The 72,089-nt window shown below is 45.9% G+C and overlaps 1 long non-coding RNA gene across 1 annotated transcript; it reads left to right on the top strand.

Annotated features, from left to right (window-relative positions):
- Window positions 1-58,208: 58,208 nt before the first annotated feature.
- On the top strand, window positions 58,209-71,354 carry LOC123099648 (uncharacterized). The gene is made up of 16 exons (XR_006448204.1): window positions 58,209-58,702; window positions 59,661-59,839; window positions 60,641-60,767; window positions 61,318-61,508; window positions 62,259-62,449; window positions 63,322-63,552; window positions 64,499-64,613; window positions 64,717-64,796; window positions 65,605-65,702; window positions 66,665-66,735; window positions 67,125-67,229; window positions 67,588-67,710; window positions 67,817-67,898; window positions 68,675-68,770; window positions 70,272-70,475; window positions 70,996-71,354. It is a non-coding gene; the product is annotated as an uncharacterized lncRNA (long non-coding RNA).
- The last annotated feature ends 735 nt before the right edge of the window (window positions 71,355-72,089 follow it).

The raw sequence follows: 72,089 nt of genomic DNA, 5'->3' as shown, positions 1-72,089 counted from the left end.
AGGGGAGGACCCTTGTACCGGACTACGCCTCCGATGCCATCCAGGGTCAAGCCCCTGGCAAAATCGTAAGTATCCGGATACCCGAATAACTTATGGCGCTCCTCTATTATACGGTACCTTCTGATGCCGAATTCAATCATGCAGTCTGCCAAAGGCTCAGCTTGGCGATTCATCGAGCGGCTCCCTGGATTCGTCGGATGTGAATAGCGCTTCACTTCCGACGGCCTCCTCCCCGCTCCCTACGGATGACACCAAGGTGGAGTCCCAAAAGGGGCTAAACCAGGAGGAGGTGGTCCTGGAGGCGCCGCAAGACGACCTCCCAGATTCCAGGCCCAAAGGGGGTAAAGCCCCAAAGGTGTCTAAGTCCGGCCCTGGCCCGGACACTGCTCCGGAACCTTCAACAGTTCCAGAGACCGGTAGGCGGCGCCTTCGCAAGAAAGGCATGCCTACGACGCCGGCGGCCTCCATCCAACCGGAGACGCCGAACAATTTGCTGGAGGTGCTTAACGGCGCCTCCATCGACGAGGAACACTGCACTGTTATGAGTGCGGTGATTCAGAAGGTCCAGTCCGCCAAGAGCGGGCTGACAGAAGCCTGTACGAGCCTGTTAACAGGCTTTGAGGTATTTATTCAAAACATATAAAAATGTTACCGCATAGACAGTAGCCCCTGATGCTCAGTTTGATGTTCGGAAAGAAAAGCTGAGATGAGGATCTAAAAAGATATACGCAGGAGTCTAACATACATATGTCAATATGCGAATGCAGGCTGCGCTGCTAACCTCTGCCACACTCACTGCGTAGGTCGACGTATTGAAGCAGAACCTCGAGTGGTCCGAGAACGAGCTCGGCCGTGCCAAGAGGCAGCTCGAGGACAAGGAGGGTAAGTAATACCGTATGTAAATGTATATAAAAATACCTGGTTGCAAATAATGACAGGACCAACGTGAATTTTGCAGGGGCCACGACCGAGGTGGCGACCCTGAAGGAAGCGGTGTCCAAGGCCGAAAACAGTGCGGCCTTGGAGCGCACTGAGCGAGAGAAGCAGGAGGCGCGGGTGGCGGAGGTGCGGCAAGAGCTCCAGGCTCCCGTGGAGAAACACGAGAGTTTGGAGCGTGACTCGAAGACTCGAGAGTCCGAGCTCGCCTTGGCTCTTGAGAGTGCCAAAACCGCTAATGCCGAAGCCTAGAAGGCCCTCCAGGAGATCGAGGCGATAAAGAAGATAGCGGCAGGTAAGGCATTCTTTATGCAAAGCAAGAATATAAAAGTAAATTATCTATTACTTACCCGAATCCGGAGCTCTCCAGGAGCGTTCGCCGATCTGCCCCGTAGTGTGTCTGATGCTGCCGCGTTCTACCGAGCCGAGGAGGGGAGCTCGATGGAAAAGGTGTTCTGGTCTCAATATGCTGAGGCCGGACATCCGGTGCCCCTGAGCGACCAGCTGAAGCAGCTGGTCGAGCTCCACAAGGTGGCCGAACAGGCCATGAAGGGCCTCATAGTTTGGCTGTGGCCTAGAGAAGCCATGCCTGGGAGCTAGTTCGGTCTGGTGCAGCGGCTGGTGGACGCCTGTCCATGGATTGAAGTCATCAAGCGCTCCATCTGTATTGAAGGTGCCCGTCGGGCCCTTGCCCGTGCTAAAGTGCACTGGGGCAGGATGGACGCCGAGAAGCTTGTGACGGACGCACCACCGCCGGGCAAGGAGTATCGCAAGCCCGAGATGTATTATGAGGGCGTCCTGAAGGGTGCCCGCCTTATAGCGGGTGAATGCTCCAAAGATGTAATTTTTGAGTAGACTCGCATCTGTTATCCTGTACGCTGAAAACTTTGTTCATATGTGCTAAGCAACGCTTGTTAATTTAAAAATTACCTTCTGTGCGGCCGTTTATCAAATCTGAGAGATGCAAGTCGTCGGCTTCTACCCCCATGCCACGAGTGCTGGGGTGTTCGGGATAAACCTGAGCGCTCTTGTTCCCATTCTTGGGTCCATCTAGGGAGGCGCTCAGCACAACGAACAAGGCCATCGGACTTATAATGCTTTATCACTCTCACTTAGCCATAGAATTCTATAATTTTAAATTTCGGCGAAGCCCCTAGTATTCGGAAGACCGAGTTCAGGGCGCTATCCACGCCTAGGACAGATAAATCCGGCTCCTCGCTCTAAGCGGCGTAAGTCTTTAGGGACTCGAAAAACCTCGCGAACAGCGACCGGTCTCTCGCACTATCATGACGGTCAGTTTTAGCTTTCTCTACTGAGGTGTTAACCCAGCTCAACTGGGGCACAATCGCAGTAGTTCTCCCAGCGCTACCTTAGCCAACATTGCGGAACGTAAGGTACCAAAACATGGGAACCGGGCAAACCCAACTATTGACCCAAGACATGATTCGGAGCCGATGCATATAGTGCTATAAGTTCAGGGTGCCGCACTCATGAGAGTGTTCGGTCTTCTCACACCGTGTTATGGGGTGCTTAAGCCCCTGGTGTATTGGCCGTACCAAAGTGTACGGTTGCATAATGTCATGACTGAACATATTTGTGTAAAAATAGATGAATACAATAATAGATAAGAGCTATGTATTGTTTATTAAAAGGGGCTGCTATGAAAGCAGAACGATACAAATAATGCGATAAGCAAGAGATGGGATTATTTGACATGTCCCCCTCCAAGGGCAAGCTGCGAGACTTTAAGTAAAACATGTATTTAGCTCGTTATAGAGACCACCTGGACATTTGACATGGCTTGTTCTCTCCCTGGCTGTTGCATCGTGTGTTCAGCGAGTGTATTGCCGGACAGGCCTTCCGGATAGTTTGGTCCTGAAAGTATATATAAAAAAGGAAACGGCAGAATAGGGAGCCCCTAGTGCGGTTGAGCCGCATTCTGGGCGTGCCGTGGTTGTGCCCCTCCCCTTATGCCCATGGTATTTCCAAAGCATAATTATGTACGTGTGGTACCGCTATCGCCATCTGGCGAGGGCTGGGGTTGGGGCCGCACTGCTATGCTTGCTCGGGACGTGCTAGCCGGCTTTGTTGTAGGTTACTTCTGGCGCACTTGACGTTGTCTGAACGTTTAACACCTGGATTGGAGAATTGCCTTGAGAGGCTACTTTGTACTTCCGCCGCCAGGGCCGCCGTGTGCTCCTCCGTTCGGAGAGAGCGTTCGGTGTTTCCATTTACCATAATGACTCCGCGAGGGCCTGGCATCTTGAGCTTGAGATATGCGTAGTGCGGCACCGCATTGAATTTTGCGAATGCGGTTCGTCCGAGTAGGGCGTGATAGCCACTGCGGAATGGGACTATGTCGAAGATTAACTCTTCGCTTCGGAAATTATCCGGGGATCCGAAGACCACTTCGAGTGTAACCGAGCCTGTACAGCTGGGTTCTACATCTGGTATGATGCCTTTAAAGGTTGTCTTTGTGGGTTTAATCCTTGAGGGATCTATACCCATTTTTCGCACTGTATCCTGATAAAGCAGGTTCAGGCTGCTGCCGCCATCCATGAGGACTCTAGTGAGGTGAAATCCGTCAATGATTGGGTCTAGGACCAATGCGGCGAATCCGCCGTGAAGGATACTAGTGGGGTGGTCCCTTCGGTCAAAAGTGATCGGGCAGGAGGACCATGGGTTGAACTTTGGGGCGACTGGCTCCAACGCATAGACGTCCTTGAGAGCACGCTTCCGCTCCCTTTTGGGGATATGGGTTGCGTATATCATGTTCACCGTCCGCACTTGCGGGGGGAAGCCCTTCTGTCCTCTATTGTTCGGCGGCCGGGGCTCCTCCTCGTCACCGCTATGCAGCCCCTTGTCTCTGGTTTCGACACTTAACTTGCCTGCCTGCTTGAACACCCAACAATCCCTATTGGTGTGGTTGGCTGGTTGTTCGGGGGTGCCATGTATCTGGCACGAGCGATCGAGTATCCGGTCTAAACTGGATGGGCCTGGAGGGTTTCTTTTGAATGGCTTCTTCCGCTAACCGGGTTTAGAGCCTCTGAATCCGGCATTAACTGTCGTATCCTCAGTATTGTCGTCGTTAATGCGGCGCTTGTGCTTGTTGCGACGTGACCTGCCATTGTTGTCCTTGGTATCCGAATTGCCAGGGCTCTTGGTTATGTTATTGCTACGAGCTAGCCAGCTGTCTTCTCCCGCGCAAAAACGGGTCATGAGTGTCGTGAGCGCTGCCATAGATTTCAACTTTTCCTGTCCTAGGTGCTGGGCAAGCCATTCGTCTCGGATGTTGTGCCTAAAGGCTGCAAGGGCCTCGGCGTCTGGACAGTCGAGTATTTGATTTTTCTTGGTTAGGAACCGTGTCGAGAATTGTCTGGCCGATTCCTCTGGCTGCTGGATTATGTGGCTTAGGTCATCGGCGTCTGGTGGTCGCACATAAGTGCCCTGGAAGTTGTCAAGGAATGCGGATTCCAGGTCCTCCCAGCAACTAATTGACTCTGCTGGCAGGCTGTTAAGCCAATGCCGAGCTGGTCCTTTAAGCTTGAGCGGGAGGTATTTGATGGCGTGTAGATCATCACCACGGGCCATGTGGATATGAAGGAGATAATCCTTGATCCATACCGCAGGATCTGTTGTGCCATCGTATGATTCGATGTTTACGGGTTTAAAACCCTCGGGGATTTGATGATCCATTACTTCGTCTGTGAAGCATAGTGGGTGTGCGGCGCCCCTGTACTGGGCTATATCGCGACGTAGCTCGAATGAGCTTTGTCTGTTGTGTTCGGCCTGGCCGTATTTATCATATCCGGCGTGACGGTTATCGTCACGTGATGTGGGGCGCCCACGCGATCCGTGATCGATCTTGTTTGCCTTGCCTTATCCTCCAATATGTCTCCAGGTCTGTGGCATTTCCCCGTGCTCTAGTATATTTGGAGCGGCGTCGGGGTGCGGCTTGAGTTGAGGGCCGAAAGGCCTCTCTGTCGCGGCCACGGGGTGGCCGATCGGGTGCATCGTACGCTGGTGATGTAGGTTTAGTTGCTTCCTCCTCTAGTTGGGGTAGCAGCCTGTGCTTTGGGTAGCTCTTGGAGGGGCGTTCGAGTTTATACTCTTCGGCCGCCAGGACTTCAGTCCATCTGTCGGCTAGCAATTCTTGGTCAGCTCTAAGCTGCTGCTGTTTTTTCTTGAGGCTGCTAGCCGTGGCCATAAGCCTGCGTTTGAAACGCTCTTGTTCAACGGGATCCTCTGGCATGATGAATTCGTCATCCTCGAGGCTTGCCTTGTCTTTGGAGGGAGCCATATAATTGTCGTCCTCGACCTCCCTGTCTGCCGCTCTCTCATGAGGGATGGCTCCTCCGTCCTCCTGCGCTGAATCCTGCTAGAGGGGGTTGTCTTCGGCACTGTCCGGGGTGTTGTTGTCTCCAGTGCCGGACTCGCCGTTTTTGCTTTGGCGGGATTTAGAGCGGCGCCGCTGACGTTGGCGCTTGGTTTGCTTCTTGGAGGGGTCATCCTCCATTTTTTCATCGCCATCCCCTGCTTTGGGGGTGCCCGCCATGTATATGTCATATGACGAGGTGGCTTTCCAGTGTCCTATAGGTGCTGGTTCTTGGTTGTCTCCTTCATCGGCGTCCATACCGTCGATGTCTTCGGAGTCGAAGTCGAGCATGTCGGTTAGATCGTCGATAGTGGCTACAAAGTGGGTGGTGGGTGGGTTTCGAATTTCTTCGTCGTCCGCATCCCAACCATGCTGACCATAGTCCGGCCAGGGCTCTCCTGACAAAGAGAGAGACTTTAGTGAATTCAGGATATCGCCAAAGGGCGAGTGTTGAAAGACGTCCGCAGCTGTGAACTCCATGATCGGAGCCCAATCGGGTTCGATCGGAAGGGGTGCGGAAGATTCGGAGTCCGGAACGGAGTCCGGCACCTTGGAGTCACAGGACTCGCAAACGACTAGGCTGGTATTCGGCTCTACCGCCGTAGAGATTGCGGCTCCTGGGGCGGCGTCCAACCGTCCGTCCCCGACTGGCTCAGTCGTCTCCGAGCTAATGGTCGGAGGGGACACCTGAGCGGCGCTCTGGGCGCTGTCCGACGGCAGAGCTAGATCATGCCCATCGTGACAGTGCGGCACGCTCGGCCGTGGCTCGAATCCGTCGAAGATCAAGTCCCGCGAATGTCGGCCGTGTAGTTTAAGCTTCCAAACCTGACCTGATGGCCAGGGGCATAGCTTTCAATCTGCTCCAAATGGCCAAGTGAATTGGCCCGCAGTGCGAAGCCGCCGAATATGAAGATCTGTCCGGGGAGAAAAGTCTCACCCTGGACCGCGTCGTGGTTGATGATCGAAGGAGCCATCGGGCCTAAAGGTGACGACACAGAGCAACTCTCAATGAAAGCACCAATGTCGGTGTCAAAACCGGCGGATCTCGGGTAGGGGGTCCCGAACTGTGCGTCTAGGCGGATGGTAACAGGAGACAAGGGACACGATGTTTTTACCCAGGTTCGGGCCCTCTCGATGGAGGTAAAACCCTACTCCTGCTTGATTAATATTGATGATATGGGTAGTACAAGACTTGATCTACGACGAGATCAGAGAGGCTAAACCCTAGAAGGTAGCCTATGGTATGATTGTTGTTCGTCCTACAGACTAAAACTCTCCGGTTTATATAGACACCGGAGAGGGCTAGGGTTACATAGAGTCGGTTACAATGGGAGGAGATCTTCATATCATATCGCCAACCTTGCCTTCCACGCCAAGGAATGTCCTATCCGGACACGGGACGAAGTCTTCAATCTTGTATCTTCATAGTTCGGGAGTCCGGCCAAAGGTCATAGTCCGGCCATCCGGACACCCCCTAATCCAGGACTCCCTCAACTACTATGTGGGTGTAAAAGAATAGGTGAGGTCATAATCAATGTAAAGTTGAATTCAAATATTTGAATAAGAGATCCTGATGTATGAAACTCATGCATGCATGAATATAATGGAGATCTGCGCGGTGTGGTTTGGAAACGAGCATGTTGTAATGTATACACATTGAACAAGGTCAGATTGATTTGAATTTGAGATACCGATGGCAGACATCATTTGCCCACGTCACATCCGTGCATGGACACACTATTCTAATTGGAGATGATGGGCTGCTTTCGCATCACATATCTATATCTATACCCCTATATATTATATTATATTATATATATATTTATATTGTGCGTAGGGTAACTTTAACTTAAAAAGATGGTCGTTGGATGAGGCAAATCCGATGGTCCAAAGATGGCAAATTTGAGCACTATTGGTCGTTGGATATCATCTAGATTACGCCAGATTTTGCCACATGTATAATCTAGAAGACTCCATGGTTGAACTTAAGCATAATGCACAAACATCAAAACACAAGCACTTCTTATTTGTTCTAGAATCTTCCGTATCAGAATTGCCCAAATGTTTTTCTACATGATTTGCCATTATTTGTTTTTTACTTTATGTCTTACAACGCACAATTCCATGAATCTTAAAATAGATTAGCTTTCTTATAAAAACTAGATGATTTTGAATGAAATGAACTATAAGAATTAAACGAACATCTACATCATGCATATATGACTCAAAGCTTGCATGCTATAATGTGGTATTTATTCATAATTTGGTTGCCAAATCTCATGCGTGCAATGCACGTGTACCTTACTCTAGTCTAAATGGTGTTTGTGTGTGTGTTGTGCGTGTTGAGGTGCAAATTGTCTTTTTTTGGGTACACGTTAAGCTTGTTCTTCCAAAATTTCAAGCCGCGCCTTGTTATGCCAAAAATTGAAGCTAGCGTGTCTGTCCATCGTGCTGCGAAACTCCCGCCTCTTCAACCCGCGCCTCGTTAGCCCGAAATATTTAAGATATATCTTTGTCTCGTTGTGCTCCGACAAATCCCTCCATCTCAACCCGCGCCTTGCTATTCCTAAATTACAACACGCGCGAAAACTCCGACCTCTTGTGAAATCCTGACACGCAAAATGCCCGAGGTACCCCTGAACCGAAAGAAATGCCTCAAATCGGTGGGGGGTACTTTTGTAACTTACCCCACATTTCAGACAACCGCGTCTCTAAGCCATGGTTCCCCACTACCATCCCATCCGCCCACCCATTCGTACACCGAGGCCGCGAAAACCCGCGACGAAACCCCACACCCTGCTCCATCCGCCACCCACCGGAGCCTCTTCCCCGACGACGTCGTCCACAACAACACCTCGACGTCCCTCATCCACCGTACCAGATGAGGATCCATCGTCGATCTCATCGTACCGCCGGTTCAGCCACCCCGTCCTCCACCTCCAAGGAGCTGCCCGGATGTTCCCCTCGTCTATTGCACCACCTCCATTCCCACACTGCCGTCTTCACCTGCACCACAGGAAGAGCATCATCATCACCGTTTCCTCGGATGAAGCTGCGGCCTAATCGGTGCCACCAAAGAGGTTGTACACTAATCGCCGCATTTTCTTCTTGATTCGATCTCACGGTGCTGCCGGCGTTCGGTCCTGAGCCGACACGGCGCGGCTCCATCCACGGCGGCGTCGCCGGCCACTTCCTCCATGGCGTCACTCCCTCGGCGGCGACATCCACATCAGTAGGAGATGCTGATGCTTTAGCTCTCGCTCGCGCTGCTGCTCTGCTCTTGCTCTCGGTCCCCTGCCTGGTATGCTCTTGCTATTGCTCTTGCTCGTGCTGCTGCTCTCGCTCTTGCTCTTGCTTGCGATGCTGCTCCAATTTGGCTACACTTCAGTCCACTGAATTGACTTTTGGGTCAGTCGATTTTCAAGGGGTGGGCTCGCCAGGGTGAAGGAAGAACCAGCCGCAGCGGGGAGGGGGGCTCGCCAGAGAGGTACCCCACTATCTATCTTAGGGTTCAGGATGGGGGCGGTGGTCGCCGACGGTGGCGGGGCGGTGGCGTGGGGATCGCCGGAGAAAAATCTCGGCACGGGGGGGCCTAGAGGGATGGCCGGGGCGGCGGCAGACCGGCAGTGGGGAGTGTTTTCGGGGCGGGAGGGGCGGCGCACCACCGGGCACGGGCGGCGCGGGGCTGCTGTTTGGCTGGTGGTGGCTGGCGGCTCAGGGGGGTGGAGGTTTAAGATGAACCGCATGCCCTTGATTTCATATCCAACGACTGCAAAATCGACTGACCAGAGATGAAAAAGTCAGTCGACCGACGTGTAGCCTCACCTTGCTAGTGCGTTCAGTTTCGACAGCAAAATTCAGTTTCGACAGTTAGGTTCAGTTTCAATAGTTAAGTTCAGTTTCAACAGTTAAGTTCAGTTTTGACAGTTAAGTTCAGAGATGAGCGGCTGATGTATTTTACATCTAGCACTTTGTGGTCATGTATTTTACGTCATTTATTGGAGATGCTATTAGAATTCCACTCAGGTTAACGTTGTTCGTTGTCTCTCTTGTCCCGCTTCAGCCTCGGCGTCGTACAACTCACCGGAGCTGCTCCAACGACGAAACCCTCCATCACAGCAGAGCAGTACCTCGGGCTCCATCTCCAGACGCCTAAGATCTTCTTCCCCTCCTCTGACAGCAAAGTCAGCCGGAGCATCCTCACCGGCCAACCCAATCACGCTGACATCGACATGGCTTCGCCAAATAGGTTGTATACTTGTTGCATCTCTTTTTTACTCTACATGTTATATATATTGTCCACTCAGCACTCGTAGTAACGGGAAATACGATTATTTTATCCTACTATATGACAAGCAGTGAGGTACCAGGCAACTTAGCTATCCATGATGGACTCTCTTGAATGCCATCATTATTTATCTCTGCGCGTTTGAGTTGTGCATTTGTCGATGGGCCTGGGAGTTGAGCTAGTATGGCAGTGGCCTGGGTCCAAAGTAATAGAAGTAGCACAAAAACAATTTTTTAGTGTAGGATTTTCCTTGCTCAAGCCTGCCTACCAGAATCGCCAGTGCTTGAAAGGAAAAGTGAATGAAAAACATAGGAATTGGAAAGTTTCCTATGGTACTACTTTTCGTGAATTTGGTGCAAAGGAATGGAGCAAAGGAAAACTGTAGGATTTGTTCCTTTAGTGTCTCCTTGAAAGAAAAACCGTAGGAATTCTAATTTCCACTTCTCCTCCTTTTCATATTCCTATTCATAAAGCACAAGACTAAGAGATAGTAGCATAATAGCATTATAACCGTACATTTTCTTGTGGTTTGACTTAATATCACCATGCTTTTTTGCATCATGTGATCTTCCAATTGTTGTGAATCAAACACCCAGATTGGCAGAAATCCTGTGTTTTTAAATTCTCTGTTTTGCACGTGCATTCCTATCCTATTCTTGTCTATTTCCTACCCCTGCATTGTTAGAATCCTCAAATTCGAACAATCCCTTACTCAATTACTTCTGTTACAGATATGTGTCAAAGAAAACCTTGTGTGTTTGTCCTGCTCCTGCGGCGCTGTGTTCCACCCCAGCTCAGCTGCTCCAACGACGGAAGGGTTCACCACAACAGGGATCCGCTCTCCAGACTATCTTTCGCCGCCTCAGATCTTCTTCCCCACCGCCGGCAACCCCGACAACTGCATTACCATCATCAACTGAGTAGATGACCTTGAGGACTACACGGGTCCGCAAGAGAGGTCGCACTCTTTCGTGTCTGCCTACGTTATGAGTCGCTTAATATGATGACATGCTACATTATCGTCGTGTTCACCTATTAGACTCTAAGTCAGGTCCAAACTAATGCTGAAACTTGAGTATTTAAATGGTTGTGGGGTACATATTGGGGCAGCAATCAGTACTATCTGTCTACTATCTGGTTAATCTCCGGTGTCTACTATGAGTTTCATGTTGGGTGCAAACAAACATTAAAGGAGCCATTATCTGTATTTTTTAACTAAAGCTATTATCTGCCTGCTATCATTGGTTTTGGGTCTATCCACAGTTTGCTACCATCACTCTGGATTTGTGCATGCACTCCTTACATAATCTCACTATGTTTCATTCCTATGCATGCCAGTTATTGTACACAATGTAACTGATCATGTAGAGCAAAAGAGACGAGCCTTGCGTGGCAATAAAATTTCCTGCAGATGTCGTTCCATGGTGCGCGCAAAGGCAGCCCCCTCCACCCATTTCGGATCGTAATCAAGAGGAAGATAACTGTTCTGAGGAGGACTCGGAAGGAGAAGACCACTCCTATTTACCCCATGAGGTCTTCGCTCTAACTTGGCATGCTGATGTTGGTAATATCATGCATATGGTGCCTTGCATTGCTTACTTTATACATTAAAGATGTCATCTGCTCAGTTTAGACATGCTTTGTGTCAATGCCATCTGTTTAGTTTCTTTATCGTATATGTGAATCATGCAATGCCATCTTGTCTAGCCAGGCATCATATATGTGAATTTTGCAATGCCACCCTGGTTAGCCAGTCATCTTATATGTGAATTATATCGTGCCATCATTTTTTTATTATGTGTTAAATTTGTCAACAATTTTAGTACATTCAATTACTCTTCATGTGCATCAGCGATTCGGCACGGTCATGGAAAAATCTGGAGTGGAAAGAAGGTCTTCAGAGCAGACAATGCTATCTGACGAAGCACATGTCTTGCTGGTTACCGATAGCTCCTCAGAGGAGGATTCAGAGACAGATGACCAGTCATATTTCCCCCCTGAGGTGCATGCCCTAACTTGGTAGGGTTATGTTACTCATATCGTGCGTATGGTATCTTGCATTGCTATGTCATTTGCTTAGTTTAGACATGCTTTGTGTGAATGCCACCTGTTTAGTGTCTAATTACCATATATGTGAATTATGCAATGCCATCTTGTTGCAAGACATTATATATGTGAATGATGCAATGTTATCTTGTTGCAAGGCATTATGTATGTGAATTATGCAATGCCATGCTGTTTAGGCAAGCATCATATATGTGAATTATATCATGCCATCCTTTTTTTGTATTTCTCATTGCTTTTGTCGACAATGTTTGTATATTCAACTGCTCTTCTGTGCATCAGCCATTTGAATTGGTGATGGAGAAATCTGGAGTGAAAACAAGGTCTTCAGAGCAGACAATGCTACCTGCTGAAGCAGATATCTTGCTGGTTATAGATAGCTCTTCAGAGGAGGATTCAGAGGCAGATGACCAATCCTATTATCCCCCTAAGGTGTATGCTCAAACTTGGCAGGGTTATATTACTCATATAATGGATATGTTGTATTGCAATGCTTAGTTTTTACATCATATACACAATATTGAATGCCATCTCCTTAGTTGACATATCATATATGCAATTGCCCTCTGCTCACTTCCTTAGTATATAAATCATATATTTGAATTATGTCATGCCATGATGTTTACATAGACAACATTTATCTGAATTATGTCATGCCAACCCATTTTCTAAAGAGATAATATAGTTATATCATCTCATCTTGTTTACATAGTCATCATATTTTAAATTATGTCATTCTATCCGTGAATTGTATCATGCCATCATGTTTCCATCGACGGCATGTTTGTGATTTATGGCATGCCAACCACTTTAATAGACACATCGTATAGTTATATCATGTCATCCTGTTTACATAGTCATCATATTTTGAAGTATGTCATTCTATCCTGTTTAGTTAGCCATCATATATGTGAAATTGTGTCATGCTATCCTGTTTAATTAGCCATCATATATGTGAAATTATGTCCTGCTATTCTCTTTGCTTAGACAACATAAATGTGAATTATTTCATGCCCTGTTTTCTTCCCTACTATCCATTGCACCTGTCTATCTTACAATGTCTGTACATTCAATTACTTTTCTTGTTTATCAGCCATTTCAATTGGAGGGAGTGATGGCAGTATCTGTGGGAGTAAGAACACGGTCTTCAGAAGAGATCGTGCTACCTGTCGATGCAGATAGAACCACGGTTGTACTTGCCCAAGAATCAGCCCCACCACACATAACCCACACTCATGCAGATTGTACCCCTACCTAGTTGGACAGAGAACCAGCTACACCCCTTCTAACCCCAACACCAGCAGATAGACACCCAGTTCCCGTTGACACAGCACCGTCTCCACCACAGAGCACCCAAACACGAGCAGTTAGTAAGGCAACTGCAGTGCCCAAATCACGAGGACCACCACTCTGAACCCGAAGTCAATCTTTAAAGCAGAAGAAGAATTGTTCTCAGGTTAGGTTCTGTAGCTATGGTTCATACTACTTTGCTCTTGCATCACTGTATTTACTGATACCAACCAATTTCAAATTTGAAGGATGCAATTGAACCTCCAATGGCGCAACAGGTATGTTTTAAACCTGTTTCTTCAACGTGTTTGGCTATTTGCTGTTGTAACTTGCTCTATGTTGATTTCAGTTTCAATTGAATAAACAGTTATGTTCTCATGCCATGCACATTACAAGTGTTGTTATTGTTGTGTAGTTTCCCACACTTATATTCTATCTATGCCGCTTTGTCTTAAATAGATACGATTCGAACTGTATCTATCTTGATTTGGCAACATAAACTAGAATGATATAGACCATACAGTGACCATACTACATAGATATATGTTTGTTTCATGTTGTTATCCTGTCCACCTTACTACTGAACTGGTTTACCAAAATGAGTTTCATATACTACATTGTAAACCTGAGATGTGTTTGTTTGTTTCTCGTTTAGAACGTGGATAAAATATTGGAGAAGAGTACCCTGTTATGCAATGGTAAAGGAAGTAATGCAGATAAGGTTCAAGATAGTGAGACATCCCTGTTGGTCTCCAAGAAAGCTGATAAAAACTATATTGAGGACACTAAGACAACCCCAAAGTCCTGTCTTGATGTAGTGTTCGAGTTACTGGCTACCACTGCTAGCACCAGCTCTTCGAACTCGTTGCCTGAATCAGTTCGGCTTCTTGAGTCTCAACTTCAAGTTGAAAGACATCGATAAGATGTTATGTGGCAGGAAGCCGAAGGACTGAGGAAGTCCCTGCAGAATTCAGATGCATACTTTCTGGTGCAACAGCAAGCGCTGGAGGACTTAAGCGCCAAACAAGAGAAAGCTAATAAGCTTGTTAAGCATCTTGCCAGCATTAATACCCAGGATATTGTTTCTTGAGCTCTTCTGAAGTGGTTTCAGTTCTGGACTTGTTTTTCTATGGCGTTTTATGCTGCTCTGTTCCCTGTATTTGCACTGGTGGCGAACTTTGATGCCCAGTGGATGTAATATGTGTAATAGCCGTGATAGCCTAGTGTAAGTTGCTTGCTTATTTATTTCCTTGTTGTCATGTTTATTCGTTTGCTTGTAGTCAGTGCAGTTATTTTTCTGTGGTTTGCTAGTGGCTGCAATAACCTATTTTTTAAAACTAGGCCACAATAACAATGGGCTAATATTTACTATAGTGACACTGGACCTACGGGCCATAGAAACAGTGGGCCTTCTACGAGCCGTATAAACAGTGGGCCTTCTACGGGCCGTATAAACAGTGGGCCTTCTACGGGCCGCAGAAACAATGGGCCTTCTACGGGCCGTATCATCAATGGGCCTTATACGGGCAGTATGATTGATTGGCCAAACATGGACCAATAACAGGCCGCATAATGGCCGTAAACGGGCTAGAGTTGGAATCGTCCGTTCATGGGCCGACCATAACGGGCCATCGTTAATAGGCCGTATTTCATGACGCTATGAAAACGGCCCAACGTGTTAACGGACCACAAACGGGCCAACTATAACCACGGGCTGAATTTGGCCCATAAGCAGAAAATGACAGTAACGGGCCGTAAGTAAACGAATGCTGGAAATGAGCCCAAGAATAGATGGGCTCTGAGAAGGCCGAAAGATAACATGGGCTGGAAACGGCCCAACGGAATAACATGTCCTTAATGGGTATAAAGTGATACACTGTTCATTACGGGCCAGTTTCACCACGGGCCGTTAATGGGTGTAAAGTAATACACTGTTCATTACGGGCCAGTTTCACCACGAGCCGTTAATAGGCCAAGAGTTACATAGGGCCTCATATGGGCCGAAAGACATCATGGGCCATACACGGGCCAGAAGTGAAAACGGGCTGGAATCATATTGGGTGGCCCAGATGACGCTATCGGGCCTAATTCGGATAGGGCGTAACGGGCCTTGGGTTAGCGGGCTGTAAATGGGCTATAATGCGAACAGGCCGTTAATAGGCTTTACATGGGCTGGCCCGCCACGTTTTGACCAAGTCAAATGGGCCGGCCTTTTCACAGGAATGGGCCTCTGTTGGGCCGTGCCATGTGTCGACGTATCATAGGCCCCTTCTGTCAAATGAGTGGATGACATCTGTCCCAATGGTGAGCCGCCACGTGTTTCCTCCAGCCAATAATGATTTTACACGTGGAAAATCCCCATTGGTCGGGGCTGTGAACGGGTTATCAGATCCAAAACCCGACCCGATAGCTTAACGATGTTCCGTTATGGTGGATGCCACGTGTCGGTCACCCTTGACGAAAGCACTTCTGTGACGCGCGATTTATTGTTATGGAAGTCGACACTTCCATGATGATAATTTTGGTAATGTCATGGAACACATCTACGACAGCACAGGTATGACTCTCTTGATTCTGTCATAAATTTGTCATGGATGTACATGCATGACAAAAAACACGACCTACTATGACAAACACGTATAATCACGGAAGTGTATTTTTTTGTAGTGACCAGCTTAGCCTCGGCCAGCAGCTTGGGCAGAACTGTGAAGAAGGTCAGCTCCTGCACGTCGACGTCGCCGGGATCCTTGGTGCTTGTCACCTCCATTTCCACCTTGACGGCGTCGGTTGTGCCTTTGGGCTCCCTCGGCGGGCCGTTCACCCACAGCTTGGCCACGTAGTGCGGCAGTGGGGACGCCCCCGCTCTGATCCAGACGACTGACACGATGATAGGCGCGCCGATGTCGAGCACGCCGTCGACCAAGAAAAACGCACGACCGTCCTCCTCCAGGAACAGCAAGAGCCGTGGCTCCGACAGTGGCACTTGCAGCTGGAGCACCTTGCCGTACTGGATCCTGTGCACAGGCATGGGATGCGTGGTGCTGATGTGGTGGTAGAGCACCGGCAGCGGGTCTTCATAGCCGCAGACGGGCACGGGGCATTTGCAGGGCGCGAGCGGACACATGCTCTGGTGATCGGCGAGCTTGTGGTAAGTGAGGTAGAGCCCACAGCCTTCGTGTGGGCACTCCACCCTCAGCAACGAAATGATGGCGTCCACCGTCGTGTTCCGCACGTTGAAGCCACTGCCGTGCTCGCACTTCTGGCACTGCCGCTGGTTCCCGGGGCACTTGATGCGGCAGTCCGCGCAGGCCAGGTGCCCTCCCTTGCACTATAGAAATCAATCGAACAACACATCAATCAAGAAACCTGCACCTTGCTCAATCAGCCGAACGGACGAGGTGTATTCGATCCTCATACACTGGAGGCGTCAAGGGGTGGAGGCACAAGGGGCAGTGGAGCACGGTGAGGTCCATCGAGACCTTTGTGAGCTCCATCGTCGGGTCCTGTTTCGTCTACATGCTCTCGCCCTCCTTGTGCACAAACATCTCTCGCTTGGGCCGGGGCATGACAAAGCTTTACCGTCACATATTTTATACTCTGCTCATAACTCTCCTCCCGCATACCAAGGAAGGTAGTAGTTTGAGTTTTCTGGACAAATTTGCCCCTACGCATGAGTAAGCTGCATAAATATTGACAGTAAATGCGCATGCAATGGTTGGCTGGTCCTCCTTCCTTTTCGCTTGAGTTGGCTTCCCCAGGCGGTCAAGCCGCATCTGGCACTGCATGCGTTTGCCTGTAGCCATTTTCTGCTTTGGAAACTGGCGGGATTAATGGGGGCAGAAATAATCGAGCGGGGGCACAGATGGAAACCAACGCAGACGCGCAGACTAATCTGAGAAGAACAAGAAAAATTATACGCAAAGTAAAAGGAATTGAAGGGAGTACTACTTCAAGGTGCATTAAATCAACACATGCAAGTATCAAAAGGAGAGTCATGGCATGCATGCATGCGTTGTAATTAATGCATCGGTAACCGCAAATTATTGAAATATATCGAGTGCAGTGCTTTGATGTGTCGCGTCAACTCGTACATCAACGAGAAGTTTGATTATCCTCTCCCTCGCGGACTTAACTGCACCTGCCTTTGGCTGTATGATAGGTTGGCCACCCAGCTGTCGGGCCCACCTGTCATACACGCAAAGGCAGGAGCATCCCTCCCTCACCCATGAGCGTGGTGGCTGGCAAGACTAGGAGAAGTTTTTGCTACATGCTCTCCCTCCCGCACGCGGTGGACATGCAACAGTTCAATCAGCGTCAGATGGCCAAAAGCTTACTGTAGTACTCCTCCAGTGCAGTAGTACTCCATCATTGTTCGACTTCCCAAAGAGGCGAAGAGCCAAGCGCAGCCCGGACGCTCGTGTGGCAGTTTCATGTGTAGAGTAGTCTAGGATAGCGTGTACCGTGCCTGTCAGCTTAAAATCGTCGGGGTCAGCTCCATGCTATGTGGCCGTCTCGAAGTTTAAAAAAAATAGTCTTCTGGCCCTACCTGTCACCCTGGTGATTGTAGTTTGCACACTCATCTGGTCAAGACAGGAATATATATTTTAATTTGTGGTGGGTAAATGTTAGAGGTTGCAACAAATATATTTTACACTACGGGTCTTTCAGCCAAGTTTAGAGGCAAGCATGTGGGGCCAGTGCTATGATGTGTCGCTTCAACTCGTACAACGAGGAGAAGCTTGATTTTACTACTACACGCCTTCTCCCTCGCCCATGCACCCTGAGTCGAGGAGGTGGACGTCGTCGATGGATGCATCTCTTCTTCTTGCCTCCTGTAACCAGCACTGCATCGCCTCGTGGCCTTAATGTTTTATTAGTATAGTACTCCCTCCGTTCCCAAACATAAGTCTTTCTAAAGATTCCAGCAAGTGTCTACTACCTCCGTCCTGGTTTGTAGGTCCCTTTTGTATTTTGTGTCAAATTTTGACTAAAGATTTAACTAACAAAATGTTAATGCATGTCAAGAAAAATTATTTCATTGGATTCATATTTGAACATAGTTTTCAAAAATATAATGTTTGGTGACATGCGTGAACATTTTGTTAGTTTAATCTATGGTCAGAATTTGGCACGAAATACAATGGAGACCATAAACCCGGACGGAGGTAGTACTACATACAGAGCAAAATGAGTGAATCTACACTCTAAACTGTGTCTACATACATCTGTATGCTATATTCCATTTGAAATAGTATCTAAAAAGGCTTATATTTAGGAACGCAGGGAGTATATGGCATTTTTATTCCAGTCGTAATGTTTTCACTTTGAGGTGGGGCCGCAGTTGAGCAAACTGCTACGTCTTGAGCTTGCGTTGGTTTTCCTCGAAGAGGAGAGGGTGATGCAGCATAGTAGCGTAAGTATTTCCCTCAGTTTTTGAGAACCAAGGTATCAATCCAGTAGGAGGCTTCTCAACAAGTCCCACCAACCTACACAAACAAACAAAGAACTCACAACCAACGCGATAAAGGGGTTGTCAATCCCTTCACGGCCACTTGCGAAAGTGAGATCTGATAGAGATAGTATGATAAGATAAATATAGTTTTGGTATTTTATAACATAGATGCAGAAAATAAAGATGCAAATAAAAGTAGATTGAAAGCAAATATGATAAGAGATAGACCCGGGGGCCATAGGTTTCACTAGAGGCTTCTCTTGAGAGCATAAGTTTTACGGTGGGTGAACAAATTACTGTCAAGCAATTGATAGAAAAGCGAATAATTATGGCGCTATCTAGGCATGATCATGTATATAGGCATCACATCCATAACAAGTAGACCGACTCTTGCCTGCATCTACTACTATTACTCCACACATCGACCGCTATCCAGCATGCATCTAGAGTATTAAGTTCATAAGAACAGAGTAACGCATTAAGCAAGATGATATGTGTCGGGGGCGATGCTGATTCCCGCCAACACCTATGGGGACAGGGCCCCTTTCGGTTCGGTGGGGGGCGGAGAGCACACAAAGAGCGGATCGAGGCAATGCACGCGGGGGGGATTTTTACCCAGCTTCGGGCCGCATGGATGCGTAAAACCCTACTGCTGGTTGCTTGCGTATATTGGATTCTTGCTCAGGAGCGATGGACGCTGCCAGACTGAGCGTGAGAGTGTTCCTCTGAACTCCCGAATCGTGGAACCCTCTCTGGACTCCTGAATTGCGGAACCTCTCTTACGTTGCGCTAGGGCCTCCTTTTATACTTTCAAGGGGTCTCCCACAGGTGGCAACGTAGACTAGAAGGGTAAAAGTGGAAAAGGATGCGGTAGGTGCAACTACCGCTACTGTGGATACAGTGCACCCTACCTAACTCTGACGGCAGGGGACAAGGGCATTAAATGCCTGTCTGAGTCTCCTAAACAGTGCAAAGGGTGACCGTTAGGAGTGCCACCGTTTGCCACGATGGGCTTCTCTTCATCTCTGCTTGCCACCACGTACCCCTCGCTGCACGGCCTCCCGCCACGTGTGCTTGGGAGAGTCCCAGAGCGACACGTTAGCAGGTGAGCTGGAGCGCGGGCACGAAGTGGGGGTTTCCCACGGCAAGCTCCTTGCCGTGGCTGTCGTCTTGTCGCGTCCGGAAGCTTGTCGCTCGCCGGATCTTGCCGGGACGCAGGGCACGTCACGGCAAGCTTTCTTGGTATGCCTCGAGTGGTCTTCCCGGCAAGCTCCTCTTGCCGGGGTCTTGTCTCTTCCCGGCAAGATCCTCTTGCCGGGGCCTTGGCTGGCCTTCCCAGCAAGCTCCTCTTGCCGGGGCCTCGGTTGGCCTTCCCGGCAAGCTCCTCTTGCCGGGGCCTTGGTTTGAGTACTTTGTTCTTGAATGGTCTTCAAGGGAACCACGGAGGGTCCTGGCAGTCACCCGGCAAGCCTTGCCGCGGGGCGCTGCAACTGCCCGTGCACGAGTTCGGGGTAATAGGGTACCCCTACTCTAGTACACCGACAATATGACATAGAGGGATAAACTCAAGCAATATGATATAAACCCCATCTTGTTATCCTCGATGGCAACAACACAATACGTGTCTTGCAACCCTTTCTTCCACTGGGTAAGAACACCGCAAGATTGAACCCAAAGCTAAGCACTTCTCCCATGGCAAGAAAGATCAATCTAGTAGGCCAAACCAAACCGATAATTCGAAGAGACTTGCAAAGATAACTCAATCATATAAAATAATTCATAGAAGATTCAATTATTATCCATAGATAAATCTGATCATAAATCCACAATTCATCGGATCTTGACAAACACACCGTAAAAAGAGATTACATCAAATAGTTCTTCACAAGAGAGGGGAAGAACATTGTATTGAGATCCAAAAAGAGAGTACACCGACAGGAGCCCCCGGGCCTGGGCCATACACGGTGCCGAGCGCTGTTGGGCCAGGCCCAAAACAGTGCACGGGCACGCGCGGCCTAGGTCACGCCGAACCTAACTCCGCTCTCACCGCGCACGCCCAGAACGGCACGCGTCAGTCGCGGCGTCGTGGGAGAGATTGCGGGAGGCGTGCGTGGGGCTAAGCCCCCCCAAGCATGCGTCAGGCCATGATGATGGAGGCGGTTCACGCCCCCCTCCTTAAACGGAGGTAGGTGTGAGGGCGTGGTGCATTTACTGGACGGTGCCGATGCGCGGTTTTCGGGACATCCACTCCCCGTGTTCATGGGGTGGAGCGATGCCGCCTCATCTGTCGCCTCAGTTCTGCACCCCCGCCACGCGGCTCTCATGCGTTTGGGGTCACGGACGGTAGAGTGGGAAACTGGGCCGTCACGAGCGGGTTGGCCCCAACTACCTGCCCTTCTCGAGCCTTGATTCGCTGAGCGGGGCGGCCGAGCCCCCACTCCGCTCCTTTATAAAGAGCGGGATGGGAGCACAGAAACCCTCACTCTCTCATCTTCTCTTTTCTTCAGCTTCTGCTCCCCTTTCTCTCATCTGCCATGGAGAAAGGGAACCCAGGCACTTCATCGGTGGCGGCGAGGGTCGCCGCCCGACAGCGCATCTCTCCCTCTTCCATGCCTGTGGTGGCAGAGCCAGCCATGAGGGGAAGAGGGAGGGGGAGAGGTCGCGGACGAGGTCGAGGACGGGGTCGAGGCGCTCGGGGAAGAGGCGGACGGGGCGGCACGTCAGCTTCACCTCCGCCGGCGGCTTCTCCCCCCACGGCGGTCCATATAGGGGACGACCCTTGCGAGTTCTTCGTCAGGCTGCGCCGGGCGCCTCGTCGTCGCCTCCGGCTTCCTGCTCCGTTTGCGCGCGCGATGGAAGTGGAGCCGCCCGAGACGCTGAGACTGCACATGAGGGGCTGTGGGATCAGCGGCACGCGAGTCCGCGTTGCATTCCCAGCCCCTAATGTGATGTATCTTGATCGAGGGTGGAAGACGTTCGCCCGCATCCACAGCTTGACGGAGGGGTTTACCCTCCATTTTAAGTTGATGGAGGGTGATCTCCTCTCCGTCAAGGCCTTCGGGTGCTTCGGCACTCGGGCGAAGTGCTGCGTGGACAGCTCCTCCAACAGCGAAGGCTCCTCGTCGAGCGAGAGCGACGAGGAGGGGAGCGACAGCGACGACGAGGGAAGCGGGCGGCGGAGCAGCGGGTCCGACTAGGCGTCGGGCGCCGCCTTGCGCGGCACCGGCGACCCCGTCATCCGCGTCACCGGCTTCTTGAACTCCCCGGGGTCGTCTCCTTGGGCGGCTGGCGTAGGGAGGCTGCGGAAGGGGAAGAGGGCAGGCGACAAGGCCGTCAAGCCGGAGTACGAGGGCGTGATGCCCTCGACAGCGTGCTGACGTCCCGTCGCCCCGTCTTCGAGCTCCGCCTCCGGCGCCTCCATCGCCGTCCAGCCTTAGGGCGGCCCCCGGGATGTTCCCTTGGTGTCTTCTGGCACCCGTAGCTCGCCTAGGCACTCCTTTTGCCCTTTTCGCCTCCTTGACCTGCCTCCTGAAAAAGGGGGACAGGAAAGGGATTACGGGCATCTTATCTTTTTAGTTTGTAAGCCTTCGGGCCTTAGCTGTATCTAGAACTTGTAATCCTCTCTTTCATGTTTTTCATCCCCTATGGACTGTACCTGAGTGGGATGTTTTTTCTAATGAAAAAGGGAATATTTGCCGGGTTACTTGTCCCGCGAGTTAAACTCACGCCAAGGAGCAAATCCTTGGTATCCCTCAGACGGACAATTTTTCTCCCGGCAACAGACCTTGCCGCCTTCCCACGTCGCTCGACCTTTCTCACGCTTTTGACGGAGGCAGGAACGAGGTGGGTGCGGTATCCTCGTTCCATCCCTTTGCTGCCGCGACTACGACCAATCTTGGCCCCGAGAACGAGCCCCAGGGCCTAGAGTCGAGGGAGCACGACAGTTTCCGGGGAGGACGTGGTTTCTCTTTCCCCAGTCCATAAGAGGATGCATGATGAGGGACGAAAAACTTATCTGATAGCACAGCCCCCGGCAACTCTGGTTTGCCGTGGACGATTCTTGGCACTCACAGCCCCCAGCGATACTGGCTTGCCGGGAAGGCTTTTATCTTCAGCAGAGAACTTTGACGTTCTCGATGCCGGCTTCTGGCAAGCTGGTTGCCAGGAAGGCTTTTATCTTCAGCAGAGAACTTTGACGTTCTCGATGCCGGCTTCCGGCAAGCTGGTTGCCAGGAAGACTTTTATCTTCAGCAGAGAACTTTGACATTCTCGATGCCGGCTTCCGGCAAGCTGGTTGCCAGGAAGGCTTTTATCTTCAGCAGAGAACTTTGACGTTCTCGATGCCAGCTTCCGGCAAGCTGGTTGCCAGGAAGGCTTTTATCTTCAGCAGAGAACTTTGACGTTCTCGATGCCGGCTTCCGGCAAGCTGGTTGCCAGGAAGACTTTTATCTTCAGTAGAGAACTTTGACGTTCTCGATACCGGCTTCCGGCAAGCTGGTTGCAGGAAGGCTTTTATCTTTAGCAGAGAACTTTGACGTTCTCGATGCCGGCTTCCGGCAAGCTGGTTGCCAGGAAGACTTTTATCTTCAGCAGAGAACTTTGACATTCTCGATGCCGGTTTTCGGCAAGCTAGTTGCCACGAAGACTTTTATCTTCAGCAGAGAACTTTGACGTTCTCGATGCCGGCTTTCGGCAAGCTGGTTGCCAGGAAGGCTTTTATCTTCAGCAGAGAACTTTGACGTTCTCGATGCCGGCTTCCGGCAAGCTGGTTGCCAGGAAGGCTTTTATCTTCAGCAGAGAACTTTGACGTTCTCGATGCCGGCTTCCGGCAAGCTAGTTGCCAGGAAGACTTTTATCTTCAGCAGAGAACTTTGACGTTCTCGATGCCGGCTTCCAGCAAGCTGGTTGCCAGGAAGACTTTTATCTTCAGCAGAGAACTTTGACGTTCTCGATGCCGGCTTCCGACAAGCTGGTTGCCAGGAAGACTTTTATCTTTAGCAGAGAACTTTGACGTTCTCGATGCTGGCTTCCGGCAAGCTGGTTGCCAGGAAGGCTTTTATCTTCAGCAGAGAACTTTGACGTTCTCGATGCTGGCTTCCGGCAAGCTGGTTCCCAGGAAGGCTTTGGGCGAAGAACTTCGTCGCTCTTGACACCGGCTCCCGGCAAGATCGTTGTCGGAAAGGCTTATGGCGAAGAGCGTCGTCATTCTTGACGCCGGAGATATTGGCCCTAAGGGCGTTGCCAGCCCCCGGGCCATAATTGCGTTCAAACATAGCAAGTGATTAGCATCCGAAGTGCACTCAACTTGCTCGCGAGTTTCAACTTTTGCTGCATATTCCCTATGCGTGGTGGAACGCTTTCCGGTGCGTACGGTCCAGCCAGTAGCGCTGGAAGGAACGGGCCCTTAGCGGCTATTCGGGAACAACGCCTCCCGGAAAGGATTACCTTCTTGGTTCTAGCGCAACCGCACAAGTTGCCGAGCGGACTCGAGGCAACATGGAGCGCAACTAGCCCCGAGAAGGCTCCTCGGCATACAGGTCTATGCAGAAATCTCAAATAAATAACGCATGCTATCTTCCTGTTCAACCCCTCTTTGTACGTCCACCCTACGCTTTCTAGGGAAACTTGCCGGTGCAGGCACCCTTGCCGCGAGCGCCGAGTGCAGAACTTCAGCAGCCTGCTGGCGGGGCCGCTACTGACAAGCAATCTCGTCGCAACTAGCTGCAGCTCGCTTAAGTTGTTGAGCGGACTCGAAAACAAAGTAAGGGCGCTAGCGGCTCGCATAAGTTGTTGAGCGGACTCGAAGCAAAGTAAGGGCGCTAGCAGCTCACTTAAGTTGTTGAGCGGACTCGAAACAAAGTAAGGGCGCGGCTAGCTACGAGTTGATTCCTCCGCGCACAGGTTTTCGGTACAAAGAACAAGATCTCCGAGGCGGATAACCTTATGTAGAAAGGAAATATCTAAAGTTTACATGACTTAGCTTTTTCAGTTGCCGCACCGGCGTGGTTCTTTCGTTCGACCATTCCTTGGGAGCCATGGCGATGAAGATCTAGCTTTGCGTGCACGCCGGATCGGATTCGCACGATCTCGATGCCCCCTACCTGGCGCGCCAGAGATGTCGGGGGCGATGCTGATTCCTGCCAACACCTATGGGGACAGGGCCCCTTTCGGTTCGGTGGGGGGCGGAGAGCGCACAAAGAGCGGATCGAGGCAGTGCACGCGGGGGGGATTTTTACCCAGCTTCGGGCCGCACGGATGCGTAAAACCCTACTGCTGCTTGTTTGCGTATATTGGATTCTTGCTCAGGAGCGATGGACGCTGCCAGACTGAGCGTGAGAGTGTTCCTCTGAACTCCCGAATCGTGGAACCCTCTCTGGACTCCTGAATTGCAGAACCTCTCTTACGTTGCGCTAGGGCCTCCTTTTATACTTTCAAGGGGTCTCCCATAGGTGGCAACGTAGACTAGAAGGGTAAAAGTGGAAAAGGATGCGAAGGTGCAACTACCGCTACTGTGGATACAGTGCACCCTACCTAACTCTGAGGGCAGGGGACAAGGGCATTAAATGCCTGTCTGAGTCTCCTAAACAGTGCAAAGGGTGACCGTTAGGAGTGCCACCGTTTGCCACGATGGGCTTCTCTTCATCTCTGCTTGCCACCATGTACACCTGGCTGCACGGCCTCCCGCCACGTGTGCTTGGGAGAGTCCCAGAGCGACACGTTAGCAGGTGAGCTGGAGCGCGGGCACGAAGTGGGGCTTTCCCACGGCAAGCTCCTTGCCGTGGCTGTCGTCTTGTCGCGTCCGGAAGCTTGTCGCTCGCTGGATCTTGCCGGGACGCAGGGCGCGTCGCGGCAAGCTTTCTTGGTATGCCTCGAGTGGTCTTCCCGGCAAGCTCCTCTTGCCGGGGTCTTGTCTCTTCCCGGCAAGATCCTCTTGCCGGGGCCTTGGCTGGCCTTCCCAGCAAGCTCCTCTTGCCGGGGCCTCGGTTGGCCTTCCCGGCAAGCTCCTCTTGCCGGGCCTTGGTTTGAGTACTTTGTTCTTGAATGGTCTTCAAGGGAACCACGGAGGGTCCTGGCGGTCACCCGGCAAGCCTTGCCGCGGGGCGCTGCAACTGCCCGTGCACGAGTTCGGGGTAATAGGGTACCCCTACTCTAGTACACCGACAATACGACATAGAGGGATAAACTCAAGCAATATGATATAAACCCCATCTTGTTATCCTCGATGGCAACAACACAATACGTGTCTTGCAACCCTTTCTTCCACTGGGTAAGAACACCGCAAGATTGAACCCAAAGCTAAGCACTTCTCCCATGGCAAGAAAGATCAATCTAGTAGGCCAAACCAAACTGATAATTCGAAGAGACTTGCAAAGATAACTCAATCATATAAAATAATTCATAGAAGATTCAATTATTATCCATAGATAAATCTGATCATAAATCCACAATTCATCGGATCTTGACAAACACACCGCAAAAAGAGATTACATCGAATAGTTCTTCACAAGAGAGGGGAAGAACATTGTATTGAGATCCAAAAAGAGAGAAGAAGCCATCTAGATAATAACTATGGACCCGTAGGTCTGTGGTAAACTACTCACAACTCATAGGAGGGGCAAGGATGTTGATGTAGAAGCCCTCCGTGGTGGATTCCCCCTCCGGCAGAACGCCGACGACGGCTCCAAGATGGGATCTCGCGGATACAGAAGGTTACGGTGGCGGAAATATTTCTTCAGGTGGCTCCCAGATGTTTTCGGGGTACGTAGACTTATATAGGAGGAAGAAGTACGTCGGTGGACGCCCGAGGGGCCCACGAGACAGGGGGCGCCCTATAGGGGGGCGCCCTCCTATCTCGTGGAGGCTCTGGTTGTTTCTTGACTTGCACTCCACGTCCCCTGGATCACGTTCGTTCCAAAAATCACGCTCCCGAAGGTTTCATCCCGTTTGGACTCCGTTTGATATTCCTTTTCTTCGAAATACTGAAATAGGCAAAAAAACAGCAATACGGGCTGGGCCTACGGTTAGTAGGTTAGTCCCAAAAATGATAATAATGTATAAAATAAAGCCCATAAACATCCAAAACAGGTAAAATAATAGCATGGAACAATAAAAAATTATAGATACGTTGGAGACGTATCAAGCATCCCCAAGCTTAATTCCTGCTCGTCCTCGAGTAGGTAAATGATAAAAAAGAAATTTTTGATGTGGAATGCTACCTAGCATAATTCTCAATGTAATTTTCTTTATTGTGGCATGAATGTTCAGATCCAAATAATAGAAAATAAAAGTTCATATTGACAAAAGAAATAGTAATACTTCAAGCATACTAAGCAAAGTAATCATGTCTTCTCAAAATAAGATGGCCAAAGAAAGTTATCCCTACAAAATCATATAGTCTGGCTGTTGCTCTATCTTCATCACACAAAGTATTTAATCATGCACAACCCCGATGACAAGCCAAGCAATTGTTTCATACTTTAATAATCTCAAACTCTTTCAACTTTCACACAATACATAAGCGTGAGCCATGGACATAGCACTATATGTGGAATAGAATGGTGGTTGTGGAGAATACAAAAAAGGAGAAGATAGTCTGACATCAACTAGGCATATCAACGGGCTATGGAGATGCCCATTAATAGATATCAATGTGAGTGAGTAGGGATTGCCATGCAACGGATGCACAAGAGCTATAAATATATGAAAGCTCAACAAAAGAAAACTAGTGGGTGTCCAGCCAACTTGCTTGCTCACGAAGACCTAGGGCATTTTGAGGAAGCTCATCATTGGAATATACAAGCCAAGTTCTATAATGAAAAATTCCCACTAGTATATGAAAGTGACAACAATGAGACTCTCTATCATGAAGATCATGGTGCTATTTTAAAGCACAAGTGTGGAAAAAGAGATAGTAGCATTGTCCCTTCTCTCTTTTTCTCTCATTTTATTTTTTTTTCTATTTTTTTTCTTTTTCTATTTTTTCTTTTTCTATTTTTTCTTTGGCCTTTTTTCTGCCTTTCTCTTTTTTTCCTCCTTTTTTTCTTTTTGTAAAGTCCGAAGTCTCATCCCGACTTGTGGGGGAATCATAGTCTTCATCATCCTTTCCTCACTAGGACAATGCTCTAATAATGAAGATCATCACACTTTTATGGATTTAAAACTCAAAGCTAGAACAAGGTATGACTCTATATGAATGCCTCCGGCGGTGTACCGGGATATGCAATGAATCAAGAGTGACATGTATGAAAATTATGAAGGTGGCCTTGTCACAAATACAATGTCAACTACATGATCATGCAAAGAGCAATATGACAAAAGTAATGCGTGTCATATGAACGGAACGGTGGAAAGTTGCATGGCAATATATCTCGGAATGGCTATGGAAATGCCATAATAGGTAGGTATGGTGGCTGTTTTGAGGAAGGTATATGGTGGGTGTATGGTACCGGCGAAAGTTGCACGGTACAAGAGAGGCTAGCAATAATGGAAGGGTGAAAAGGGTGCGTATAATCCATGGACTCAACATTAGTCAAAAGAACTCATATACTTGTTGCAAAAATTTAGAAGTCATCAAAAACCAAAGAACTACGCGCATGCTCATAGGGGGATAGATTGGTAGGAAAAGACCATCGCTCGTCCCCGACCGCCACTCATAAGGAAGACACTCAATAAATAAAATTATGCTCCAACTTCATCACAAAGCGGTTCACCATACGTGCATGCTATGGGAATCACAAACTTCAATACAAGCATTCTTTAAATTCATAATCACCCAACTAGCATGACTTTAATATCACTACCTCCCTATCTCAAAACAATTATCAAGCATCAAATTGATCATAGCATCCAATTCACTTTCTATGATAGTTTTTATTATACCCAACTTTGATGCTCATCATTCTAGGACCAATTTATAACCATAGAAAATACCATGCTGTTATAATAGACTCTCAAAACAATATAAGTGAAGCATGAGAGATTAGCAATTTCTTCAAAATTAATCCACCACCATGCTCTAAAAGATATAAGTGAAGCACTAGAGCAAAAACTATCAAGCTCAAAAGATATAAGTGAAGCACATATCAAATCCTAAGCAAATAGGCTTCTCCCAAAAGGTGTGTTACAGCAAGGATGATTGTGGTAAACTAACAAGCAAAGACCAATATAATACACGACGCTCCAAGCAAAACACATATCATGTGGTGAATAAAAATATAGCTCCAAGTAAAGTTACCAATGAATGAAGACGAAAGAGGGGATGCCTTCCGGGGGCATCCCCAATCTTAGGCTTTTGGCTATCCTTGAATATCTTGGGGTGCCTTGGGCATACCCAAGCTTAGGCTCTTGCCACTCTTTATTCCATAGTCCATAAAAGCTTTACCCAAAACTTGAAAACTTCACAACACAAAACTCAACAGGAAATCTTATAAGCTCCGTTAGTGAAAGAAAACAAAACCACCACATAAGTTACTGTAATGAACTAATTATTTATTTATATTGGTGTTAAACCTACTGTATTCTAAGTTCTCTATGGTTCATAAACTATTTTACTAGCCATAGGTGCATCAAAATAAGCAAACAACACACGAAAAACAGAATCTGTCAAAAACAGAACAGTCTGTAGCAATCTGTAACTAACGCAAACTTCTAGAACCTCAAAAATCCTACCAAAATAGGACGTCCTAAAAAATTTGTTTATTGAACAGCAGAAAAAAGAATCAATGCAAAAGCTCGTTTCTGTAATTTATTGAATTTTTTCTCGTGAGTGCAAAGTTTCTGTTTTTCAGCAGAATCAAATCAACTCATATCATAGGTTATCCTATAGGTTCTACTTGGCACAAGCACTAATTATAAGATAAAAACACATCTAAATAGAAAGTAGAAACAAAATTTAACACTAAACAGGAACAAAAACAAAGAACATAAAGAAAATTGGGTTGCCTCCCAACTAGCGCTATCGTTTAACGCCCCTAGCTAGGCATAAAAGTGAAGATAGATCTAAGTAGTACCATAATAATAAGATGGATCTTGAAAACTCATCTCATATTCTCTACGTTCGGCAGCAAGTTTTCTTTGAGGCAAGCAAAAATAATCAAAAGGGCTAAATTTAGTGGGACAAAAGTCCCCAAGATCATTCTCAGGAGGAACGGGTTCCTCCCTTGGCCCTTCATAATGCACAACTAATTCGTCACTAAAAGCATTCTTTTGGCAAAATCTAGTGAGCCTATTCTCAAGATCGTACCCTAGCTCATTATTTCTAAGAGCAAAATCATTATTAAGTTCATAAATTCTATCAATCAAGACATTGGTAGGGACCTTTTTTCTAAGGTTTTCATTGAAAGCAACATAGTCTGAAGATTGAAAACGCCTAATTTCCTCTTGATCAAAGAGGACCGCCTCTATGGGAGGACGACCGGCGTCCACCCTATAGTGCACAAAGATTTCTTTGGCCTCTCTTATTATAAATCTAAACTATTGAGCCAAAAATATTGTAACAGCGCGCTTAACAGAAGAATGCTCAATATTGGGAAATTCTAGAAAGATTATTTGTATGCAAGGATGCATATGCATAAATTGTCTTTCAAGTTCAACTATAAGCATGGCAATAGCATCCGCAAGACTACTAGTTTTATGAAGAATAGAACCACCCATAGAAGGTAAATCACTTGCACAAGTAAAGAAATCTTGAATAACACCTTTTCCAATAATGTTACCACTACCGATTCGAAACTTTTTAGTATGCGAGATAGGGGGTTCTTCAGCCGGAGCATCAGAATTTTCCATGTTATCATTATTGTCCATATCGACGATAATCTCCCCAATTTCAGACATAACAACAGACAAAAGCGAGGAAGAAGGAGAGGGCGAATAAAGGGGCAAGGGTGAAGTGGGGGAGAGGAAAATGAGAGGAAAATGGCAAATAATGTAAATGCGAGGGAGATGAGTTTATGAGGGGTACTTGGTATGTCTTGACTTGAGCGAAGACCTCTCCGGCAACGGCGCCAGAAATCCTTCTTGCTATGTCTTGAGCTTGTGTTGGTTTTCCTCGAAGAGGAGAGGGTGATGCAGCACAGTAGCGTAAGTATTTCCCTCAGTTTTTGAGAACCAAGGTATCAATCCAGTAGGAGGCTTCTCAACAAGTCCCACGAACCTACACAAACAAACAAAGAACTCACAACCAACGTGATAAAGGGGTTGTCAATCCCATCACGGCCACTTGCGAAAGTGAGATCTGATAGAGATAGTATGATAAGATAAATATATTTTTGGTATTTTATAATATAGATGCGGAAATTAAAGATGCAAATAAAAGTAGATTGAAAGCAAATATGATAAGAGATAGACCCGGGGGCCATAGGTTTCACTAGAGGCTTCTCTCGAGAGCATAAGTTTTATGGTGGGTGAACAAATTACTGTCAAGCAATTGATAGAAAAGCAAATAATTATGGCGCTATCTAGGCATGATCATGTATATAGGCATCACATCCATAACAAGTAGACCGACTCCTGCCTGCATCTACTACTATTACTCCACACATCGACCGCTATACAGCATGCATCTAGAGTATTAAGTTCATAAGAACAGAGTAACGCATTAAGCAAGATGATATGACGTAGAGGGATAAACTCAAGCAATATGATATAAACCCCATCTTGTTATCCTTGATGGTAACAATACAATACGTGTCTTGCAACCCTTTCTGTCACTGGGTAAGAACACCGCAAGATTGAACCCAAAGCTAAGCACTTCTCCCATGGCAAGAATGATCAATCTAGTAGGCCAAACCAAACCGATAATTCAAAGAGACTTGCAAAGATAACTCAATCATATAAAAGAATTCATAGAAGATTCAATTATTATCCATAGATAAATCTGATCATAAACCCACAATTCATCGGATCTTGACAAACACACCGCAAAAGGAGATTACATCAAATAGTTCTTCACAAGAGAGGGGAAGAACATTGTATTGAGATCCAAAAAGAGAGAATAAGCCATCTACCTAATAAATATGGACCCGTAGCTCTGTGGTAAACTACTCACAACTCATAGGAGGGGCAAGGATGTTGATGTAGAAGCCCTCCGTGGTGGATTCCCCCTCCGGCAGAATGCCGGCGACGACTCCAAGATGGGATATCGCGGATACAGAAGGTTACGGTGGCGGAAATATTTGTTGAGGTGGCTCCCAGATGTTTTCGGGGTACGTAGACTTATATAGGAGGAAGAAGTACGTCGGTGGACGCCCAACGGGCCCACGAGACAGGGGGTACGCCCTATAGGGGGGCACCCTCCTATCTCGTGGAGGCTCCGGTTGTTTCTTGACTTGCACTCCACGTCCTCTGGATCACGTTCGTTCCAAAAATCACACTCCCTAAGGTTTCATTCCGTTTGGACTCTGTTTGATATTCCTTTTCTTTGAAATACTGAAATAGGCAAAAAAACAGCAATACGGGTTGGGCCTCCGGTTAGTAGGTTAGTCCCAAAAATGATAATAATGTATAAAATAAAACCCATAAACATCCAAAATAGGTAAAATAATAGCATGGAACAATCAAAAATTATAGATACGTTGGAGACGTATCACAAACCCACCCCGCCCACTGGGCGTCGGCCGAGTTTAGAATTAGAAGAGAGAAACGAGGGAGGAGAGCTAGCTGTAGCACGGATGCTGTTGTCAGATGGGACTCGCACTACTACAAAAAGGGCTATAGATGGAATGGCCACTAATGGCGCACCTGTCACGTGGTGCGCCATTACTATATTCTAATGGCGCACCATGTCTCGGTGCGCCATTAGTAATATATTACTAATGGCGCACCTGGTCCCTGGTGCGCCATTAGTAGTTTTGAAAAAAAGCACAGAAAAAAAATTGTTACTAATGGCGCACCGTTGTATAGTGCGCCATTACTAGTTGACATACTAATGGCGCACCACATCCGCCGTGCGCCATTAGTAGTTTTGAAAAAAAAGTAAAAGAAAAAAAAAAAATTGTTACTAATGGCGCACCAAGTCTCGGTGCGCCATTACTAGTTTTAACTAGTAATGGCGCACTTTCCACTCGTGCGGCAGTACTAAGTTTTTTTCAAAAACAAAATCAAAAAAATATCAATTTTTTTTTTAAAACTAGTAATGGCGCACCGTGGAGTGGTGCGCCATTACTCGCACCGTGGGTGTGGTGCGCCATTAACTAGTAATGGCGCACCACTCCACGGTGCGCCATTACTAACTTGCCCCAACACCGAATGCACCCCCCCTTGTGGATCGCCTTTTTAGTTTTGAAAAAAAATAAAAGAAAATGATGGAAATGTCAAAAAAATAAAAGAAAATAATTTTCCATGTGATATGTGGTCTAGTTGTTGGGAAAATTTACAAATATGAATTTCGACTTTATTTGCAAAATCTCTCTGGAAATTTGTAAAATGGGCATAACTTTTGCATACGAACTCGGATTAAAAAGTTTTTTATATGAAAAATCATCTACTCGAAAAGTTACATCCAAAATTAACCGGGGGAACCCCGTTAAACATTTTCAAAATCACCAAAAACCTAACAGAAAAAAGTTATGGGGCTTTCAAGATCTAGGGCCAAAAAAATTCAAAAAAATTCAAACTTACTAGTGGCGCACCGTGGATGTGGTGCGCCACTAGTAATAAAAAAAATTGGTTTTGAATTTTTTTTGAATTTTTTTCAAAAAATGATACGTAATATGACCGGGAAGTTTGAAATATTTTTCAAAATTTCATCATAGTCCCTCATCCACAGCAACACCTCGACGTCTCTCATCCACCGTACCAGATGAGGATCCGTCGTTGATCTCATCGCACCGCCGGTTCAGCCACCCCGTCCTCCACCTCCAAGGAGCTGCCCCGATGTTCCCCTCGTCTTTTGCGCCACCTCCATTCCCACACCGCCGTCTTCACCTGCACCACGGGAAGAGCATCATCATCACCGTTTCCTCGGATGAAGCTTCGGCCTAATCGGTGCCACCAAAGAGGTTGTACACTAATCGCCGCATTTTCTTCTTGATTCGATCTCACGGTGCTGCCGGCGCTCGGTCCCGAGCCGACACGGCGCGGCTCCATCCACGGCAAAGTCACCGGCCACTTCCTCTACGGCGTCGCTCCCTCAGCGGCGACATCCACATCAGTAGGAGATGCTGCTGCTTTATCTCTCGCTCGCGCTGCTGCTCTGCTCTTGCTCTCGGTCCCCTGCCTGGTCTGCTCTTGCTATTGCTCTTGCTCGCGCTGCTGCTCTCACTCTTGCTCTTGCTTGCGATGCTGCTCCGATTTGGCTACACTTCAGTCCACTGAATCGACTTTTGGGTTAGTCGATTTTCAAGGGGTGGGCTCGCCAGGGTGAAGGAAGAACCAACCGCAGCGGGGAGGGGGGCTCGCTGGAGAGGTAACCCACTATCTATCTTAGGGTTCAGGATGGGGGCGGTGGTCGCTAGCGGTGGCGGGGCGGTGGCGTGGGGATCGCCGGAGAAAAAGCTCGGCATGGGGGGGCCTAGAGGGATGGCCGGGGTGGCGGCGGACCGGCGGTGGGGAGTGTTTTCGGGGCGGGCGGGGCGGCGCACCACCGGCCACGGGCAGCGCGGGGCTGCTGTTTGGCTGGTGGTGGCTGGCGGCTCAGGGGGGTGGAGGTTGAAGATGAACCGTAGGCCCTTGATTTCGTATCCAACGACTGCAAAATCGACTGACCAGAGATGAAAAAGTCAGTCAACCAACGTGTAGCCTCACCTTGCTAGTGCGTTCAGTTTCGATAGCAAAATTCAGTTTCGACAGTTAGGTTCAGTTTCAATAGTTAAGTTCAGTTTCGACAGTTAAGTTCAGTTTCGACAGTTAAGTTCAGAGATGAGCGGCTGATGTATTTTACATCTAGCACTTTGTGGTCATGTATTTTACGTCATGTATTGGAGATGCTATCAGAATTCCACTCAGGTTAACGTTGTTCGTTGTCTCTCTTGTCCTGCTTCAGCCTCGGCGTCGTACAACTCACCGAAGCTGCTCCAACAACGAAACCCTCCATCACAGCAGAGCAGTACCTCGGGCTCCATCTCCAGACGCCTAAGATCTTCTTCCCCTCCTCTGACAGCAAAGTCAGCCGGAGCATCCTCACCGGCCAATCCAATCACGCTGACATTGACATGGCTTCGCCAAATAGATTGTATACTTGTTGCATCTCTTTTTTACTCTACATGTTATATATATTGTCCACTCAGCAATCGTAGTAACGGGAAATACGATTATTTTATCCTACTATATGACAAGCAGTGAGGTACCAGGCAACTTAGCTATCCGTGATGACTCTCTTGAACGCCATCATTATTTATCTCTGCGCGTTTGAGCTGTGCATTTGTCGATGGGCCTGGGAGTTGAGCTAGTATGGCAGTGGCCTGGGTCCAAAGTAATAGAAGTAGCACAAAAACAATTTTTTAGTGTAGGATTTTCCTTGCTCAAGCCTGCTTACTAGAATCGCCAGTGCTTGAAAGGAAAAGTGAATGAAAAACATAGGAATTGGAAAGTTTCCTACGGTACTACTTTTCGTGAATTTGGTGCAAAGGAATGGAGCAAAGGAAAACTGTAGGATTTGTTCCTTTAGTGTCTCCTTGAAAGAAAACCCGTAGGAATTCTAATTTCCACTTCTCCTCCTTTTCATATTCGTATTCATAAAGCACAAGACTAAGAGATAGTAGCATAATAGCATTATAACCGTACATTTTCTTGTGGTTTGACTTAATCTCACCATGCTTTTTTGCATCCTGTGATCTTCCAATTGTTGTGAATCAAACACCCAGATTGGAAGAAATCCTGTGTATTTTAAATCTCTGTTTTGCACGTGCATTCCTATCCTATTCCTCTCTATTTCCTATCCCTGCATTGTTAGAATCCTCAAATTCGAACAATCCCTTACTCAATTACTTCTGTTACAAATATGTGTCAAAGAAAACCTTGTGTGGTTTGTCCTGCTCCTGCGGCATTGTGTTCCACCCCAGCTCAGCTGCTCCAACGACGGAAGGGTTCACCACAACAGGGATCCGCTCTCCAGACTGTCTTTCGCCGCCTCAGATATTCTTCCCCGCCGTTGGCAGCCCCGACAACTGCATTACCATCATCAACTAAGTAGATGACCTTGAGGACTACACGGGTCCGCAAAAGAGGTCGCACTCTTTCGTGTCTGCCTACGTTATGCGTCGCTTAATATGATGACATGCTACATTATCATCGTATTCACCTATTAGACTCTAAGTCAGGTCCAAACTAATGCTGAAACTTGAGTATTTAAATGGTTGTGGGGTACATATTGGGGCAGCAATCAGTACTATCTGTCTACTATCTGGTTAATCTCCGGTGTCTACTATGAGTTTCATGTTGGGTGCAAACAAACATTAAAGGAGCCATTATCTGTATTTTTTAACTAAAGCTATTATCTGCCTGCTATCATTGGTTTTGGGTCTATCCACAGGTTGCTACCATCACTCTGGATTTGTGCATGCACTCCTTACATAATCTCACTATGTTTCATTCCTATGCATGCCAGTTATTGTACACAATGGAACTAATCATGTAGAGCAAAAGAGACGAGCCTTGCGTGGCAATAAAATTTCTTGCAGACGTCGTTCCATGGCGCGCGCAAAGGCAGCCCCCCTCCACCCATTTCGGATCATAATCAAGAGGAAGATAACTGTTCTGAGGGGGATTCGGAAGGAGAAGACCACTCCTATTTACCCCATGAGGTCTTTGCTCTAACTTGGCATGCTGATGTTGGTAATATCATGCATATGGTGCCTTGCATTGCTTACTGTATACATTAAAGATGTCATCTGCTTAGTTTAGACATGCTTTGTGTCAATGCCATCTGTTTAGTTTCTTTATCGTATATGTGAATCATGCAATGCCATCTTGTCTAGCCAGGCACCATATATGTGAATTTTGCAATGCCACCCTGGTTAGCCAGTCATCTTATATGTGAATTATATCATGCCATCATTTTTTTATTATGTGTTAAATTTGTCCACAATTTTAGTACATTCAATTACTCTTCATGTGCATCAGCCATTTGGTACGGTCATGGAAAAATCTGGAGTGGAAAGAAGGTCTTCAGAGCAGACAATGCTATCTGATGAAGCACATGTCTTGCTGGTTACCGATAGCTCCTCAGAGGAGGATTCAGAGACAGATGACCAGTCATATTTCCCGCTGAGGTGCATGCCCTAACTTGGCAGGGTTATGTTACTCATATCGTGCGTATGGTATCTTGCATTGCTATGTTATTTGCTTAGTTTAGACATGCTTTGTGTGAATGCCACCTGGTTAGTGTCTAATTACCATATATGTGAATTATGCAATGCCATCTTGTTGCAAGACATTATATATGTGAATGACGCAATGTTATCTTGTTGCAAGGCATTATGTATGTGAATTATGCAATGCCATGCTGTTTAGGCAAGCATCATATATGTGAATTATATCATGCCGTCCTTTTTTTGTATTTCTCATTGCTTTTGTCGACAATGTTTGTATATTCAACTGCTCTTCCTGTGCATCAGCCATTTGAATTGGTGATGGAGAAATCTGGAGTGAAAACAAGGTCTTCAGAGCAGACAATGCTACCTGCTGAAGCAGATATCTTGCTGGTTATAGATAGCTCTTTAGAGGAGGATTCAGAGGCAGATGACCAATCCTATTATCCCCCTGAGGTGTATGCTCAAACTTGGCAGGGTTATATTACTCATATAATGCATATGTTGTATTGCAATGCTTAGTTTTTACATCATATACACAATATTGAATGCCATCTCCTTAGTTGACATATCATATATGCAATTGCCCTCTGCTCACTTCCTTAGTATATAAATCATATATTTGAATTATGCATGCCATGATGTTTACATAGATAGCATGTATCTGAATTATGTCATGCCAACCCATTTTCTAAAGAGATAATATAGTTATATCATCTCATCCTGTTTACATAGTCATCATATTTTAAATTATGTCATTCTATCTGTGAATTGTATCATGCCATCATGTTTCCATCGACGGCATGTTTGTGATTTATGGCATGCCAACCACTTTAATAGACACATCGTATAGTTATATCATGTCATCCTGTTTACATAGTCATCATATTTTGAAGTATGTCATTCTATCCTGTTTAGTTAGCCATCATACATGTGAAATTGTGTCATGCTATCCTGTTTAATTAGCCATCATATATGTGAAATTATGTCCTGCTATTCTGTTTGCTTAGACAACATAAATGTGAATTATTTCATGCCCTGTTTTCTTCCCTACTATCCATTGCACCTGTCTATCTTACAATGTCTGTACATTCAATTGCTTTTCTTGTTTATCAGACATTTCAATTGGAGGGAGTGATGGCAATATCTGTGGGAGTAAGAACACGATCTTTAGAAAAGATCGTGCTACCTGTCGATGCAGATAGAACCACGGTTGTACTTGCCCAAGAATCAGCCCCACCACACATAACCCACACTCATGCAGATTGTACCCCTACCTAGTTGGACAGAGAACTAGCTACACCCCTTCTAACCCCAACCCCAGCAGATAGACACCCAGTTCCCGTTGACACAGCACCGTCTCCACCACAGAGCACCCAAACACGAGTAGTTAGTAAGGCAACTGCAGTGCCCAAATCACGAGGACCACCACTCCGAACCCGAAGTCAACGCTTAAAGCAGAAGAAGAATTGTGCTCAGGTTAGGTTCTGTAGCTATGGTTCATACTACTTTGCTCTTGCATCACTGTATTTATTGATACCAACCAATTTCAAATTTGAAGGATGCAATTGAACCTTCAATGGCGCAACAGGTATGTTTTAAACCTATTTCTTCAACGTGTTTGGCTATTTGCTGTTGTAACTTGCTCTATGTTGATTTCAGTTTCAATTGAATAAACAGTTATGTTCTCATGCCATGCACATTATTAGTGTTGTTATTGTTGTGTAGTTTCCCACACTTATATTCTATCTATGCTGCTTTGTCTTAAATAGATACGATTCGAACTGTATCTATCTTGATTTGGCAACATAAACTAGAATGATATAGACCATACAGTGACCATACTACATAGATATATGTTTGTTTCATGTTGTTATCCTGTCCACCTTACTACTGAACTGGTTTACCAAAATGAGTTTCATATACTACATTGTAAACTTGAGATGTGTTTGTTTGTTTCTCTTTTAGAACGCGGATAAAATATTGGAGAAGAGTACCCTGTTATGAAATGGTAAAGGAAGTAATGCATATAAGGTTCAAGATAGTGAGACATCCCTGTTGGTCTCCAAGAAAGCTGATAAAAACTATATTGAGGACACTGAGACAACCCCAAAGTCCTGTCTTGATGTAGTGTTCGAGTTACTGGCTACCACTGCTAGCACCAGCTCTTCGAACTCGTTGCCTGAATCAGTTCGGCTTCTTGAGTCTCAACTTCAAGTTGAAAGACATCGATCAGATGTTATACGACAGGAAGCCGAAGGATTGAGGAAGTCCCTGCAGAATTCAGATGCATACTTTCTGGTGCAACAACAAGCGCTGGAGGACTTAAGCGCCAAACAAGAGAAAGCTAATAAGCTTGCTAAGCATCTTGCCAACATTATGGGTACCCAGGATATTGTTTCTTGAGCTCTTCTGAAGTGGTTTCAGTTCTGGACTTGTTTTTCTATGGCGTTTTATGCTGCTATGTTCCCTGTATTTGCACTGGTGGCGAACTTTGATGCCCAGTGGATGTAATATGTGTAATAGCCGTGATAGCCTAGTGTAAGTTGCTTGCTTATTTATTTCCTTGTTGTCATGTTTATTTGTTTCCTTGTAGTTAGTGCAGTTATTTTTCTGCGGTTTGCTAGTGGCTGCAATAACCTATTTTTTAAAACTAGGTCACAATAACAATGGGCTAATATTTACTATAGTGACACTGGACCTACGGGCCATAGAAACAGTGGGCCTTCTACGAGCCGTATAAACAGTGGGCCTTCTACGGGACGTATAAACAGTGGGCCTTGTACGGGCCGCAGAAACAATGGGCCTTCTACGGGCCGTATCATCAATGGGCCTTATACGGGCAGTATGATCGATTGGCCAAACATGGACCAATAACAGGCCGCATAATGGCCGTAAACGGGCTAGAGTTGGAATCGTCCGTTCATGGGCCGACCATAACGGGCCATCGTTAATAGGCCGTATTTCATGACGCTATGAAAACGGCCCAACGTGTTAACGGACCACAAACGGGCCGACTATAACCACGGGCTGAATTGGGCCCATAAGCAGAAAATGACAGTAACGGGTCGTAAGTAAACGAATGTTGGAAATGAGCCCAAGAATAGATGGGCTCTGAGAAGGCCGAAAGATAACATGGGCTGGAAACGGCCCAATGGAATAACAGGTCCTTAATGGGTATAAAGTGATACACTGTTCATTACAGGCCAGTTTCACCACGGGCCGTTAATGGGTGTAAAGTAATACACTGTTCATTACGGGCCAGTTTCACCACGAGCCGTTAATAGGCCAAGAGTTACATAGGGCCTCATATGGGACGAAAGACATCATGGGCCATACATGGGCCAGAAGTGAAAACGGGCTGGAATCATATTGGGTGGCCCAGATGACGCTATTGGGCCTAATTCGGATAGGGCGTAATGGGCCTTGGGTTAGCGGGCTGTAAATGGGCTATAATGCGAACATGCCGTTAATAGGCTTTACATGGGCCGGCCCGCCATGTTTTGACCAAGTCAAATGGGCCGGCCTTTTCACAGGAATGGGCCTCTATTGGGCCGTGCCACGTGTCGACGTATCATAGGCCCCTTCTGTCCAATGAGTGGATGACATCTGTCCCAATGGTGAGCCGACACGTGTTTCCTCCAGCCAATAATGATTTTACACGTGGAAAATCCCCATTGGTCGGGGCTGTTAACGGGTTATCGGATCCAAAACCCGACCCGATAGCTTAACGGCGTTCGGTTACGTTGGATGCCACGTGTCGGTCACCCTTGACGAAAGCACTTCTGTGACGCGCGATTTATCGTTATGGAAGTCGACACTTCCGTGATGATAATTTTGGTAATGTCATGGAATACATCTACGACAGCACAGGTATGACTATCTTGATTCTGTCATAAATTTGTCATGGATGTACATGCATCACAAAAAACGCGACCTACTGTGACAAACACGTATAATCACGGAAGTGTATTTTTTTGTAGTGACCAGCTTAGCCCCGGTCGGCAGCTTGGGCAGATTTGTGAAGAAGGTCAACTCCTGCACGTCGACGTTGCCGGGATCCTTGGTGCTTGTCACCTCCATTTCCACCTTGCGGCGTCGGTCATGCCTTTGGGATCCCCCGGCGGGCCGTTCGCCCATAGCTTGGCCATGTAGAGCGGCAGTGGGGACGCCCCCGCTCTGATCCAGACGACCGACACGATGATAGGCGCGCCGATGTCGAGCATGCCGTCGACCAAGAAAAACGCGCGACTGTCCTCCTCCAGGAACAGCAAGAGTCATGGCTCCGACAATGGCACTTGTAGCTGGAGCACCTTGCCGTACTGGATCCTGTGCACATGCATGGGATGCGTGGTGCTGATGTGGTGGTAGAGCACCGGCAGCGGGCCTTCATAGCCGTAGACGGGCACGGGGCATTTACAGGGCGCGAGCGGACACATGCTCTGGTGATCGGCAAGCTTGTGGTAAGTGACGTAGAGCCCACAGCCTTTGTGTGGGCACTCCACCCTCAGCAACGAAATGATGGCGTCCACCGCCGTGTTCCGCACGTCGAAGCCACTATCGTGCTCGCACTTCTGGCACTGCCGCTGGTTCTCGGGGCACTTGATGCGGCAGTCCGCGCAGGCCAGGTGCCCTCCCTTGCACTATAGAAATCAATCGAACAACACATCAATCAAGAAACCTGCACCTTGCTCAATCAGCCGAACGGACGAGGTGTATTCGATCCTCATACACTGGAGGCATCAAGGGGTGGAGGCACGAGGGGCAGTGGAGCACGGTGAGGTCCATCGAGACCTTAGTGAGCTCCAACGTCGGGTCCTGTTCCGTCTACATGATCTCGCCCTCCTTGTGCACAACCATCTCTTGCTTGGGTCGGGGCATGACAAAGCTTTACCGTCACATATTTTATACTCTGCGCATAACTCTCCTCCCGCATACCAAGGAAGGCAGTAGTTTGAGTTTTCTGGACAAATTTGCCCCTACGCATGAGTAAGCTGCATAAATATTGACAGTAAATGTGCATGCAATGGTTGGCTGGTCCTCCTTCCTTTTCGCTTGAGTTGGCTTCCCCAGGCGGTCAAGCCACATCTGGCGCTGCATGCGTATGCCTGTAGCCATTTTCTGCTTTGGAAACTGGCGCGATTAATGGGGGCAGAACTAATCGAGCGGGGGCACAGATGGAAACCAACGCGGACGCGCAGACTAATCTGAGAAAAACAAGAAAAATTATACGCAAAGTAAAAGGAATTGGAGGGAGTACTACTTCAAGGTGCATTAAATCAACACATGCAAGTATCAAAAGGAGAGTCATGGCATGCATGCATGCGTTGTAATTAATGCATCGGTAACCGCAAATTATTGAAATATATCGAGTGCAGTGCTTTGATGTGTCGCGTCAACTCGTATATCAACGAGAAGTTTGATTATCCTCTCCCTCGCGGACTTAACTGCACCTGCCTTTGGCTGTATGATAGGTTGGCCACCCAGCTGTCGGGCCCACCTATCATACACGCAAAGGCAGGAGCGTCCCTCCCTCGCGCATGAGCGTGGTGGCTGGCAAGACTAGGAGAAGTTTTCGCTACATGCTCTCCCTCCCGCACGCGGTGGACATGCAACAGTTCAATCGGCGTCAGATGGCCAGAAGCGTACTGTAGTACTCCTCCAGTGTAGTAGTACTCCATCATTGTTCAACTTCCCGAAGAGGCAAAGAGCCAAGCGCAGCCCAGACGCTCGTGTGGCAGTCTCATGTGTAGAGTAGTCTAGGATAGCGTGTACCGTGCCTGTCAGCTTAAAATCGTTGGGGTCAGCTCCATGCTATGTGGCCGTCTCGAAGTTTAAAAAAAATTAAAATAGTCTTCTAGCCCTACCTGTCACCCAGGTGATTGTAGTTTGCACGCTCATCTGGTCAAGACAGGAATATATATTTTAATTTGTGGTGGGTAAATGTTAGAGGTTGCAACAAATATATTTACACTACGGGTCTTTCAGCCAAGTTTAGAGGCAAGAACGTGGGGCCAGTGCTATGATGTGTCGCGTCAACTCGTACAACGAGGAGAAGCTTGATTTTACTACTACACGCCTTCTCCCTCGCCCATGCACCCTGAGTCGAGGAGGTGGACGTTGTTGATGGATGCATCTCTTCTTCTTGCCTCCTGTAACCAGCACTGCATCGCCTCGTGGCCTTAATGTTTTATTAGTATAGTACTCCCTCCGTTCCCAAACATAAGTCTTTCTAAAAGTTCCAGCAAGTGTCTACTACCCCCGTCCTGGTTTGTAGGTCCCTTCTGTATTTTGTGTCAAATTTTGACTAAAGATTTAACTAACAAAATGTTAATGCATGTCAAGAAAAATTATTTCATTGGATTCATATTTGAACATAGTTTTCAAAAATATAATGTTTGGTGACATGCGTGAACATTTTGTTAGTTTAATCTATGGTCAAAATTTGGCACGAAATACAATGGGGACCAATAAACCCGGACAGAGGTAGTACTACATACAGAGCAAAATGAGTGAATCTACACTCTAAACTATGTCTACATACATCTGTATGATGTATTCCATTTGAAATAGTATCTAAAAAGGCTTATATTTAGGAACGCAGGGAGTATATGGCATTTTTATTCCAGTCGTAATGTTCTCACTTTGAGGTGGGGCCACAGTTGAGCAAACTGCTACGTCTTGAGCTTGTGTTGGTTTTCCTCGAAGAGGAGAGGGTGATGCAGCATAGTAGCGTAAGTATTTCCCTCAGTTTTTGAGAACCAAGGTATCAATCCAGTAGGAGGCTTCTCAACAAGTCCCACCAACCTACACAAACAAACAAAGAACTCACAACCAACGCGATAAAGGGGTTGTCAATCCCTTCACGGCCACTTGCGAAAGTGAGATCTGATAGAGATAGTATGATAAGATAAATATAGTTTTGGTATTTTATAACATAGATGCAGAAAATAAAGATGCAAATAAAAGTAGATTGAAAGCAAATATGATAAGAGATAGATCCGGGGGCCATAGGTTTCACTAGAGGCTTCTCTTGAGAGCATAAGTTTTACGGTGGGTGAACAAATTATTGTCAAGCAATTGATAGAAAAGCGAATAATTATGGCGCTATCTAGGCATGATCATGTATATAGGCATCACATCCATAACAAGTAGACCGACTCCTGCCTGCATCTACTACTATTACTCCACACATCGACCGCTATCCAGCATGCATCTAGAGTATTAAGTTCATAAGAACAGAGTAACGCATTAAGCAAGATGATATGACATAGAGGGATAAACTCAAGCAATATGATATAAACCCCATCTTGTTATCCTCGATGGCAACAATACAATATGTGTTTTGCAACCCATTCTTCCACTGGGTAAGAACACCGCAAGATTGAACCCAAAGCTAAGCACTTCTCCCATGGCAAGAAAGATCAATCTAGTAGGCCAAACCAAACCGATAATTCGAAGAGACTTGCAAAGATAACTCAATCATATAAAATAATTCATAGAAGATTCAGTTATTATCCATAGATAAATCTGATCATAAATCCACAATTCATCGGATCTTGACAAACACACTGCAAAAAGAGATTACATCGAATAGTTCTTCACAAGAGAGGGGAAGAACATTGTATTGAGATACAAAAAGAGAGAAGAAGCCATCTAGCTAATAACTATGGACCCGTAGGTCTGTGGTAAACTACTCAAAACTCATAGGAGGGGCAAGGATGTTGATGTAGAAGCCCTCCATGGTGGATTCCCCCTCCCGCAGAACGCCGACGACGGCTCCAAGATGGGATCTCGCGGATACAGAAGGTTACGGTGGCGGAAATATTTCTTCAGGTGGCTCCCAGATGTTTTCGGGGTACGTAGACTTATATAGGAGGAAGAAGTACGTCAGTGGACGCCCGAGGGGCCCACGAGACAGGGGGCGCCCTATAGGGGGGGGCGCCCTCCTATCTCGTGGAGGCTCCGGTTGTTTCTTGACTTGCACTCCACGTCCCCTGTATCACGTTCGTTCCAAAAATCACGCTCCCGAAGGTTTCATCCCGTTTGGACTCCGTTTGATATTCCTTTTCTTCGAAATACTGAAATAGGCAAAAAAACAGCAATATGGGCTAGGCCTCCGGTTAGTAGGTTAGTCCCAAAAGTGATAATAATGTATAAAATAAAGCCCATAAACATCCAAAACAGGTAAAATAATAGCATAGAACAATAAAAAATTATAGATACGTTGGAGACATATCCAGCATCCCCAAGCTTAATTCCTGCTCGTCCTCGAGTAGGTAAATGATAAAAAAGAAATTTTTGATGTTGAATGCTAGCTAGCATAATTCTCAATGTTATTTTCTTTATTGTGGCATGAATGTTCAGATCCAAATAATACAAAATAAAAGTTCATATTGACAAAAGAAATAGTAATACTTCAAGCATACTAAGCAAAGTAATCATGTCTTCTCAAAATAACATGGCCAAAGAAAGTTATCCCTACAAAATCATATAACTTAATATAAGATGTTTTTTGACACTGTCATGGTGTGTCAAAAAACATCTTATATTAAGTTACAAAGGTAGTATTTCTGAAGTAACAACTTGAAAGAAAACACATTTCCCTAAAAACACACACATTACCACATTAAGTACTCATACTTTTTTTTGTGGGAAACACTCAGAGATTATAACATTGCGTTAAATCATGGGCTATAATCCCATAATTAAAAGATAATTAAAATTTAATACGAATCTTCCAAATAATACTCCAGATAATAGACATCCCAAATGTGAAAGACAAAAAAAAACAATCAACTATCTTTCGTGCATGCATGCATGACGCGACCCTGAGATGGAGGCGTCCACTTCACTCGTTCACCGGCGACACGACGACGTCCTCCGCATCCTCGTCTTCGCAGTCCACTAGCCTCCAGCATCCGTCGTCCCCCTTCACCATGCCTCTATTCCAAGGCACCCACCACCCCGCATGCACCCCGTGCTCCTCTCTCAGCGCATCGTACAACTTGTTCACAAGGGCTCGAACGCCCCTCCGGCCGCCGTCGGCGCGCCCGCCACACCGTGCAGGTAGCACTCCAGGTTGTGCCACATGCGCTCGTTCCCGGTCGCCCTCTATCAGTGATCAAGGCATCGAGGCAGATCCAAGGGGAGCGCGCGAAGGCAAGGAATTGACTCGTGGGCCTCCATCTCGGCCCACTCGCGATCGACATCTTCCCCAGTGGCTTGCACGCCCGAACTGGGCCCGTTAAGGGTGTACGTGAGGATATAACCGTTGGGTACAGTAGCGTGTGGATCTGGGATTGAACTGGTGGCTTCGGCCGAACCTCGCGAGTCGCCTGTGAGCTTGTACAGCCAGCAATGGCGGAATCCTTCCCCTAATTAGAATATCCACCTTCGATAGCTTACATTTGGTATTAGAGCCGTTCCATCCTGGAGTTCCCCCGCCATCCGCACCGCACCAGATTCTGTGAATTTCGCCGGCGAGAGGCCATGGAGAACCTGTCGGCGGAGGGCCGCAACATCCACGACTTCGTCAAATCCGCCGTCACCGACGATCTCGAGCAGCGCCTCAAGTCCCACAGCGACGATCTCCTCAAGTCCATGTCCAAGTTGCTTCAGGAGTCGACCAAGACCTTGGATGGCCTCATCACCGCCCGCGTCGATGGCGTCCATTCCGAGATCCATCTCGACATCGAGCAGATCCGCTCTGATCTGGAGCGGGTGGACAAGGTCGACTACGACGGGCGAGCGGGAGGTCCTTCTACCACTCGAGAGGCGATGAATCACAATATCTACGTTTCTCCTCAGGCCCGAGGTATGCGTGAACTGTCATCTCCGCGCGATATTCAGTCTCCCCATGAATTGGTGGCTCTGGATCAAGGGGATCAGTTCAGTTCAGGGCCCCGGGTCGAGTTGCCATGATTTGATGGTTCTAATCCACGGCTGTGGCAAACGAGATGTGAGGATTATTTCAAGTTGTGGGGTACGCATCACAGCAGGTGGATTTCATATGCTACTGCTCAGTTTGAAGGCGCAGCCGCTCGCTGGTTGGAGTCAGTGCAGAGGAGGACTGCAGATCTGCATTGGGCTGAATTTTGTAACCTATTGCAAGGGAGGTTTGGCCGTAATCAGCATAAGAATCTGTTGCGTAAGATGTTCAGAATCAGCCAGACTGGAACTGTAGAGGAATATGTGGAGCAGTTTGCAGAGTTGTATGACTAGCTCACGGCCTATGAGAGCAACCCGGACCCCTTGCATTACACCACTCGGTTCATTGATGGATTGGAACCAGGAGTTCGAATGGCAATAGCTATGCAAAACCCCCGGGATCTTGACACCTCTTATGAGTTGGCTCTGCTTCATGAGGAACTGGGAGAACTGCAGTACAATACTGTCAAAATAAGTACAACAACAACTGGTCAGTATCAGTATAAGGCTAAACCTGTAGAAGAGAGGAAACCTGCTGATAGTCACAGGACACTTTCAACTGAAGACAAATGGACCTCATTGAGAAATTACAGAAAGGCAAAAGGGTTGTGCTTCATTTGCGGGGATAAATGGTCCAAGGATCATCAGTGCAAGTCCACGGTTCAGTTACATGTGGTATATGATCTTATTGAACAGTTGCAGAGCTCTTCTCCTTCTCTTGAGGATTCAGATAGTGACTCTGATAACTTAATGTTGCTGTCAGCAGCTGCTATTGGTAATATTGTTTCTGTGTTATCCCTATCATTGCCAGTAAACATCAGGGATGCAGATCTTAAGTTTTTGGTTGATTCAGGCAACACCCATTCCTTTTTGGATAGTTCTCTATACCACATTCTATCAGGAGTTACTGAAATAAAAGCAGTCACTGTCAAGGTAGCAGGAGGAGGGAAATTGATATGTTCTCAACAAGTGAAACAGTGCCAATGGGGCTTTCAAAGACAGAAATTCTCTCATGATTTCAGGCTGTTATCCCTGGGTGGTTATGATGGTATTTTGGGCCTAGATTGGCTAGCAAAACACAGTCCCATGTACATTGATTGGGACCAAAAGTGGTTCTCATTCCAATACAATGGTGCTACAGTTACCTTGCACGGAGAACTACCTGAGGAGTGTGCTTTTACTGTCATGGCTATTTTTCAGCACACCAGTTCTGAACAAAGGAAGCAGCTACCAGAAATTCAAGCCCTACTAGACAAATATGCAGTGGTTTTTTCTCCACCTACTGGATTGCCTCCCAGAAGGAAGTTTGACCATAGCATACCTTTAATTCCTAGGGCACAACCAGTGTCTATCAGGCCTTACAGAATTCATCCCCACTTAAAGCTTGAAATGGAGAAGCAAGTGCAAACAATGTTAAAGGAAGGTCTGATCCAGGTGAGTAATAGCCCATTTTCTTCTCCTGCTCTGATGGTCAAGAAAAAAGAAGAGGGAGATTGGAGGCTGGTCATTGATTTCAGACATGTTAATGCCCTCACACTGAAAAGTAAGTGTCCTATTCCTGTTATAGATGAGTTATTGGATGAACTTGCTGGGGCCTGTTGGTTTTCCAAGTTGGACCTTAGAGCTAGATATCATCAAATCAGATTGGCACCAGGAGAGGAATTCAAAACTGCCTTTCAAACACATTCTGGCCATTATGAGTTCACTGTAGTAGCTATGGGTCTGACTGGAGCACCTAACACCTTCCAAGGGGCAATGAACACAGATTTAGCTCCAGTTTTGAGATGAGAGGACCAGTGTGCAGTTTGTTTCTTTGATGATATTCTTATATTCAACAAAACTCTCAAGGAGCATTTTATACATCTAGAGAAGGTGTTGAGCATTCTGTTGGAAAAACAGTGGAGAGTCAAATTAAGCAAGTGTGATTTTGCTAAGCAAGAAATTGCTTATTTGGGCCATGTCATTAGTGACAAGGGAGTCTCTACTATGCCGGTAAAATTGAAACTGTCAAGAATTGGCCAGTGCCTGCTGATGTCAAACAAGTTAGAGGATTCTTGGGTTTAACTGGATATTACAGGAAGTTTATAAAAAATTATGGACTAATTAGTAGGCGCCTGACTGACTTGCTAAAAAAGGGTACTATTTTTGTGTGGACACCAGCTACAGAGCTAGCCTTCCAAACTCTGAAGGAAGCTCTTGTTAATGCCCCTGTGCTAGCCTTACCTGATTTTTCCAAACAGTTTGTGGTTGAAACTGATGCCTGTGATGTTGGTATTGGTGCTGTTCTCATGCAACAAGACCATCCCATTGCTTTTGTCAGCAGAGCACTAGGTCCTAGAAACAGAGGCTTATCTGTGTATGAGAAGGAATATTTAGCTATTTTATTAGCTATTGAACAGTGGAGGCCATATCTGCAATTCCAGGAATTCATTATCAGAAAAGATCAGAGGAGCCTGGTTAATCTAACTGATCAGAGGTTGCATACCCCTTGGCAACAAAAAGCACTTACAAAAATGATGGGGCTTCATTATAGGGTTGTCTACAAAAAAGGATCTGACAATTCTGCAGTTGATGCTCTCTCTAGAAGACCCTAGGCAGATTCTCTGGTACTAGCAATTTCTGGTGTCAAACCTAGTTGGCTTGAGGAAGTTATTGTCAGCTACATGCATGATTCCAAGGCTCAAGAACTACTGCAACAACTATCAGTGAAGCCTCACTCCAACAGCAATTTCAAAATAATCCAGGGAGTATTGAGATACAAAGGCTGCATTTGGGTGGGCAATGACAATGAGTTGCATGTCAAAATTTGTCAGGCTTTCCATGACACTCCTCTGGGTGGACATTCAGGTTTTCCTGTCACTTACAAAAGAATTAGGGCACTTTTTAAGTGGGTTGGTATGAAGAAACAAATACAGCAGTTTGTACAGTCTTGTCTAGTCTGTCAGCAAGCAAAACCAGAGAGAGTGGCATATCCAGGACTGCTATCTCCCTTACATGTTCCTGCCAAGGCTTGGGAAACTGTCACTATGGATTTCATCTCAGGCCTGCCCTCTTCTGATCAATATGATTGCATCATGGTGGTTATTGACAAGTTTACCAAATATGGGCACTTTATTCCTGTCAAGCATCCATACACTGCCCAAAAGATTTCTGAATTGTTTTTAGACAACATCTACAAACTTCATGGCATGCCTCGTTATATTGTGTCAGATAGGGACCCTGTGTTCACTAGCAGGTTTTGGCAGGCCTTGGTGAGGAGGACAGGAGTTGTACTTAACATGAGCACAACCTATCATCCAGAGACAGATGGCCAAACAGAGCGTGTCAATCAGCAAGTGGAGTGCTTCCTGAGATGTTTTATCAGCGCTCATCCAAAGAAGTGGGCAAGGTGGATTTCTCTTTGTGAATTCTGGTACAGTACAAATTGGCATTCAGCACTCAATAAATCTCCCTTTGAGGTTCTTTATGGCCATAGTCCTAGACACTTTGGTATTTCAGCTCCGGATGCAGTCGATCCTGTTGATCTGCAGCAATGGTTGGATGCCAGGGAAGTGGTTCAACAGTCAGTGCGCCAGCATCTGTTGCGTGTTCAACAGAAATGAAACATCAGGCTAACAAGAAACGCACGGAGAGAACATTTGCTGTGGGTGATCGCGTGTTCCTCAAACTCCAACCGTATGTGCAGTCGTCTGTGGCACATAGGGAAAATCACAAACTTGCCTTCAAGTATTTTGGGCCATTTTTGATTCTGGAGAAGATTGGGGAAGTGGCATACCGCTTACAGTTGCCAGCATCTAGCCGTATTCATCCGGTTTTCCATGTTTCGCAGTTGAAGCGATGTGTGCAGCCACACCAGGAGGTATTCAGGTCACTTCCTTCTGTAGACGCTCATCTTCAGTTTCCTGTTAAGATTCTGCAGGAGTGGATTCGCCGCGCGGACCACCGATCGGTGGTGCAAGTTTTGGTCCAATGGAGTGGAGGGGATGTTTCTTCGGCAACCTGGGAGGATAAGGATTCGCTTCGTCAGTTGTTTTCGTGTGCGCCGGCTTGGGGACAAGCCGGTTCTGAAGAAGGGAGGAATGCAGTGATCAAGGCATCGAGGCAGATCCAAAGGGAGCGCACGAAGGCAAGGAATTGACTCGTGGGCCTCCATCTCGGCCCACTCGCGATCGACATCTTCCCCAGTGGCTTGCAGGCCCGAACTGGGCCCGTTAAGGATGTACGTGAGGATATAACCGTTGGGTACAGTAGCGTGTGGATCTGAGATTGAACTGGTGGCTTCGGCCGAACCTCGCGAGTCGCGTGTGAGCTTATACAGCCAGCAATGGCGGAATCCTTCCCCTAATTAGAATATCCACCTTCGATAGCTTACAACCTCAGGTATGGCGACGCGCCAGTGTCGATGGCCAGTGTTCGGAGCCCACGTCGTGGTATAGCAGCGCGGGGTACCTTTTTTTTTTTTTTTTTTTTTTTTTGCATCGAAGCGCCGGATACCTGGGCGCGAGGCTTGCATTCGCATGCAAGGCAAGGAGGCGTGCAAAGTTGTTTATTCCCGTCGTGCGCGCGCGCTCGTGAGGGGCAAGCACGCTCGTCAATCGTTTCACTCATCCCATGCAAAAAAAAAAAATTCGTTTCACTCATCAAACCGTTCGTTTTGTCGTTTAGCGTCCGCGAGCGAGTGCACGAAATCAAGGGCTTCCGCCTCGCTTCGGAAAAGTGATCCTTAATCCTGCGAGTACGTGCACGCAGCACCAAGCTTGCCTCTTTTTTTCTTTTCTTGATTGTGGGCACCAGCAAGCTTGCCTCTTTTTTTCTTCTTCTTCTCCTTTTGTCTCCTCTGCCACGCGCACGCGCGCTGACTCACGCCTATTCTCCTCTCTCAAAACTCAAGAATTCCCTTTGTTGTTAGTCAACAAAAAAAATCAATCAACCACGCACCAGCGCTCTCGCCGCTCAGCTCCCCCCTACGTACCTCCATGCTATTCATCTTCCTTTCTTTCTTTTTATTTTATTTAAACATCCTACCTCGATCAAAACCACATTCGCCACCGCGCTCGCGATTTGAGCCCTACGCCGGCGTCATTGCCGTCTTCCTCGTACGTCTCCGGCCAGCATATCCTCCTCCATCGCTCAATCGATCTATCTCCAAAATAATACATACATGCACCCCATATATTGATCGCCTCCCCGTAACCACGTGTTCCACGCCTCCGCCCGCCATGGCCGATCACCACGCCGGCGCCGATGAAGCAGCAAATCATTAAAGGGTGACCACTTTCTCTTTGGGACGCCGCACGCCCGTCCGTTTCCCGCCCAACTCACCCGTCTGTCGCTGAGCTCCAACGTCCGCTCCTCCCCTCATGCATGCTGATGCTGGCAGTGCAGTTCCTTGACGAGCTCCCCCCAGAAAAGCTCACTTTTTTTTCCTTTCCAGACAACAATAGGGGAAATACCCTTTGGCTCCCGCATGTATATACACCCTATATAGGTATACTGATTTTAAATAATTAAACAAAAAGTTCAAAAAAATAGATTAAACTTGACTTACTTGCGCACTAGTATATAAATTTTCACAAAAAATAAAACCAACGTTGACTTCACAGCGAAAAAGAAGAAATTTATTTGCTATTATAGGTCACTATTCACACTATTTTGACCAAAAAAATTTCTTTTTTTAAAAGAAGTCAAAGAGGAATTTTCTTTTTGTGGAACTTTTCTCACTAGTACAATGAAAGGTTAAGTTTATTTCAAAAGTATTTTCAGATTTTTTTTTTACTTTTTGTTGAATTGCTAAAAAAATTTCATGTAGGGTACATATGTACTCAGGAACCAAACGTTCCCCTCCACGGAGGGAGTAGCTACGATGCACGCATATTGTGTGTTCGGCCGAACGGTGCTCCACGCATTGTGACCGACGAACCACACAAGGTCAGGAGCTGCTGACGTCGGCGCCGTTGTCCATCGTCCCAGCCGAGAACCACGCCGACCCCGTATCGTTGTACAATCCTCTCTTCTCGGCATATCTAGACGAGCCTCTAGCCCCGCCTCTCCCTCGTCCGCTACTCCATCTGTCTCATAATATAAGAGCGTTTTTGTCACTAGTGTATTATGGGACGGATGGAGTAGCTACGATGCACGCATATTGTGTGTTCGGCCGAACGGTGCTCCACGCATTGCGACCGACGAACCACACAAGGTCAGGAGCTGTCGACGTCGGCGTCGTTGTCCATCGTCCCAGTCGAGAACCACGTCGACCCCGTATCCTTGTCCAATCCTCTCTTCTCGGCATATCTGGACGAGCCTCTAGCCCCGCCTCTCCCTCGTCCGCTACTCCATCCGTCTCATAATATAAGAGCGTTTTTGTCACTAGTGTATTATGGGACGGATGGAGTAGCTACGATGCACGCATATTGTGTGTTCGGCCGAACGGTGCTCCACGCATTGCGACCGACGAACCACACAAGGTCAGGAGCTGCCGACGTCAGCGCCGTTGTCCATCGTCCCAGCCGAGAACCACGCCGACCCTGTATCGTTGTCCAATCCTCTCTTCTCGGCATATCTGGACGAGCCTCTAGCCCCGCCTCTCCCTCGTCCTCTACTCCATCCGTCTCATAATATAAGAGCGTTTTTGTCACTAGTGTATTATGGGACGGATGGAGTAGCTACGATACACGCATACCGTGTGTTCGGCCGAACGGTGCTTCACGCCGTGTGACCGACGAACTACACGAGGTCAGGAGCTGCCGACGTCGGCGCCGTTGTCCGTCGTCCCAGCCTAGCTAGAACCACGGCGACCCCGTATCGATGGAGAGACTGCATGCGACGGCGATGACCAAGGAGAAGGCCTAGTTGTCGGTAAGAACGGATCGACGTGCGACCACGCCAGCACGTCCGTACCCACGCGCATGGTTTTCAATTTCTGTTTCAGAAAAATTTCAGCACCAACCGAAATCAATGAAATTCAGTGAATTTCAGTGATTTCAGTTTTCATTTCAGCCAAATGACCGAAATATTCACTTGAATTCAATTAAAATTTTGAAAAATTTAAAAAATATTTTGAAAAATATTGGACTTGCTGTGCTATACTGAAATTGCTGAAATATTTTGGCCGAAACATAATATTTCAGTGTCCACTGAAATTACTGAAATTCAGTGAATTTCATCAAAATCTCACTGAAAGTGAAAACCAACCTATAAATGCAACCAGGGGCATGGATGGATAGAGGATGACATGTAGATCAAAACATGTTTAGTGATCATCTCCAGATTATGCATAGAATATTTAGTAGCAACAAGTTTATATAGCATCACGAAATAACAGATTCAGCGTAGCAAAACAGCAAATCATGTACCCTACTTAACAAGCTCGATTCACTCACCACAAGTCATTGCATGACAAGATAAGCATAGCATCATCAAGAAGACATGTTTGAATCTGTAATATAACTTGCCATGTTTACGTGGGTGCCATCATATTTTCTGATCATTTTTGGCTTATGGTCACTAAAGAACTTTTGATCTATGCAGTTAGTAGATTCATGCCATGTCTTTGTTTGCCATGATAAATTCCTGTAACATGTTGTTTGATAGCTCTGAACATTGCATCGTTATGTTATTTTCTGCAAAGTCTGAAATTGTTATAACTTGCAATCTTACCATGTGTGTTTGATTATGTTCTAGTGATTTCTGGAGATAGCTCAGCGTTCATGTTTTATAGTGCTTTACCTGTACATCATGCTCATGCCTTTTTTTTTAATGTTGAGATGTTGTAGCTTATTGTTTTGATGCTTGCAATATGCCTAGTTGCTGTTTTGGACAGCTTGTCCTTTAAACTTGTTTCAGGTGTGTGTGTTGAACCGTTGCTCCGTTTTGAGTGTGCTCTATATGAAACTTGCTTAGTTTTGCATGTAGTTTCATATTATCATGTTGCATCCTTGTTTTGAGGTGTTTGCTTGATGTTTGTATGCATTTTGCATCAATACCATGTTTAACTTGTATTGCTCATATCTTCTAGGTCGTAGCTCCAAATCTAATGAACTTTATATGTAACTTGACTAGAATCTCGTGTAGATTATCTTGGTGCATCTTAACTTGATGTTTAACTACTTGAACATAAGGTTTATTCATATCTGGACCAAATTCGAAATATGCATATGAGGACTTACCGGAATTGTTATATGTTGTTCCCGGCCTCATTTAAACTTGCCTTGATGTGTTGCTCTTGTTTGCATCGTCTCTTGCCATGAGTAGATTCATGTAGTCTTTTCATGCATCATGCTTGGTTGTGCATCATGCCTTGTTCATGTGTGGTGTGTTTACCTTGTTGTGTGCTTCTTCTCGATAGTTCCCGTTTCGTTGCGATCGTGAGGATTCGTTCGTCTACGCTTGGTTCGGCTTCATCCGTTCGTCTTCTTCATGGACTCGTTCTTCTTCCTTGCGGGATTTCAGGCAAGATGACTGCTACCCTGGATCTCACTACTATCATTGCTATGCTAGTTGCTTCGTTCTATTGCTATGCTGCGTTACCTATCACCTGTTTATCAAGCCTCCCATATTGCCATGAACCTCTAACCTTCGACACCTTTCCTATGCAAACCGTTGCTTGGCTATGTTACCGCTTTGCTCAGCCCTCTTATAGCGTTGCTAGTTGCAGGTGAAGTTGAAGATTGCTCCATGGTGGACAGGATTTTGGTTGGGATATCACAATATCTCTTATATTATTAATGCATCTATATACTTGGTAAAGGGTGGAAGGCTCGGCCTTATGCCTGGTGTTTTGTTCCACTCTTGCTGCCCTAGTTTCCATCATACCGGTGTTATGTTCCCGGATTTTGCGTTCCTTACGCGGTCGGGTGATTTATGGGACCCCCTCGACAGTTCGCTTTGAATAAAACTCCTCCAGCAAGGCCCAACCTTGGTTTTACCATTTGCCTCACCACCACCTACTTTTCCCTTGGGAGTCGCTCTCTCGAGGGTCATCTTTATTATTAGCCCCCCCGGGCCAGTGCTTGTCTAAGTGTTGGTCCGAACTAGAGCCCTTTGCAGCGCCCCCTTAGGGAAACTTGAGGGTTGGTTTTAGTTGTACGTAGTGTTCATCCGGTGTTGCCCTGAGAACGAGATATGTGCAGCTTCTATCGGGATTGTCGGCGCATCGGGCGGTCTTGCTGGTCTTGTTTTACCATTGTCGAAATGTCTTGTAAACCGGGATTCCGAGTCTGATCGGGTCTTCCTGGGAGAAGGTCTATTCCTTTGTTGATCGCGAGAGCTTGTCATGGGCTAAGTTGGGACACTCCTGCAGGGTATAATCTTTCGAAAGCCGTGCCTGCGGTTATAGGCAGATGGGAATTTGTTAATGTCCAGTTGTAGATAACTTGACAGCAGATCCGAATTAAAACGCATCAACCGTGTGTGTAGCCGTGATGGTCTCTTTTTGGCGGAGTCCGAAAAGTGAACACGGTTTCTGGATTATGTTTGACGTAAGTAGGAGCTCAGGATCACTTCTTGATCATTACTAGTTGACGACCGTTCCGCTTGCTCTCTTCTCGCTCTTATTTGCGTATGTTAGCCACCATACATGCTTAGTCGCTGCTGCAGCCTCACCACTTTACCCCTTCCTTTCCCTTTAAGTTTTGCTAGTCTTGATACCCATGGTAATGGGATTGCTGAGTCCTCGTGGCTCACAGATTACTACAACAACAGTTGCAGGTACATGTTTTGTGATGATCATGACGCGAGAGCGATGTTTGCTTGTATTGGAGTTCTTCTTCTGCTTCTTCTTCGATCAGGGATAGGTTCCAGGTCGGCAGCCTGGGCTAGCAGGATATATGTCGTTTGAGTTTCTGTTTGTGATTCATCCGTAGTCGGATGATGCTCTGATGTATTGTGATGTTGTATTCGTGTGGCATTGTATGCCTCTTGTATGTATCCCCATCTATTATGTAATGTTGATGTAATGATATCCACCTTGCAAAAGCGTTTCAATATGCGGGTCTATCCTTGATGGGACCTTCAAGTTTCTTTTTGGATAGGGTCGCATATTGGGCGTGACAAGTTGGCAGTTCCTTGGTGGGTCTCCTACATGCATGGCATGCTTGTCTATATTGTACGTACATGCATATATACTACTCCACTAAAAATATACTGCTATATATGTATACGACCCAATGAGATTATACATCAACCGATCGCTAGGGATCCGTCTTTTTTTTCTTCTGAATTGGAGGCAAAGGATTTACATCATCAATTAATTAGCAAGAAAATAATTGTCCAATTAATTTATAGAAAATCAGGCGAAAACCGATACAAACATGCCACATGTGAAGTACTCACAAAGCATGAAACTCCATGACCATAAACGCATGTGCTCAACAAGAATACCTCGATTAGAGGCAACGAACACCATCAAACACATGGAGACAATCCAAACCACAGAGACGGTCCAAAAAACTTGAGAAACATCCATTAAGCAACAGTCGTCGTCTTCCCTATAACACCACTCTTCTTCATCTACAAAGACTGCTTGGTGCGCATGCGTGCACGACGACAACGATTTGTATTTTTCTTGAAAGCCTAGAGGCAGCCACGTGTACAAGAACCCGATGCATGCACCTACGTATAAAGTAGTACGTACAAAACTATCTTGGGTTCGACGTGAAACGAGAATCCGATGCATGCACCTACTACTTTACCTGCAAAACTATCTTGGGGTCGAGGTGAAACGAGAACACGATGCTCCTTGATATATCTACTAGAAACAAGTAAATGGTAATCACTCTAGCTAGTGTACAATATCTCGCCACCCTTTCGGCCGGTGACTCGGCCTCCCGCCTCTATGCGACGACGGTGTGTGCATTCCGGGGGTGGGGTTGTGGGCGGCATGGGTGCTGGCCATTGATCGTCAACGAGTCCATGACTCGACTTTCACGCGGTGATGCATGAATCCGGAAGAGAGGCAAACAAGATGGACTAGGCGCACGGAAGATCGATCAAAGCGCCGCAGGGGGCGACGTCTCACATGATTGCAAATAACTGCATGATTTTTTTTTCTAACCATGTTTGATCCCATGCATCATAACACACGGGTCTAGCAAGTGTGTGCTAGTGGGAGAGGGCTAGCCAATGGACCAGGGAACAACTTAAACAAGCGCATGTTATATTTGTTGAGCCAGTATCACATGAAGGGAACGAGCGGTTTGGAACCGAACTCAGCCTTAGGCGACAAACACCTATCCAATATCTCTTGCCATGTTTCCCGCTCATTTTCTTCTGGCCAATACCTCTCGCAATTTCTTCCTGCCGATGTCTCCTGACATTTTCTCTCCCTCATTGCTTCTGCATGCCAACATCTCCTGCTCATTTCTCATGGCATTGTTTTAGTGCCCCCTATGCCCCATCAAACTTGCTTCCCCGCTCATGTCGGTCATCTTGTTGGGGCATGCAGAATGAACGGGTAGAGAAGCACCCAATGCACTGAGCCGACTGAATCTAATCAAATAGGTGGCACATATTTATAATTGTCTTGTGTGTCCCTAGTGAAAAGGGCATTGATGAGTGGCACCCATGTAATGGGAAAAATATAGAGGTTTGCAGTAAAAACACAATTGTACATTTTTGTTAGTTTCACATATTTACCTTGAACATGTTTGATAGACATAGTTTTTCGGGTTTATAATAGTTCATTTTTAAAAACCTAACCTAAGAAGATGTGTGCGTGCCGAAGAGAAACTTTGATGGGCTTTATTTGCATGGGAGAGGGCACCATAGGATCTGGACGGACAGATGAGATCAGCAAGAGGGGGAAGATCAATCCGTGGGAGGTCCATGTCGACCAATGATAATGCGACCTCTCGATCCGGAGAGGACCGCGGCCTCTTCTCCGGCGAGGACGGGGCCGTACGTGAGGAAGGCGCGCTGGACCGCAGGCCTCGCTGCCTACGGATCTGACCGCGCCTGGCCTCTCCTGGCGGCGGCGTGCTCTCCGAGAAGAAGAGGGAGCGCACGCCACCACCGCGCCAGAGGAGGAGACGGGGTTGGATATGCGTAAGGAGGAGGAAGAGAAGGAGTCCGTGGAGCTGGACCTCGCCATGAACGGTACCCCTGCCTGCTTCCACCCCGAGGGCCGGGTACGTCCCTCAATTCCTTGCGCTCTCTTCCTCCTAAGCCAAGCCTTTTTGGCTGTTTCCCTGCTCGTGCTCACCTACGGTGAGGTGTTCAAGTCGATTTTTCATTACATCGACCACCTCTTCTGCCTCAGGAAAGATCCTATCCGTGACCTGCTCCTTGCTTGGCCATCTGCTTGCTATTTCACCTTGGGCCATCTGCGGGAGAATATCACATGATACCAACACTTATATGCTCCCATGATACCAATTCAAAAAAATTAAATTTAAGTGTGTCAAAAAATTTCGAAAAAAATCATAGATGTTCTCAACATATGTGTCTACAAGCCCTAAAAAAAATCAGATCGAAAATTCGATATACATATTGAGAAACAAAAAAGACAAATCTGTTGTGAATAGTGTAGTTTTTCTACACTATTCATGTTTTGTCTTTATTAACACTATTCATGCTGAATTTGTCTTTTTTGTTTCACATTATACAATTTGAATTTGGATCTGATTTTTTAGGGCTTGTAGACACATATGTTGAGAATATCTATGATTTTTTTCAGAATTTTTTGACACATTTAAATTTGAATTTTTCAAATTGGTATCATGGGAGCATATAAGTGTTGGTATCATGTGATATTCTCCCGGCCATCTGCTTGCTATTTCACCTTGGGCCATCTGCTTGCTGTACGTAGAGGTGATAAAAAGCAATTCGCCAGATCTGTCCATCCACACCCAGACGGCCATGTAGGATTTGTTCGTTATGTGCCATCAATCATGCCAGCAGTTTTTTTTTTACTTGCTTAAAAAAATCCATGCTTGCTTGCCTGTGCATTTCGTTGCCAAATACTCAGGCTACCAAATAGTATTGCAGATGCCGACCAAATAAATTCTCCTTCTTTTGGATTCAGTGTAAACACAGCTGGACTGCATTATTCGAGTCTACTTAACATTCTGAATTGATGATGTGCAGGCTGCTACTCAAGTGCTGGTTCAAGGTGTCATGCATGGGGTAACTAGAAGTTAATCCTCTTCTAATTTGCTTCTCCTCGATTGATTGCGCGCCGGGAGAGGCCGTGGTGGTCACTGCTTCCTCCGTCCTGTTTGCATCGCCTCCGCCAACAGTGCGCCACTTGCTTGCTGTACGTACAGGTGAGACCACCATCTCCCCTCTCTGTCTATCCAATCCACTTAAGTGCCATATGCCATCAATCATGTAGGCAGTTCTTTTTTTTTCTTGCTTAAAAATACTGTGCATTGAAGAACTGCTACCTTCATTATGAGTGCGTGCCTATGTTGGAGAACAGTTTGATAAGAGTTTGGTTGTATTGTACCCTTGTGTAGAGACCGTACATATCTATAGTTCTGTTGGGATGTAGACCCTAGAGATCATGGTTGTGTAAGTATAATATACATTATATACTTACTCTTTTGTGAGTACCGTTGGCCTCATGTAAAGTGTTATTTGACATGCACTTTGGAAGAAACACCTTCCTCTGTGTCGCATGTGAATCATGATCTGAACCATTCTTGTGCAAGAAATTCTTGTAGTCATTTGTAGTCATGGCGATATGTCCACTTGACTCATGGTGGATTTGTTTGTTATGTGACATACATCATGCCAGCAGATTGTTTTTTCTTGCCTCAAAAAATTTATACTTGCTTGCCTGATTAGCAGTGCATTCCGTGCTCTACTCCTATCATTGATGGTCACCATTGATCAGTTCGGTGATGGTTAGTTTTTGTGGACGACAGAATTAGTGGTCAGTCTGCACTAGTGGTGTAGTGCACCATGCCAGGCTCGCAAATATTGCAGTTGCAAGAAGCTCACAATACCAGTATGCATTTGTTTCTTTATGCTGCTGAAATAAATTCTCCCTCTTTTGTATTTCAGAGTAAACCCAGACGGGCTACATTATTCGAGTCTAACTAACAATCTGAAATGATGTGCAGGCTGCTGGATTCACAGAAGATGCTTGTTCGAGGTGTCACGGCGTCGGACGCGTAGGAGTAGGAGCCCGTGGAGCTCGACCTCAGCATGAACGGCACCATCCACCCCTGATTCCACCCCGAGGGCTGGGTATGTCTCGATTCCCTCAATTCTGCACTGTCTTCCTCCTAAGCAAAGTGTTACGTAGTAGTTTCCCTGCTCCTGGTCATCTACGGTGAGGTGTTCAAGTCCATTTTTTATTACATCGACCACTTCTTCTGCCTCGTCCACCCCAGGATCCTATCGATGTGCTGCTCCTTGGTTAGCTGCTTGCTATTTCACCTTGGGACATCTGCTTGTTGCACTTAGAGGTGATAAAGCAATTCCCTATGTCCAACCAGAACCAGACCACCTTCGTCTGTTTGATTCAGACCCAGACTGCCCATGTAGGATTTGTTTGTTATGTGCTATCGATCATGCTAGCATTTTTTTCTTGCTTAAAAAAATTCATGCTTGCCTGCATTTCGTTACCAAATATTTATTTAGGCTACCAAATATTGTAGTTGCATGAAGCTCAGAATATTAGTATGCATTTGTTTATTTATGCTGCTGAAATAAATTCTTCCTCCTTTGCATTTCAGAGTAAAGCCAGCCAGGCTACACTATTCGAGTCTAACTAACAATCTGAAATTATGTGCAGGCTGCTAGATTTACTGAAGATACTTGTTCGAGGTGTCACGGGGTAGTAAGTTGATCCTCCTTTGGTTTGCTTGAGGGGTAGTAGCCCGCCTTCTCGTCGATTGCCCGCTGGGAGAGGCGGTGGTGGTCACTGCTTCCTCCGTCCTGTTTGCACCGCCTCCTCCAACACTGCACCACTTGCTGTACGTACAGGTGAGGGCACCATCTCCCCTCTCTGTCATCCAATCCACTTAAGTGCCATACGCCATCAATCATGGAGGCAGTTCTTTTTTTCTTGCTTAAAAATATTGTGCATTGAAGAACTGCTGGAGGATGCTACCTTCATTATGAATGTGTGTTGGTTATATGTAGATTTGTGCGTGCCTATGTTGGAGAACAGTCTGATAAGAGTTTGGTTGTATTGTACCCTTGTGAAGAGACTACACATATCTATAGTTTTGTTGGGATGTAGACCCTAAAGACCATGGCTGTGTAAGTATAATATACTTACTCTTCTGTGAGTACCATTGGCATCATGTAAAGTGTTATTTGACATGCACCTTGGAAGAAACACCTTCCTCTGTGTCACGTGTGAATCACCTTCGTCTGTTTGATCCAGACTCGGACTGTCATGTAGGATTTGTTTGTTATGTGCCATCAATCACGCCAGCACTGTTTTTTTCTTGTTTTAAAAAAATCATCCTTTCCTGCCTGTGCATTTTGTAATGGTTACCATTGATGAGTTTGGTGGACGACAAACTCACTGGTTATTGAACCTGCTCAGTCTGCACTTGTAGTAGTGTGCCATGCCAGTGTACCAAATATTGTAGTTGCAAAAAGCTCAGAATATTACTATGCATTTATTTATGCTGTCAAACTAAATTCTCCTTCTTTTGGATTCAGTGTAAAGCCAGCCGGTCTACACTATTCGAGTCTACTTAACTATCTGAAAATGATGTGCAGACCGCTAGAGATTGACTGAAGATGCTTGTTCGAGGTGTCATGGGGTAATTAGTTAATCATCCTCTGGGTTGCTTGAGGGGGACAAGCCCACCTTCTCCTCGATTGTTTGCTGGGAGAAGCGGTGGTGGTCACTGCTTCCTGCGTCGTGTTTACATCGCCTCCACCAACATTGCCACTTGTTGTACGTACAGGTGAGAGCACCATCTCCCCTCTGTCTATTGAAACCACTTCCGTGTGTTTGCTTGATTCAAACCATATTGCAAGTCTAGATTTATGTGTCATAAGCCATCAATCATGTAGGCACTTCTTTTTTCTCGCTTAAAAAATTGGGCATTGAAGAACTTCTGGAGGCTGCTACCTTCATTCTAAATGTGCGTTGGTTATATCTACATTTGTGTGTGCCTGTGTTGGAGAACCATCTGATAAAAGTTTGGTTGTATTGTACCCTTGTGAAGAGACTGCTTGTATTTGATAGTGCTGTTGGGATGTAGACCCTAAAGATCATGGATGTGTAAGTATAATACTTACTCTTTTTGTGATTACCAAAGTGTTATTTGACATGCACCTTGAAAGAAACACCTTTCTCTGTGTTGCATGTGAATCGTTATCTTGACAGAAATTCTTGTAGTCGTGGCGATCTATGCACGGCCTGTGTTGGAGGTGTCCGTGATGGAAACTAGGTTGTTCAATCTGATGCATATATCTTCTTTTTGCTCGATCTTGCCTGTGTGATTTTATGATCTTCTTCATTGTTCTCTGATTTTATCCTGCATCGTGAAGGGAGAAATGAAGTAATACGCAATGCTTGCTGTGTCCAGCAATACAATATTTATGCTTGATTTTTTGTTACTTTAGTTGTCATCATACATGATTTTTTGACTTGAATAATTGTTATGTTTTTTCTTCTTCGTGCCATACGCGAATGCAATTACATATTTCCATGCCTTGTTATTTGCTATAAGTTGTCCAATCCATACCTTGTTCCCCATTTTTTTCTCATGGTTTGAGCATTGCCCTGATCTCAAATATTTATTTTGTACTCTCTACTTTATTGGTTAAGCAGCACCCCCGGTGAGCTTGGCCTTGTGGACGGGGACTAAAGCAGGATAGCTCGTCACCGAGGGTGCTCGCGTGGCTGATGGTGGCCGTGACGAGGGTGCTCAAGGTTGACGCCACATCCACCCAAGACCTAGCCCGCCTTCTCCAGACCCGCGCACTGCGTGATGAGGGGGCAGCCACTGCTTCCTCCACCATGTTCCACTGACACCGTGCTGCTTGCTTGTTGTATGTACAGGTGACAACCATTTTCCCCTCTATCAATATAAACCATGTTTGTGTGTTTGATGCATACCATGTTATAAGGCAGACTGCAGGCGACATGTACTACACATGTAGGATTTGTTTGTTATCTGCCATCAATGATCTAAGTATTTTTTTCCTTGTTTCAAAAAATTTGTGTGCGTGCCTGATTAGTAGTGCATTCCATAATATCGTTGATGGACACCATTGAATAGTTTGGTGATGATTAGTTGCGGTGGACGAAGACTGAGTGGCTGGCTAAATCGGTCTCTTTATTAGTTGTAGTGGCAGTATCAGTAGTATAGCATGTTACTGCTGTCAATCCGTGCTACTCGTATCATTGTTGGTCACCATTGATGGGTTCAGAGATGATTAGTTTTTATGGACAACAAAATCAACAGAATCAATGTTCTCTACCATATAAATTAGCTTCATTCATGTTAGTGAACTCTATCAGCAAAACTTCCTACAAAAGGTCAAATGGTTCAAACTGTATATACTGGACACTTGAATCATGTGTGTTCCAAATAATGCAGACTTTAACAAACCTAAAAACTGGATTAGTTTCCTAATACCCAACCGCCGGTACCAAGGAAACCCAAGCTTATCTATTCTGCTTGTGTTGGAATCTGAAATATATCATGTTTTTATTTTATCTAGTAGGAATGCAAGTTTTGTTCTGTTGTGTTATTTTAGAAAAAGACACTTTCTTTCTGTACTCGTAACCATGTTTTTTCTTGTGTCGGGACAAATTGTGGAATGTTTTCTGTCATGAAGCATGGCACTGTGAATAACCACCATTTGTAAGACTGAAACAAACTAAATCCTAAAATTATGAGCTACTTTGTTTCGAACCTCGGTTTGCTGTTCTTTCACTCATTATATATTTGTATCAAAATCCATGGTTGAACTAACAGATCCATTGTTTTTCGCCTTCAAAGATGGGATTGGGCCAACGTTACTAGTCCTCGGGCAACAAGGAATAGCAGGTGTAAGCCATCAGTCTTCTGTTTTCCAGAACAACAATCTTGCCTTCGTAGTATGAGCTCTGAACAGGTTAGATTTGATGCCTTTCAATACACAGCAATGCTTCTTTTGCTTACTTTTCTGTAGCTAGTCATGTTCCAGCCTTATCTAATAGTTATATTCTGATGTGCAGCAAGGCCCCAACCAAGCCCATGATGGCTAGACAGTACAGCAATGCATCATCATTGGACTATGCTGCCATTCTTAGTTCAAGTGAGTGCAACCGCCAACTTTAACCTGCCAGTATTTTTCCTGCAGTACGTGTTTCCCATGCTTTCAAGATGGGAAGTATTTAGCTTTGTAAGTTGAAATGAACCAGTTCTGTGTGGGTCATGAAGCTGGCAAGAGATGTAAATTCTTGTGATGCCATGTACAGCAAATTAGCATCGTTCTGCACAAAATTATATGGCCAGTTGGTGTGCATGTTTTAGCTTTATAAGTTTAGGTACACTAGTATATATGTTATTTGCGACTCATGGAACTGATAAGAGCTGTAAATTGTTGTTGCTTGTTTCATGGAACTGAAGAGAGCTATTAATTTTTCTGTGTGGTTGTTGATGTTTTACCCACAATTCTCCTCTGCTCATGATGCCATGTATAACAAATTAGCATCATTATGAAGAAATTAAATATATGCCCAATGGATATGTATGTTTTAGCTTCCTAAGCTGAATTGCACTAATGTATATGTTCTGCATGTGTCATGAAATTTACAAGAGATGTCCTGGCTGATTTTTTGTCAAGCAAATTAGCATCCTTATTAACAAAGTTATATATGTCCGTTGGATACCTATGCTTTTGCTTTCGAACTTGTGATACACTAGTTCTGTGTGGGTCATGAATCCCAAGACATCTGAATCATTGTGATGTTGTTTATAGCAAATCAGCATCCTTTTGCTCACAATTTTGTATGTGGTCCAGTTGTGTATGTTTTAGTTTTCCAAGTTTAAACAATACACTAGTATATCTGTCCTTCGTGGTTCGTAAAACTGACAAGAGCTTCTGTGAATTCCTGTGGCAGCCTTCTGTGTAGTTTTCACTTGGTCTCATGTTCATCCAGCTCTCCACTGTCACCGTTGCTGGTGACGTTGTGGTTCTGCCTTGCCTACGAATAGTAACGTGAGTCCTCCCGACTTCTCTTCTCCCTCCATTTCTTTCCTTTGCTCTAGGCACGTGGTCATGGAGCCACCACTACTTAGGTTTTGGAGGAAATGATGCCTTGATGGCCATATAGAGCATCAAAGGGATGTAAATAATTTTTCCTAAGTTGAAAAGAATAGCAAACTAGCATATTTATTAACAAAGTTATATATCTCCTTTGGATACCTATGTTTTTGCTTGTTCCGTTATCTCTGAAAGTGGCCCGCTAAACTATGTGCTTGTTTCGTTATCTCTGATAGTGGAACCTGGAGCAAATTATTGTTGCTGCTTCATATGGGAAAAAAAGGGAACACTTCCAGCCTTGCACCTGTAGGATGCTGCTGTACCAGTTAGCTAAATCATGAGAACTTTTTTTCTTGGATTGTATGTCTTGACCATGACATAAATATTTAGGATCTCATGCTACTGTCTAGGGTGTCGAAGTTGGTATGGAAGGACACATCTTTTTACTGCACTCTGGAAATGATCCATGTCTAAGGCAGATCTTGTTACTGACCATCTGATAGAATAAAATGCTGATATCGATTGCTACCTTGGCTGTGGTAATCTTTCTTGTCGATGAAGAATGTCACTATATTGGGTATGTTCTCAGTGTATGGACATGCAAGCTATGGTTTTTAGTTGGGAAACTTTTTTGTATAGCAGTCTTGCACCCAGCTGTGGTGGAGGTCCAAATCCATATAATTGAGTTTTGTAATGTTTTGTGCAATCTTGTTATTTCCGACCCGGTCGTGATGCTCAAGGCCAAGCTGAGTTGTATTTGTTATCATAGCAAATGGATAGTTGTTGTCTTTGCTTCTAGACCTGAACGATGCTCTACATTTGTGCCCTCTAATCATACATTACTTATATACTATGACTCAACTGTGATGTGTTTGTGAAGTCCTCTTTTGTTTCATCATTTCTTCGCTTTTTTCCAGAAGATGTGGCTCTTTTTCCAATCTAATTTTCTGCATTCTCGGTAGTGGTGGTTGCCTCTTCGTCGTTTCAGGTGAGTCTCTCTCTCTCTCTCTCTCTCTCTCTCTCTCTCTCTCTGAGATCGTTTCGCCAGCAGGCCGTGGCCGACCGTGGTGTTGGCCATCGAGTCGATGGCTCAGTGTTTTGCGTCTGTGGTGGTAGTCTTCCTGCCACCAGCCTTGTTATTGTGATTATCTTTCTTGTTGATAGAACATGTCACAATATTATTGCTTTTACAAGATTCCGTGGCAACAACGTCGTTGTGCTATCTGTGCATGATTTCTTAGGATTATGTTCTGCCTTGATGAATATGTAGCTCACCATTGCATTGCTTTGCATGTTGATGCCAATCTAGCATGCATATCTACATTCGTTGTTTGCGAACCACATGGATAACTTATTCATGCTCTTGTCGCGCAACAGGTGGCTGGGGTTCTGGCATGGCGTGCCTGATGTTGCCCGTGCTCCCGTTCCTATGCCCGTGAAGTTGTACGGCTGCTTCGATCATGTACAAAATCATAAATTGAGGTGCTAATCCATGCAACTTGACCATAGATTCTCAATATGTATGATGAGACAATGAGCAGTGTTGGAACCTGAAATATATCATGTTTTTATTTTATCTAGTGGGAATGCAAGTTGATGAAGACACTTTCTTTTAGTACTCGCCTCTATGTTTTTGCTTGTGCTGGGATGAATCGTTGAATGTTTTCTGTCATGAAGCATGGCAATGTGAATAACCACCATTTGTAAGACTGAAACGAAACTGAAACCAAAAATTATGTTTCAAACCTTGGTTTACCAGTTGCTGTTCTTTCATTCATTATATATCTGTATGTAAATCCATGGTTGAACTAACAGATCCATTGTTTTTTCGCTTTCAAAGACGGGATTGGGCTAACATTACTAGTCCTCGGGCAACAACGAATAGCAGGTGTAAGCCATCACAGTCTTCTGTTTTCCAAAACAGCAGTCTTGCCTTCGTTGAGTGAGTATGAGCTCTGGACAGGTTAGTATTGTTGCCTTTCAATACACAGCATTGGATCTTTTGCTTACTTTGTTGTAGGTAGTCATGTTCCAGCCTTATTTTATAGTTATGATGTTCTTGTGTGCAGCGATGCCCCAACCAAGCCCATGATGGCCAGACAGTACAATAATGCATCCTCACTGGACTATGTCACCAATCTTTAGTATCATGTGAGTGCAACCGCCAACTTCAATCTCCCAGTATTTTTTCCTGCAGTGTTTCCCATGCTTTCAAGATGGGAAGTATTTAGTTTTGTAATTTGAAATGCACTAGTTCTGTGTGGATCATGAAGCTGGCAAGAGATGTAAACTCTTGTGATGCCCTGTACAGCAAATTAGCATCGTTCTGCACAAAATTATATGGCCAATGGGTGTACATGTTTTAGCTTTATAAGTTTAGATATACCAGTATATATGTTATGTGCGGTTCATGGAACTGACAGGAGCTGTAAATTGTTGTTGTGTTTCATGGAACTGACGAGAGCAATTAATTGTTCTGTGTGGTTGTTGATGTTTTATCCACAATTCTCCTCTGCTCATGATAGCATCATTATGTAGAAATTAAATATATGCCCAATGGATATGTATGTTTTAGCTTCCTAAGTTGAATTGCACTAATATATATGTTCTGTGGGTCATGAAATTTGCAAGAGATGTCCTGGCTGATTTCGTGTCCAGCAAATTAGCATCCTTGTTAAAAGAGTTATATATGTCTGTTGGATACCTATGCTTTTGCTTTCGAAGTTGAGATAAGCTAATTTTGTTCGGGTCATGAATCACAAGATATCTGAATCATTGTGATACCATGTATAGCAAATCAGCATCCTTTTTATATGTGGTCCAGTGGATGTGTTTGTTTTAGTTTTCTAAGTTGAAACAATACGCTAGTATATCTATCATGTGTGGGTTGTGAAACTGACAAGAGCTGCTGTGAATTCCTGCAACAGCTTTCTGTGTAGGTTCCACTCGGTCTCATCTTCGTCCAGCTCTCCACCGTCACCGTGTGATGGCGATGTTGTTCCACCTCGGCTACAAACAGTAAGGTGAGTACTCCTAACTTCTGTTCTCTTCTCCCTCGCTTCTTCCCCTTGCTCTGGGCACGTGGTCTTGGAGCCACCGCTACTTAGGTTTTTGGGAAGCCATACAGATCATCCAAGAGATGTCAATATTTTTTCCTAAGTTGAAATGACTATAGACCCAAAGTGGTCGGACCCTTCCCTGGACCCTGCGCAAGCGGGAGCTACATGCACCAGGTTGCCCTTTTTTAGGAAGGGGAGCCTTGGCGCAGTGGTAAAGCTGCTGCCTTGTGACCATGAGGTCATGGGTTCAAGTCCTGGAAACAGCCTCTTACAGAAATGTAGGGAAAGGCTGCGTACTATAGACCCAAAGTGGTCGGACCCTTCCCTGGACCCTGCGCAAGCGGGAGCTACATGCACCAGGTTGCCCTTTTTTTTTTTGAAATGCATTACTCTCTAAGATTTTACTGTGTCGGTCATGAGACTGACAAGAAATGTAATGTCTTGATATGTCATATTCAGTAAACTAGCATCTTTATTAACAAAGTTATATATGTCCTTTGGTTACCCATGTTTTTGCTTATTCCGTTACTATTGAAAGTGACCCGCGCCAAACCATGTGCTTGTTCTTTTATCCGTGACAGCGAAACCTGGAGCAAAATATTGTTGTTGCTTCATATGGGAAAAAAAGAAAACACTTCCAGCCTTGCACTTGTAGGATGTTGCTGTATCTGTTAGCTAAATCCTGAGATCCCTTTTTCTTGGATTGTATGTCTTGACCACGACATAATTATTTAGGATCTCATGCTACTTTTTAGGGTGTAGAAGTTGATAAGAAAGGAGACATCATTTTACTGCACTTTGGAAATGGTCCATGGACCATATCTAATAGAATAAAATGCTGATATTGACTCCTCCCTTGGTTTTGATCATCTTTCTTGTCGATGAAAAATGTCACTATATTTGTGCTTTGCTGATGTTGAAGTTCTGTTTGATTTGTTCCCTTTCCTGAACGTTGTAATAAGTATTTTGCTTAGGCATCCCTGATGTGGCTGCATGTCAGGGCTGTGAGGTTATTTCTATTTATGCATAGGACGCCATGTTCTTAATGAAAAGGGGAGCCAAGTGGCCCCCTCTATCCTTTTTGCCACCACGAAACATGTCACAACTTTGGCTCAACCAGAGAACCTATGGCACAACTTTCTGATTTTTTGTTGCTTCTTTTCTGAGGCTACGCATTGGTATGAATTCATGACTGTCAAATGCCTAGAATCAAGAAAATAGTTGTCGATGATATTGAATGCTTCCTTGTCTGTTAACTATATTTTTAGATATGATGCGGATTACATATATTTTTTCTTGTCAAATTTAGATGTTTTCTTTTAGTTAATTGGATGATGAGTTTGCTTTTGCAGATTTATTACAAGTATTTTGTTGCATGTAACCTGTTTTACATATTTCCTTCTGACGCTCATGAATTTGTGATGTGTTAAACTGTTATTGACTTCATGCATGGCTTGTGCTCCAGATGTATGACTGTGGCAACTTAGGTCCAATTGGCCCATTGCCATCGAGAGTGATGATGATGATGTGGTTACCCTCAAAAGTCGCAAGGCACTGAGGAGAGAAGTACCCCAAGAGCTGCATGAAATGGCAAGAGTAGCAGGATGTTAAAGCAACTGGGGCGCTTTGTTTGCATTGAGTGTTGAAACACCCACAATATGGAGATATTGTAAGCATTCCAATCTTGTAAGCACCGTCCTAACCTATGTGTTCCTTCCGGTCCAAATTAATTGACGCAGATTCTATACAATGTAAAATGGACATTATATAGAGGTTGCGTCAATTAATTCGGATAGGAGGGAGTGGTAATTCTTGATCAGTGAAATCAATGCTTAGCTTTTAATTCCCTACACACTATGCTCTTGGGTTTGGCACCACCATGGTTTATGTTCAGATTTTGACCGTCCAGAGTATGACAGTACACTTGGTTTAAGAGTTTGATGAAGAGTGTGGTACTGGAAGTTACTTGGCTGTTTCTAGTTGTTATTGTCTATAGTAGACGATAATTGATTTATGGACCTTTTTTACCAAGGTGTTGTGCAATGTGTTCCTTAGATGGTCATGAATGTTCCCTTCCTGAACTTGGTAGTTTTGGCTTGGTGTTGAATGTGCAGTCGTTTTGGTGATATCTAGTTTAGCATTCAAGTGATGCCTGTCTCTTTGAAACTTGAGGTCCTGGTACTTTGCAGGACACTGCAGGAGAGGTGCATCGATTGTCCGTGATGTTCAGACTCAAGATCTTCCTGAAGGAGGACGGCGTGGTGAACCTCGAGACCATCATCGCGGGCGATGAGTAACAGAAGCTGGCCATGGTGGATTAGATTCATCAGCATAGTTTGTTTGTTGTGGTGTTGGATTAGCTTTTTCTTGTGAGAAATTTTTTGGTAAGATGATTTGGAGTGCACGCATTTATTTGAACGGATTCATTCTTGATTGATTTGAATAGATCTCAGGAAATGATCTGGAAAGGCCATTCGGTCGAGTGGTGATGTTGGTTTTGTCTCGAGGACACTCGTGACTTGTAAACTTTGCATTGTATTGTGCGACATGGAGTTAGTTGGTCAATGTTGGGAAGTACAGTGTTTATTTTGGTATACCGAACAGACTGGATGGTAGGATCCTTTCATCCTGTGAGTCTGGATGTTTGGCTCAATGGTTATTCTCCATGAATGCTACCTCGTTTGGCTCAATGGTTATTCTCCATGAATGCTACCTCATTCATTCGGTTTATAGTGACTACCTGGTAATGGCTGGTTGATTCATATATTGTGTTATTGGAACCTGATACCTTGGTGGCGCTGGGTGAGCGGCTTGCAGACCAGGAGGTGCAAAAGACCGGGACCGGCCTCGGCGGGTCACTTTGACGAGGAGGAGGCCACCGTGTGTCCTTTCCTCTCTTTTGGTGTTGTTTGCATCAAGATTATGTGACAATGAAATTGAAGATAATCGATCCGTTGTGTGTGTGTTAATTATGTGAGAATTACTACTTTTGAATCTTGATGATGGTTCAGCTAGACATCCCGTCATCATGTTTATTTGAATTGAATCTGCGTAGCTGGCTTTTGGTAGGGCATCCACAATGCGGGATGCGTAGAGGTAGAGAAAATAAATAACTTAAAATAAAAATTCACCCAAGCATCTTCTCTGATTGGAAACAACTTTGATAGTCTACCATGTACAGGGCAAACCGCTTTCGGCATCTTTGCTAGAGATGATGTCGGGATTTGGGGGCTCAAATGTAGATCGGCTCCGAAAGAAATCCTAGCGCCTTGGGCTAGCATCG

Source organism: Triticum aestivum, chromosome 1B (assembly GCF_018294505.1).
Source record: "Triticum aestivum cultivar Chinese Spring chromosome 1B, IWGSC CS RefSeq v2.1, whole genome shotgun sequence".
NCBI lineage: Eukaryota > Viridiplantae > Streptophyta > Magnoliopsida > Poales > Poaceae > Triticum > Triticum aestivum.
The sequence above is the reverse complement of the archived record's forward strand: the minus strand, read 5'-3'. Positions and strand labels throughout refer to the sequence as shown.